This window comes from Amblyraja radiata, chromosome 20 (assembly GCF_010909765.2).
Source record: "Amblyraja radiata isolate CabotCenter1 chromosome 20, sAmbRad1.1.pri, whole genome shotgun sequence".
Taxonomy (NCBI): domain Eukaryota; kingdom Metazoa; phylum Chordata; class Chondrichthyes; order Rajiformes; family Rajidae; genus Amblyraja; species Amblyraja radiata.
Genome location: NC_045975.1, coordinates 36881014 through 36953102, shown reverse-complemented (window position 1 = coordinate 36953102; position 72089 = coordinate 36881014). Strand labels below are relative to the sequence as shown.

General features: G+C 49.1%; 2 protein-coding genes and 1 long non-coding RNA gene across 4 annotated transcripts in view; all 3 read right to left on the bottom strand.

Moving 5' to 3' along the window:
- tspan4 (tetraspanin 4) overlaps positions 1 to 13197 on the bottom strand; it is a 48815-nt gene extending 35618 nt beyond the window's left edge. The window contains exons 1-2 of one of the 2 annotated variants that reach the window (XM_033038390.1): positions 13013 to 13197; positions 5477 to 5556 (exon numbers count right to left, since the gene is read on the bottom strand). In XM_033038390.1, coding sequence (XP_032894281.1) covers positions 5477 to 5556; positions 13013 to 13079 — 147 coding nt within the window. In that variant the 5' untranslated portion in view covers positions 13080 to 13197. Of the gene's footprint in view, positions 1 to 5476; positions 6359 to 13012 lie in introns of those variants that run through there. The other variant, XM_033038389.1, reaches the window with a different exon arrangement.
- Positions 13198 to 21729: 8532 nt separating this feature from the next.
- Positions 21730 to 22086, bottom strand: LOC116984298. The gene is made up of 2 exons (XR_004414959.1): positions 21972 to 22086; positions 21730 to 21920 (listed from the first exon to the last, which is right to left on the bottom strand). It is a non-coding gene; the product is annotated as an uncharacterized LOC116984298 (long non-coding RNA).
- Positions 22087 to 33248: 11162 nt separating this feature from the next.
- cd151 (CD151 molecule (Raph blood group)) lies at positions 33249 to 59688 on the bottom strand. The gene is made up of 8 exons (XM_033038388.1): positions 59545 to 59688; positions 48724 to 48824; positions 47608 to 47799; positions 39216 to 39290; positions 38643 to 38747; positions 35950 to 36108; positions 34827 to 34913; positions 33249 to 34157 (listed from the first exon to the last, which is right to left on the bottom strand). Exons 2-8 carry the CDS (start codon positions 48805 to 48807, stop codon positions 34095 to 34097), a joined length of 765 nt encoding a protein of 254 aa, XP_032894279.1. The 5' UTR covers positions 48808 to 48824; positions 59545 to 59688; the 3' UTR covers positions 33249 to 34094.
- Between the last annotated feature and the right edge of the window lie 12401 nt (positions 59689 to 72089).

The window sequence follows — 72089 nt, the reverse complement described above, 5'->3', positions numbered from 1 at the left end:
TAATGATTCAGTGTAAGGGTGATGAGGGGAGAGTATCCAGCCTTGCCGCCGACCTCCACATCCTGTAAATGGATAAGTACAGATCCTCCGTAGGGATATACAGTGGCACAATGACAGTCCACAAACCGTGCCTTGACTGTGCAGAGATACAGAACGATCTGTATCCCCAGCACAGTATAATGCTCAATTAAACGATCAAACTCAGGGTAGAGGTATTCGGTGGCACAGTAATATGTTCTAGTAAAATTCAACATTATCACAAAATAACACAAAGGCACACACCAGTGTAGAGATAAAGAGGTAAAGATACCTCTCCACATAAAGATGTGTAGTCCCCTGAGAATGTTCCCACACAGATAATCAGTCTCGCTGAGACAACTTCACAATAGGTTACCAGGACTCAACTAGGCGGTGAGAATTAACTTGTGCCTCAAAGCAGCAGACAAAAGGCTGAAATAGTTCCAGCTTGCAGCCAGCATTAACTACACTGCTGCCTGCATTGGTGCATCAGCACTTTCCATGGGAGCTGCACCAACTCAAGTCAGCTCCCACTGATTAGTCTCCTAAAGAGGCAGTGCACCAAGACCACAGTTGGGGCTGACAGGGGAGGATTGTAAATCATGGAAGACATGCAGCCAAGAGAAGGAGTGAGTGGCCCAATATTGTTTACAGTGCTTTTGAAGTCTTGGTAACGGGAGCAGTGGCTACCACTGGCCAGGCAATCAATGATCATGAACCGTTCACCACATTGCTGGCGGGTGTAGTTGGGGTAATCCCCCACAGCGATGGGGCACAGAGTTGAGGTGCCAGTGGGTTTCTGACTCATTCATTGATCAAAAGACACAGCATGGAAACTGGCCCTTCGGCCCACCAAGTAAACGCTGACCATTTATCACCTCTTACATCTGTTCTATGTTATCCCACTTTCTCACCCACGGTGGTCAGTTAACACGTCTTTGCGAGGTGGGAGGAAACCGGAGCACCCGGAAGGAACCCACGCGGTCACAGGGAGAACGTACAAATTGCACAGACAGCACCTGAGGTCAGGGTGGAACCGGGGTGTCTGGCGCTGAGACAACAGCTCTACCTGCTGCATCACTGGCCGGGGATCCACACTTTGGCTGTACCTACACAACAGTGCCACCAATGGCCTGTCCCACACCCGGGCACTGGAGCCAGTGTACACTGGCAACCACTGGAGATGAAGCGTGTGACGGGGAGTGGGTGCTACAAGCCAGCCCTGACCCGGGGAGCCCATCACGCCGTCGCCCAGCGTCCTCTGACTACGGATGGCCATCCTGGAGACACGACCCCGGCCCCGCACACCCCCACCTTCCCCACCCCGCATCCTGCAGCGGTAAACGGTGCGGAAACGTCCCCATGTTTCACATTCAGCACTGACATTCATCGGTCAGGGTAGCGAGCTGTACAAGATGTTGCTGAGGCTACATCTGGATCATTGTGTACAGCGCCAGTCGCCTTGTTGTAAGAAGGATTCATTAAACTGGAAAGGGAGCCACAATGATTCACTCACGGGGACGTGACTCCGACTGAAGGGCTTGTGTTGTAGGGAGAGACTGGATAGGCTGGTCTTTTTCCCCTGCAGCGTGAGGATTAGGGGTGACTTTATAGAGATTATATAAATCTGAAGGCCATAGATGGAGAGAATAACCACAATCATTCCCCCGGAATATGGACGCCTAAAACTAGAAGGCGCAAGTTTAAGGCAATCGGGGATACATTTAGAAATAGGTATAATCACATCATTTAAAGACACTTGGATAAGTAGATGAATTGGAATGAATGTAGGGATATGGGCCAAGTCCAGGCATGGCACTAGCTCATTGGCAATTTGGTCAGCATGGATGAGTTGGGCCGAAGGGCCTATTTCCATTCTATATAACTATCACTGTTTTAGAGGCATTTAAGCAGACCCTTCAGTAGGCAAAGCAAAGAAGGATACAGACCTAATGTGGGCAAATAGATAAGCAGAAAGGTCAGCATGGACGTGGTGGGCCGAAGGGCCTGACCCTATAATTCTGTGAGGAGCTGACTCCATGGTGGTGCCTCTGCTGTGGCCCACAGGTGTGTGAGGGAACACGGGCGTGTGTGTCACATGTTGACCACTCAGTGCCCCACTGGAACATCTTGAATGAATGAATGTATGAATGAATGAATGAATGAATGAATGAATGAATGAATGCATGAATGAATGAATGAATGAATGAATGAATGAATGAATGAATGAATGAATGAATGAATGAATGAATGAATGGATGAATAAGTTTATTGACCAAGTATTCACGTACAAGCATTCACATAGATCAGGGGTAACGTGAGGCTGGAGACGGTGGTGGTCTCCATGAGAGGCACCTTCCCTCGCCATGCCGAGGACTGGCCCTCACGCCCAGATACAAGGCTGCCCGCCCGGGTACATCGGGCACGTCGCACGGGCACATAGGCTGGTGACGCTCCGAAGCCCAGATCAACGAGCAGGGATGAGCACGGACACCGCGGTGACAGCACGGTCAGATTCCCACACGGGCACACAGCGGGCCCGGCACAGTGGGGGTGATGTGAGTGTCAGGTTAACACCTTCATTGGGGACATAGCTGGTGAACTGACGTCCAACTGGACGCAGCAGGACGGGGTGGTGTTGGGTGGTGGTGGGGGGGGGGGGGGGGGGTGATTTGGGGGGGGGGGGGGGGGGGGGGGGGGGGGGGGGTCCACTTTCTCTCTGCATTTCCTCCACCATCCGTCAACTTAAAGTGAGCAGTGAGGTTGCGCAGTGAACAAGTCCTTTGTGAATCTTCTGCATGAGGGAAGGTGGGTTTGTCAGTGGGTATCCGCTCGTGTTAAATTAGTGCCCGTGTGTGTCGGTCCCCGTGTGTGTGGGTGTCCCCGTGTGTGTGGGCGTGCATGTGGTGTACTGGAGTTGAGGACCTGTCTCTCCGTGGGCCCCACTGGGACTGATGAAGGGCGCTGCCTCTCTGGTTGCTCGCCCCGGCCATGCACTGCTCGGCACTGCCGGCTGGACACAGGCAGCGGCACTCTGACCGGCAGCGCCGCGTCTGCATGGTCACCTGTCACACCATCAGGGAGTTTGCATTCTCTGCAGCCGTGTGTGCTCCCTCTGCCTCCTTCCCCTGTGGACAGAGTTGCTGTTGGCTATGTTGAACCCTTCTGCAACGGTGCAGGGAACACCCCACGGCAGTGGATGCCCTGTTCTGTATCCCTCTCTCCTCCACGTCAGTCAGAGCAGGACGCATGGCTGGAAGAGCTGGGTCCCCATGGGTATCGGCTCCCTCTGGCTGCACCTCACTCCCACCATTCTCATCTTTCCACACCCAGTGCGTAGAGGAGAGGGTAAGGATGAAGATGTCCTGGTCTGGTTGCTCCTGGGCCTGGCCAAGCTGGCCATCCGCGAGTCACAGCGCCAGGCGGTGGAGGGCTCTGCCTGAGCCGGCTGCTTGCCCCTTTCCCGAGGTTACATCTGTGCCCAGGTGTCCCTAGAAAGGAATTGCGCGCAGTCCACGGCCACCCTAGGGGATTTCCAGGACCAGTGGGCATTGTATTGTGATAAGTATTGTGAAATGGTTATTTGAGAGTTAGTGATACGATAATTCGGTGATTTTTGTATTATGTTGTAACTGTTTGGTTTGTAAATATTATTTTTGTAATAAATGAATACATTTAGTTTGATTTGTTTTACTGGGTACCGGCTCCCCATGCACCCGGTGCACACTTTAACGATGCCAGCCTTCACACGCACCCAGCAAGTCTGGCTGCACTAATGTTCCTCTGAGCTCAGTCTCCAACCCATCAACAGCATGCAGGAGCTGGGGTCTGTCTGTACATAGACGGGCTGCACAGTGGCTCTGTATGTGTGGGCGAATCCATGCATTGGTGTAACCCAGCACCGTCCGCCGCCCATTAATGCCGCGACTTGCCTCTGCTGCGACTTGACTCCACTGGAAAACTATCGCAAGAGCTCCCTGCTCCGCTGGCACAGAAGCACAGCTGGTAGAGCTGCTGCCCCACAGCTCCGGAGACCCGGTTCAATCCTGACCTCAGGTAACGTCTGTGTGGATTTTGCACCATCTCCGTGACTGCACGGGTCCAAGTGCTCCGGTTTCCTCCCATATCCCCAATACAAGCGGGTTGGGAGGGTAAGTGGCCTTCCCCGGTGTTAGTGTTGGGGGAGAGTTGACAGGGACATGGAAAGGCTAAACTGCCGTTAGTTATGTGCGGATATGATGGACTGAAAGGCCTATTGCCGAGCTACTACTCTCACTGTCCGTGTCCGTGTGAGGGGTTTGTACATTCTCCCTCCGGATTCCTGCTCCAGTTTCCTCCCACATCCCAAAGACGTGCATTAGCTACCAGCTGCATGGAGAGGATACACACAATACACGCTACACGTCAGTGTGTGACTGTACATAGACACGGGCTGCACACTGGGCGAGTGTGACAACGGCACACCACATGTCCTTGAAGGCACATCCACCAGTGGCGGCTCAGTTAAACACTTCAGGACACACAACCTGCACGTTAGCCGGCGCTGCTGCAGTCTGCCTTTCACAGATGTATACAGTGCCACATTTAACCATTGAGCTGCCAGTAGTTGAAACCTGGCTCCAATCACAAGGTCACTCCCCACCATCTGGTGACCTCGAGCGTGGAGACACTTGGAGGACCTGGTCAGGTGCTGGGACCAGGGGTGTCCTTCACCTCCTCTCCATTCCCCTGGGACCACATTCACCGCCATATTCACGGATACTGAGCTCGGAGACTGAGGCGCTTGTCACTATGTAAAGGGGCTCCCTGTAAAAAACGTTCAGGAGACAAACGCTCAGTCAAATGGGAAAAGGTGAAAGTAACTCGGGTCCTTGTGCAGATCTGATGACCCTGTGTTTCAGGTGGGCACCCTCAACTTGCCTAGTCCACAAGGAGCATCTCCTACTGGTTCCCTCCAAAGAATGGCCTCCCTGCTTTCCCAACCCCTCCTGGCCTGAGTGGGACGGTGATAATACCATTCTATGTATTTGCAGTTACTGGTTGTAACTGCCTGAGGGGATGGGGTACCGGGGACATATTGCCCTGGTTATAACTGCATGCCAGCCCCCCCCCCCCCCCCCGCAACACTCTTGGGGACCGGGGGGGGGGGGGGTGCAGAGATCGTAAGTCGGGTCCAGGAAGTCCTGACCTCCGACGCTGTCCGTGAGAGGGGTTTGTACGTTCTCCCTGCAGATTCCTGCTCCAGTTTCCTCCCTCATCCCAAAGACGTGCATTGACCTCTGTAACTTGCCCCGAGTGCGAGGGTGAATGGTAGAAGCAGGTGGCAGATTGTGAATGGGTGCCTGGCCGTGGCCGTGGGCTGAAGGGCCCGTTTCCGCGCGGCAATGTAGTTCAGATAGAGAGGACCAACACTGAGCACGAACTAAGCGGCTGTAGATGAAAGGCAAAGGAGACTTACCCAGAAGAGGAGGTTGAAGACGAACATGAGGTATTTGATGCAGTGCAGACAGTTCTGTGCCATGCTACATCTCTTCAGCTCTAGAAGGAATATAAATGAGAGATCCAGGTAAAAGACCACGTATTTACTGCCCTTGGGTGACTTGTACTCCGCCTTGCTTGCTTTAGGCCCGGGGTTGGAGTGTAGACCGAAGAAGGAGGTGTTCGCTCCGAACTGCCCGCCGTACATGCTGCTGTAGCGGCGGAAGCTACCGTGCGGCCCGGGGCAGTCTTTACTGTCCAGAGACGGGCTGCGGTGGTAGGTCGACTCGTCACTGTCCGATCTGTTCATCTTCAAACACTTCCCTGCGATCTCCTCAGGCGATGGGCATGGTCCAGCCCGGCCAAGCCCCTGAATCAAGGCTAAACTCCGACCGACAGACCTCACAAACGCACCAAACAGTCTGGAGAAGGGTCTCGACCTGAAGCGACACCCATTCCCTTTCTCCGGAGATGCTGCCTGTCCCGCTGAGTTACTCCAGCTTGTTTGTGTCTATCTTCGGTTTAAGTCAGCATCTGCAGTTCACTTCCTGCAGACCACAGTCCTCACCCCCCGGATACCCAGTGCCAGCGCGCCTGGTGTAGACTGGAGGTCTCTCTCATCGGCTGTGGGAGTGGGATAGTGCCCGGAGCTGCCGCCCCGCTGCCGGCCCGGCCCGACCCAGCACTCCCCTCTGATGCCCCGCCTCGCCTGCTCTGCGGAACACAGCAGCTCCTGGCATCCAACCTTCCCCGCCACTCCTCCGGGCTGTTCCCCGGGAGCCCCGGATCCCCCTGTACACCGGGACCGTTACCCGTCTGTGCAGCGGCAGCCGCGGCGCTGGTCAGCGCTCTCTCCCCGTCACTTCCAATCAAAGCCTCCCGCCCCTCCACAGCTCACAGCCAGCAACCCCCCGCCAGAGCAGCAACAGCGGCCCCTGCACACAGTCTGCAGCGGGACCTCCACCTCACCCCCTCATCTCACCCTCACCCCTCCCAATCCCACCGCCCCCAGGCTGGGGAGTCTCCCTCAGCGGCGGGGCTACTTCAACTCCATGTTTAAGAAGGAACTGCAGATGCTGGAAAATCGAAGGTACACAAAAATGCCGGAGAAACTCAGCGGGTGCAGCAGCATCTATGGGTACCTACTGCAACTCCGCCCGCCCGTCCGCCCGCTGCCTTCTTCGGGCCCCTTGCCTTGTCCCCCCTCCTCTCTGCAGCGGGACCACCTCCCTCCCCCCGGGCCTCTCTCCCCCCCGGTAGAAAACCACCAGTCCTCCATCACGAGATTAATTTTACGGTGTGTGGCAAGAGTCAAGAGTCTTTACCTTGGGGATTTTTTTAAGCCCAGCTGAAGACCCTTGTCTTTCACTCTGGGAGCCTTCTACCTAGCAGGCTGCTGTTGTGGGAGGTTGGGGAATAGTTATTGTCACAAAATAGGCCTCACACACCAACTGTAACATCAGCTTGTTCAAACCCCACTCAATGGTTTTCACAAGCCACACCGGGATCAATTGGGGCAGGCGGTTGGAGCTTGGATGAGGATTGTTCTAAAATAGACACAAAATGCTGGAGTAAGTGGCAGCATCTCTAGAGAAAAGGAATGGGTGATGTTTCAGGTCGAGATTCTTCTTCAGACTGAGAATCAGGGGAGAGGGAAGCTGGAGATATGAAAAGGTACAGATTAACTCATGAAAACTAGAGCCTACAATGGTTTATTGTTGTCTGTGGTAGAGGTGATAATGAAAGGATATGAACAGTGAAACTAGCAAGGCGACTAGGGTAGGGAAGGGACGGAAAGATAGAGAATGCAAGGGTTACTTGAAATTAGAGAAATCAATATTCGTAACGCTGGGGTGTAAGCTGCCCGAGAGAAATTGTGTACAGTTTTGGTCTCCTAATTTGAGGAAGGACATCCTTGTGATTGAGGCAGTGCAGTGCAGGTTCACGAGATTGATCCCTGGGATGGCGGGACTGTCATATGAGGAAAGATTGAAAAGACTAGGCTTGTATTCACTGGAGTTTAGAAGGATGAGGGGGAATCTTATAGAAACATATAAAATTATAAAAGGACTGAACAAGCTAGATGCAGTAAAAATGTTCCCAATGTTGGGCGAGTCCAGAACCAGAGGCCACAGTCTTAGAATAAAGGGGAGGTCATTTAAGACTGAGGTGAGAAAAAACTTTTTCACCCAGAGAGTTGTGAATTTATGGAATTCCCTGCTACAGAGGGCAGTGGAGGCCAAGTCACTGGATGGATTTAAGAGAGAGTTAGATAGAGTTCTTGGGGCTAGTGGAGTCAAGGGATAAGGAGAGAAGGCAGGCACGGGTTATTGATAGGGGACGATCAGCCATGATCACAATGAATGGCGGTGCTGGCTTGAAGGGCCGAATGGCCTCCTCCTGCATCTATTTTCTATGTTTCTATGTTTCTAAATATGAGGTGCTGTTTCTCCAATTTGTGCTGGGCCTCACTCTGACAGTGCAGGAGGCCCAGGACAGAAAGGTCAGTGTGGGAATGGGGAGGGGAGCTAAAGTGTTTAGCGACCGGGAGATCGCATGAGCCAAGGCGGACTGAGAGGAGGTGTTCAGCAAAACGATCGCCGAGCCTGCGCTTGGTCTCGACGATGTATAAGAGTCCACACCTGGAACAGTGCCGCGGATACAGTAGATGAGGTTGGAAGAGGTGCAAGTGAACCTCTGCCTCACCTGAAAGGACTGTAGGGGTCCTCGGACAGAGCTGAGGGAGGAGGTATAGGCACAGGTGTTGCATCTCTTGCTGTTGCAGGGGAACGTGCCTGGAGAGGGGGTGGTTTGGGTAGGAAGGGATGAATTAACCAGGAAGTTGCGGAGGGAATGGTCTCTGCGGAAGGCGGAGATGGGAAGATGTGAGGTTATCCACTTTGGTAGCAAAAACAGGAAGGCAGATTTACTATCTAAATGGCATCAAGTTGGGAAAAGGGGAAGTACTACGGGATCTGGGGGTCCTTGTCTGTGAAAGTAAGCATGCAGGTACAGCAGGCAGTAAAGAAAGCAAATGGTATGTTGGCCTTTTTTTTAATTGTATGGCTGTATGGGAATTTCATTTCACTGTGCCATCTGGCACATGTGACAATTAAATGTATCTTGAATCTTGAATCTTGAATCTTGATAACAAGAGGAATCGAATATAGGAGCAAAGAGGTCCTTCTGCAGTTGTACAGAGCCCTAGTGAGACCGCACCTGGAGTATTGTGTGCAGTTTTCGTCGCCTAATTTGAGGAAGGACATTCTTGCTATTGAGGGAGTGCAGCGTAGGTTTACAAGGTTAATTCCCGGGATGGCGGGACTGCATAATCTGAGAGAATGGAGCAGCTGGGCTTGTACACTCTGGAGTTTAGAAGGATGGGAGGGGATCTCATTGAAACATATAAGATTGTTAAGGGTTTGGACACGCTAGAGGCAGGAAACATGTTCCCGATGTTGGGGGAGTCCAGAACCAGGGGCCACAGTTTAAGAATAAGGAGTAAGCCATTTAGAACGGAGACGAGGAAACACATTTTCTCACAGAGAGTGGTGAGTCTGTGGAATTCAGAGGGCGGTGGTGGCAGGTTCTCTGGATGCTTTCAAGAGAGAGCCAGATAGGGCTCTTAAAAATAGTCGGGGAATATGGGGAGAAGGCAGGAATGGGATACTGATTGTGGATGATTAGCCATGATCACATTGAATGGCGGTGCTGGCTTGAAGGGCTGAATGGCCTACTCCTGCACCTATTGTTTCTTGTCTATTGTCTATTGTCATTCCATTCAAACAGAAAATGCCAGGAGCACTCAGCAGGTCAAGCAGCATGCCTGGAGGGTGAAGCAGAGTTAACTTTTCAAGATCAAGGCCCTCTGTTGTGAGGTTAACCCTGCTCACCTCTCTACATGAGCGGTTGAGTCTTCTGATTATATTTCAGATTCCCAGCATCTGCAGTTTTTCACTTTTCTCGAGGCGTGACCCTTACTCTCCACCCGACCCTTTTTTTCAAAATTAAAATAAACTTTATTCTGCGTAAAGAATATATACAATACAGGTAGACACAAAATGCTGGCGTAACTCTGCAACCCGCTGAGTGACTCCAGCATTTTGTGTCTACCTTCGATTTAAACCAGCATTTTCAGTTCCTTCCTATACAAAACAGGTACTGTGCAAAAAATTCTTCCGACATTCACCTAACTGTATCAGTACAGAACAAGTGTTATTCCTGATGATAACCCATGTGCTTAGTGAATATTATTTTGCAGTCACCTCCTATTTGACGGTATTGAGGAAGCTTTACTCTGCATCGACCCCTGGTGTGCAAGTGTGGAGGAAGCTGCATTCTGTTTCACCCCTGCTGTGTGGCCATTGCTGGCCAAGTTTGCCTCTAATGCCATTTCCCAGTACTGCAGGAGTTTTATCTCCGTGTCTACCATCTTGCAACCGTATTGAGGAAGATTTGTTCTGTATTTAGCCCCATTCTACTGCAGTAATTCGACAGGAGAATCACTGCCATTAACCTCTGCCATGCCAGCATTTAGACAACTCTGTACCAGTGTTCAGGAAGTTTCCTTCTGACTAATGCCCTATGTTGGGGGCCTTTATTCTGTATTTAACTTCATTAAAGGGTATTATTCTTTATCTAGCCCTACTGTACTGGTACTAAGGAAGCTTTACTCTACATCTAACCTGTGCTGCGGGAGTGTGTGATGGAACAGTGTGCAGGGAACTCTGTGTCTACCCTGTGGTGTCTCCGCAGTGTTGTGTTATAAAGCCCCTGCCTACATCTGCCTCATCTGTACTCTACCTGGTATGTGTACCAGCCGTATAAAATATACTGCACTTGACGTGTTTGTATTCTAACTCCACCATGTGTACCTCATGCCACACCTGACGTGGCAGTGTACACCAAGCAGCACTCCACACCACAGTCAGTCTGTATCTTAAACACGTACAAAACCAGCATAAAGTACACGGGATATAGAATGTAGAATCGTTCAGGAACAGGCCTTTTGATGCACCATGTCCGCGCTGACCCTCATACCAATAGAAATTAATTGCATCTGCCTGCATGAGGCCTGTATCTCTCCATTCCTTGCCTGTTCACGTACCTGTGTAAATGCCTCTTTAACATTGTTATCGTATCTGCCTCCACCACTCTGTTGGCCGTGCCTTCCAGGTACACACCTCTGTCTGGGTAAAAGTACCTGTCTCACGCAACTCCTTTAAAGTTTCCCTCTCTCACCTGAAAGCTTCTCCCTCCAGTCTCTGACATTCCACCTTGGGAATAAATTCTGTTTACCCTTGCTGTGCCTCTTATAAACTGAAATCCGGCATCCCTCGGCCTTCGATGTGCCAGAGAGAACAAGCCAAGTTTGTCCAACCTCTCCTTATAGCAGGTTAGAAGTAGGTTGAAGTAGAATTAATGTTTCAGGTCAACGATCCTTTGTGTTCCAAAAATTGATCTCCAACCTGAAGAGTTGACCTTGATCCTCTTCCCACAGATGCTGCCTGCCTGACCTGCTGAGCATTTCTGGTTTTGTTTCAGACTTCCAGCATCTGCAGGGTCTTTGTTTGATGGAGACGTCTGCTGCATGTGTGAATAAAGAGAAATCTGCAGCTGTTGAGCTGCACCTGTCCTGTAACTGCACGTGAGCTGGTGCACCATATCCTTCACTCGGTACACGTGTCCCAGAACGGGGGGGGAGCCCTACTCTGTATCTAGTGGGGTCTGCCTCTGCCTCTTGGCTGCTGGGGAAGGCTGCCTCTGGGTTAAACTGTGTGTCGGACCGAGGCAGTGCTCAGTACTCACATTGCAGAACAGAATGCGGGCGTCTTAGAAGCTGGTCACCAGAATAACCGGCCCAGTGCAGGGCTGGAGGTGACGAGTCAGAGAGTTCTCTTTGCCTTGTCACTGCATTTCATGGACAGCTGAACACAGACCCACGGAAACATGCCCCCCACAACCAGCTCTCACACATATTAATACACCAGTCTAACTGAAGTATGCCTTACCCGCCCCCCTCCTGCGCCATCTCCAACACACGTACTCTCTGAAGTGCTGACCTTCAGACTTGCACTGGTTTAAAAGGTTTACATTTCAGCCCAAGTGATTCACACAGAATATTCAGTACAAGGTATATGAGCGGTGAAGCTTAGCCTGTGGAGCAGCCCCTTGCTGGATGTGCGGCCTCCCACACTCATGCTATCAGCATCTGACTCACTCACACAGCTATCACGGGCTTTACCTTCTCCTACATCTACACATATACACGTGCACACACACTCACACACACACACACGCATGCGCTCATGCACACACACGTATGCACACATATACATATATGCACCACACAAATGCACACACATACATGTATGCACGCACATACATACAGAAACACACATAAACACATGCAGATGGACACAAAATGCTGGAGTAACAGTGGGAAAGACAACAACTCTGGAGAGAAGGAATGGGAGACGTTTCGGGTTGAGACCTTCACTTACATATATCCACATACATAGATGACATAGATGCACACTCACATATGCACAAACACACAGGCACATGCAAGCACACTCAACAAACTCACACACACATTTGCTGAAGCATACACAAACACACAGGCTTACACATACCGGCATGTATTCAATTACATACATACAGACATGTTCACATACAAACACATTTTCATGAATAAGGTCACACATACGCACAGGCACAAACTCACACTCACATTCAAAGACATAGACATGTACATTCAAATCCACATGTGCAGTATACATGCACAATCAAGCATACACACACTGGCACAACAGGCAGATGTGTCTTCATGCACATGGCTCACACACATACGCACTCACACACTCACTCACACACACATACGCACTCACGCACTCACACACACATACGCACTCACACACACATACGCACTCACACACACATACGCACTCACACACACATACGCACTCACTCATACACACACTCACTCACACACACATACGCACTCACTCACACACACATACACACTCTCACACTCACTCACACACACATACGCACTCACTCACACACACATAGGCACTCACTCACACACACAGACGCACTTTCACACTCACTCACACACACATACGCACTCACACACACACATACGCACTTTCACACTCACTCACACACACATACACACTCACTCACACACACATACACACTCACTCACACACACATACGCACTCACACTCACTCACACACACATACGCACTCACACTCACTCACACACACATACGCACTCACACACACATATGCACTTTCACACTCACTCACACCCACATACACACTCTCACACTCACTCACACACGGACACGCTGCCCATGATCTGTCCCACTTTGTGCTGCACCCTGATCACATCTCCTCTTCACCATGAATCCCGGCTCCAGCTGTGGGTGAGACTCATACTCCCTCTGCTGGTTTAACGGATGTGTACCTGACCCATGGAGCAGAGCCCTGTTTGTAACATGCAGAGTACCTTGCTTGGGCTGAAGGAGCAGAATGGGGCCATTGCAGACCAACAGGGCCGGGCCGTGGGCTTCCATCTCCACACGTCCACTCGCTGCTGCTGGACGCTGTGCATTGGGCCTGACTCATGGTTGAGCACTAGCTGACCCGCGGAATGCTCCTGTACATTCCCTGACTATTTCTGTTGCGAATGCCACTGCACCATATGTCATGCAAATTACCGGGCCTGCCCTACTCCCAGCACCCAGATTAGTTACGGTCCAGAGATGCGTGGAATAATTGGCATTGTACAAAGGATTGAAATTCAAACCATCCCTTCCTCTCACAATACGACCATCGTTTCTTTTATTAAACCATTATGCACATTCACTCTTCCCCTTCCTTCACAACCTCTGGAGTTATACGTAGGGGATAGGCTTGGACAATCTGAGCTTCTTTCTTCTTCTCATCTGCCTGCCCCATACTGGAATAGCCTCTGGTTTCACTGTCTGCCTCGTCAACCGCCTCAGAATCCCAGGAAGCTGGTTGCACTTGATACCCAGAGAGCAAACCATCCACCAGCTGGGGACTACTCTAGCATATTCCAGACACACACACGCAAACGCACACCCACATGCACAGGTACACTCATGGATACATATTCCCACACACTAGTTCTCTCACACACACATCCACACTTGTATGTGTGTGTAAAAGTGTGAAAGCGTTGGGTTGTCAGAAGGTGTGTCACGTTGACATTGCCATTGAGGGATTGATTCGATTTCATTGGCGGTGGTTGTGGGCTCGTCCTTGTGATACAGACATTCTCTCAGTTGCCGGCTCGTTGTCTGGATGTTGACGAGTGGATGAGGATGCTCCATCATCTGAAGACTTGTGAATGGGCCAGAAGTTGTCCACCCATTGACTAAGGTGATGGATGAGGCCAGGACACTGCCTTGAGGAATCGCACAGAGATACCTGGAGTCGGGATAATTTATGGCCGGCAACTTCATCCTTGCTGTGGAGTTACTCTCCTGCCCCCCTGCACCAGTTTTGATGTTCAGTCCAGTGGCCTCATCTCACTTCTGGAAGTCAACTCTTTGCTCCATGTTTGGGAGGAGGTGTGATCCCGGGGGCTCTGGTGAAGTCTAACCACGGGTGAAGGGTTATCAGAGTTATAAATGCCTTCCCTGCTCAGAGAACATGGGCAACCATTATCCGCTGAGAGCTGAGAGTTGAAGGAACAAGGGGCAGGCAGCTCATAGAAATAGCAGCCAGCCTGGGGCTCACCATTACAACGCTCCCAGGGCCTGGGTTTGATTCCCGCCTCTTCCACAAGGGTATTTACATTCAGTTAATTTCACGTCAATATTTCAATGAATTTATTGGATTGACATTGGTTCACTGACGTGTGGTGGGGGATGGATCCGTACTTGTCTGTGACACCAGGCAGAGCACAGGGGGCTTTTATCTGACTATCAATGTCACTTAGCCCAGGAGCACTGAGAGCTGGTGGATGTGCTGGTTTCATCAGAACTCCCACATCAAGGACATAAACCTCAAACCTCAAAGCGGTTAGCTCACATCATAGAATATAGAACATAGTACAGGACAGCACAGGACTGGTTTGGAGACAGACACTTATGCAGGCACATAGCCCAGTCGGCACCTTGTCAGCGTGAATGTGGTTGTATGATGGTTGACTGGCAGCAGAAATGCCTGGTTCTGCTACCGACAGACAGGTATAGTTGGACAGTTCAATACTGGGTCCAGGCTTGTATTGATGGTTCCGTGTTGTTAAACTCCAGCTGGGTGTGTGACAGGGCTATTCCCAGTTCCGTGTCGCATTACTCCCGAGTGGCCTTGTTGCATCAGGATTGGAAGCCCCTTCCTCATCTATCAGACCCCCTTCGACTGGGAGGACCACGTGGTGGAGATCGACCTGCAGCCAGGAGACCAAGGCAATGATGGTCCTGCTGACCCTCTGGGAAGAGGGGACTCTGCAGCGGCTATAGTTCCCCCCAGCTAATGAAGCACTCTGTGGGTAACTGGGATGGCACAGCCTCAGAACTCCAGAAATCCTGGTTCAATCCTGACCTCAGTTCAGTCTATGTGGAGTTTGCAGGTTCTCCATGTGACCGTGTGGATTTCTTTTGAATATCTCAGTTCCTCCCTCAGCCTAAAAATGTGCGGGCCAATGGGTTAATTGTCAGCTATAAATTGTAATTTGTGAGTGGTCGAATCTGGGGGGAGGTGATGTGAGGGACTAAATGAGTTGCCACAGTGACATAAGCGGAGAGGTAATGGGACTGATGGGATACATCCATTGTGGTCTGGCATGTACCCCGTGGGCCGAATGGCATGCTAGCCTGCTGGCTTGTGAAGCTGCTGCCGTGGCAGTGGGATCTTCAGCTGCTGGTGTTCCTCTCCTGCCCCACTGTGTTGCCATTCACGACTTAGATCAAACAAACCACAGCCTGACAGAGCCCGAGACAGGAGCCTATTCCTTGGAACTAAATCCCTTTGCGCAGTGACTGGAGAGCAGATGTCTTGTGTACAGAAGCACAACAACCACTTGCCAGTCCTGGCTACCCATTCCATTCAAAGCCACCAGCTAATCTGTGCAGGGTCAGACTTCCTCATCCATTCTCTCATGTCTGGGGTTATGTCCTGACCCCTCACCCCTCCCATGCATGCCTCTCCTCCCCTGTCCGACGGTGAGTTTGTGACCCTGCCCGCTGCTGCGACTGGCTGTGGGCCCTACACACCATCACCCTCTCCCCCTCTGCACCATACTTCAGCTGCCTGGAAGGCTCGGCATATTTCCCACATGCTGTAGCTGTCTCATGGTGTCAGTAGTCAGCAGTGAGCTGGACTTTAAAGGAGTACAACAGTGTCGCTCTGATATAGCCTTTATATAAAGGAGTCAGCCTTGCTCTTTCCACAGGCCCAGCCCAGTTTCTCACCTGACAGCCAGGAAACAACCACTAATAACTAACCGCACAGCTCTGCTTTATTCCATGTGTGCAGCCAGCATTTATTACCTATCCCTTAGTGCCCTTGACAAAGTGGTGTCATCAACTCATGCAGCACAGAAACAGACCCTTCGGCCCATCAGGCCTGAACAGACCATCAACCACTCATTTACACTAATCCCATTTTATTCTCCGGGCTCTCCGGACTCCAGCACTGCCCCACACACTAGGGGCAATTTGCAACTCCAAACCGTAGATCTGCCGGATGTGGGAGAAAACTGGAGCACCTGTCAATGGTTGGTAGGGACAGGGCAGGCCGAAGAGCCTGCTCTATCATTCTATGACTGTGTGACATTCGCTGGGCACAGCAATGAGCAAGTCAGCCGATGAGAGGACAGGAGACTTGCTGCAATGAAGGGCCTGAGTGAACGATGGGCTTTTATCTGCCAGGTTGCGTCATCATCAATACAGGTCTTTCCAATTCTTTATTTAATTACTTAAAGCTTGATCTCGGCCAGCAGGATAATTTCAGCGGAGAGGCACTGTGGAGCTGAGGAAGGCAGCAGACATCCTGAACTCTCTAGGGAGTCTGACGCCATGGTTTATCAAATCTCCACTGTCCTACGCAAGAGGTTCAGGAAGTGACAGTGTGACGAGTGTGGGCTCAGCACTCTGGCTCCTGAAGCTGCCACATCCTGGTCATCTTACTGTAAAGTGACCCTTGCTGTAGCTAAACCAGGACCTTGGCAACTGCCAGCAAACTCCATTTGTGTGACATCAGCCAGACTTGGCTCATCTCATCTCATCTGATCCTGAAGTCATGGCAAATTTATTAACAGCATGACTGATGTTGATTGGAACGCGCTGAACCAAGTCGCTTCCTTAATGAGGGGATTTTTTTTCACAATAGCTCTCCAGAACTTGTCTTTGTGCAATCAAGGATTTCCCAGAGACCAGGCAGTGGGTCCCTCCTGATGTGTCCATTGGTGGCCCAGTGTTTATGTGGGGAGGCTGCAATAGCACAATCACACAATTCTCTTGTGAAATAAAAAAACACAGCCAACATAATATCAGGAACTGTCACACCCCAGACATTCCCTCTTCTCTCCTCATCCATCAGGCAGAAGATACAAAAGCTTAAAAACATGTACCGCCATTTTCAAGAACAGCTTCTTCCCCATTGTTATTGGATTCATGAACAAACCTCTCATTTGCTAGGGATGTATTCCAGATCTTCCACTCTACCTCTTTGTTGCCCTAGCACTTTTTTAACCTGCATTTTCTCTGTAGGTGTAGAACTACTTTCTGCACTCTATTTCCTTTCTCTTTTTGCACTACTTGATATATTAATGTCCGCTTTTATTTGCTTGGATAGCACACAAAACTAAGGAGAGTGAGGTGGCTTCTTAACCTGCAAAGAACTGACTCCCTCCACCGTCCAGACACTAAGTGGCGGTCGGTGTTGCCTATTGGTCATGAGAGGGACCCACAGTAGGGGTCCCCCTATGCAGGGATTCTCTCCCTCTACACTGGGGACCAGGGGTGGAGGGTACTGCACCGAGGAGCCCTTTGCAACCTGTTTCTCTCGCGGTTCACAGACTCGTCAGCCACCTGCCACTTTTGCAGGCTGGAAGAGTCGGTGTTCCACATGTATATGGAGTGTGTGAGGTTGCAGCCCCTATTCCAATATCGAAAGAGATAGGGCAGGGGAGAGAATCGGGCCAAAGATGTCCTGGTTGGGTTGCTCCTAGGCCTGGCCAAGCTGGCCATCCGTGCGTGAGTCATGGCGCCAGGTGGAAGAGGGCTCTGCCCGAGCCGGCTGCTTGCCCCTTTATGTCCGCGCCCGGGCGGTTTTGGAAAGGAACTACGCGCTGTCTACGGGCACCATGGGGGTTTCCAGGACCATTGGGCACCGCGTAGGGTGGAGGGTATCCTCAATAAGGATGCGGAAACAGTTATATAATATTTAAGAATATTTGTTTATTTTGTATTATGGTGGTGGGTTTGTGTGTATTTTTGTGTGTATTCTTTGTAAATAGTTAATTTATGAAAATGAATATTTATTACTTGTCATTTGAACCTCAGTGAGGTTCAAACGAAGCTTAGTTTCCACAGCCATACAAACAGAGACAATTCCTACAAGACATACAAACAATGCAATTTACACAAACATCCATCACAGTGAATCTCCTCCTCATTGTGATGGGAGGCAAAGTCTTTTCTCTCCCCTGCACCATTTTTAAATTATTTTTTTGCTAATAATAATAAAAAGAACTGCCTCCCACCATGGAAACTGTTCTATGTTCCACTGTAGAGGGTGGGGTGGAGTGGGGGGACAATTAAACAATGCACTGGAGGAACTTACATCACCGCTGTAATACACCATAATACTGCAACTCCCAGCCTGTTGTATCCGCTTCGGTATTTCAAATTCATTCTAACTTTTGAAGTAGAACGTCATGTGACCTCTTGACAATGTACTGACTTTGTCGATGATGCGCCTCAGTGTGACATTGGCCTTGTGCACATACTTGTGAGCTTAGACTTTGAGTCTCAAAATCTAGTCTGGCCAAGATAACGGGTCAGCTGCAGGTCCACTGAAACGGGATCTCTGGGCTGTCGGGGGCCTGTGGCTGTGTTTTTGATGGGGTCTCCACCAGGTGAAGAAGCAGCAGCTGTGATCGCACTCACTTGCCCGGTATCCTGGCCTGGGGGGTATTCCAGCAACAGGACTTCCCATCAACAATTAGCCTTTTGTCAATTCATTGGAAATGTCGATACAGGCCGCCCCACACTCTACGAAAGCCCAACCTATGGACACCTCCACAGAGAACCCGATCTAACTGCAAAACCATGGCATGGACAAACACTCATTCATATGACCAACAAAACCAGATCACAATTTTTTTAGATAATTCTCTCAGGAAATAAATGATGCAACCATATTTCTGACTCATTCTGTGGAATCCATAAAATTGAGAATCCTTTACATACCCATTGCAAATCTAATTGAAATAAAATCTAGTATAATGATGGTTGTCTGCAATATCACATTTATGTTAAAGGTCTCTCTCAACTTTTAGTAATAGTCCTTTCTTATCAGCCTTTTGTGTTTTTCATGTGCTTCATTACAATACAATGTTGGTTTGGTTACCATATTGAGGTATTTTTGTCTATTTTCTGACATGGACAAAATCGACTGGCGGGTGTTTGTAAAAACGGAACCCTGGAGGCAGCCTATAAACGTGAACCTACAGGACTCACCCAACAGGGTGAGAAATTACTGGGAATGGTAGCGTGGTTGGCAGAAGGGCAAGGTCAGCAGCATCCAGTGATGTCAGTACTGAGGTCCACTGCTGGAGGGGGAAAGCAGCAGGACCTAGAAGAGCCAGGCTAGAAATAGTTGGAAGAGCAGCTGGCAGAGTGGAAACCCGACCTGGAACTGGGCCTGGAACTGGGCCTGGAACTGGGCCTGGAACTGGGCCTGGAACTGGGCCTGGGCCTGAGCCTGGAACTGGACTGGTTTTATCATTAATGTTTTATTATTATTAATGTTTAGTGTTTTCTGAGTCATTCGTAACTGTCACTGTATGTCATGTTGTCACTTGTGGGCAGAGCACCAAGGCAAATTCCTTGTATGTGAATACTTGGCTAATAAACTTACTTACTTACTTACTTACTTACTTAACTGGGCCTGGAACTGGGCCTGGAACCCAGTTAGTGGACAACCCCAGGCTGGCGTTGGGGGGTGGGGGGGGGGGGGGGTGGGGGTGGGGGGGGGGGGGGGGGGTGAGGATCTACAAAGTCAGTGGATGAGGGAGTTGGGAGTGGTGGAGGAAACACCTCAGCCGTTAAACAGGCTTGGCCGACCGACACCACTGCCGACCCTCACAGCCTCACCGATGCCTCCCAGGCACGGCGCACCAACTCTGATGCCACCTCTGACTTTCACACCTTCCTCAGCCACTGCCAGGCTGGCCCTGGCACCCAAGCCACCTGTGCGCTGGGTCACTGATTCCATCATTCCTCACCCTCCCTCTCCAACACATCCATCACCATTAACATGATCCCACCACCAGTCATAGCCACCAGTCCCCACCCCTTACTCCCTCTGTAAATCTTTGGTTCACTCATCCCTTTCCACCCAAACAATCCCCTCCCCAGCAGATGTAACCCCTGTCCCTGTATCTCCCTCTCCTCCATCCATGGACCCCGGTAGTTCTTCCAGGTAAGGTTCATGTGCATCTTCACTAACCTCAACTACTCCATTAGGCATTCCCAATGTGACCTCCTTTACATCGGCAAGACCAAGCACAGACTAGATGACTGTTTCTCCAAAGCCTTGTGTTTGGTACACCATGGTTTGCTGAATCTCCAGGTCACTATCCATATTAACTCCCCCTCCCATTCCCATACTGATCTTCCTGTCCTGGACCTCCTCCATTGCCATTTATAACTGAGATGAGGAAAAACCTTTTCACCCAGAGAGTTGTGAATTTGTGGAATTCTCAGTCTCAGAAGGCAGTGGAGGCCGATTCACTGGATGCATTCAAAGGAGAGTTAGATAGAGCTCTTTGGGCTAGTGGAATCAAGGGATATGGGGAGAAGGCAGGAATTGGATACTGATTGTGGATGATCAGCCATGATCACATTGAATGGCATTGCTGACTCGAAGGGCCGAATGGCCTACTCCTGCACCTATTATCTATGTCTATGGCTATGTCTATGCGGAGCATCACCTACTCATGTTCGCTAGAGATGCTGCCTGACCCACAGAGTTACTCCAGCAGTTGGTGTGTGTTTTTGCAAAAAAAACATTCCTTGTGTCTCTCTTATGTTTTTGTGTTGTTTGCATCTATATGCCTGTGATGCTGTTGTGAGCAGGATTTACACTGCACCCATGCCTCACTGTACTTGTGCATTTGACAATAAACTCGCCTTTGCTTGACGTACTTTACTGGATTTGTACACATGTGCTCTCAGTCTCTGCTCCCATCATTTATTCTTTCCAGTGCTGCTCATAACTATCAATAGGACTACATTTTGGCTGGCCCTGAATTCCACAAATTCCATGTGTAATTCCAGTTAACATTAAACTCATGCGTGAGTTCCTAATTCTGGATATGAGATTTCTGTGAATTTTGAATTGTCATTTTGACAACTTTAGTATAGTACTGTCTTAATTAACAAAAGATGCTTACTTTCTTTTACTTAATAAATGGATATTAATAATAAAGATCGATTTGATTTTAGATCCTTACGCTGGAAACTCAAGAATCAGCATGAATTAATCTATTAGAATCACCATCACACCATCTCGCCTGTGTGGATAAACCTGCAGTGAAGTTAACCCTTTTCAGTCTGAAAAAGGGTCCCGACCTACAACGTCACCTCTCCATTCCCTCCACAGATGCTGCCTGACCCACTGATTTACTCCAGCACTTTGTGTTTTACTCAAGACTACAACGCCTGCAGATCCTGGTGGCTTCAACCCTTTTCACGGCTTGTTTGATTTTAAATGGATATTTTTCTGACAGTAACAAGTTAAATCTCTGATGCAGAAGCTGAACGGATTAAAAAAAAAACTTTTAACCTGAGGATGATGGCTTTGAACCAGACGAGATCAGTGGATTCAAGAATTTAAGAACCTATCGACCAAAATCAGGGAGAGCGTAGTGAGAACCTGGATTTAAGACTTGGCTTGGCCCGGCTTGGACAATATATTCAGGGTCGATAGTTATTTTCAAGAACAAAATACGCTGGGATAAATTTAAAGGTTCAATCATACTTTATTGTTATTTATACCTAGATACAGTGAAATTCTTTGTCTTGCATACAATTCAGTAAAATATTTTTATACAAAAGCACAATCATAGCTAAGTGTAAGAGTGCCACGCTTGTAATGTAAGAATACTAGATTACACTGAAACAGCACATAAAGAGTCAGCACGTTTCTGGCACCATCTTGTACTCTCCAAGTTTCGAAGTTCTTAAACATATCGAGCGTTATCACACAGCCTCAAGGCCCACTGTCCTGGCAGCAGCACTGTTGCAGACATGGGCTTAGCTGAGATCTCGGGACATGCTAAATTCTCAGTTACAGTTGAGAAAAGGTGTGTTCTTGGAGTGTTCTTTACTGCACATCAAATAATGAAGTTACAGTGAGGCAGGTTAGAGCCGTTAGACGACATAATTAATAAAACCTTTTAGCATTTAGAAGCAGAAAAAAATAGATAAAGGAGTAATGTATTGGGATATTTCAGGGATTTAAATAATGAAAGAAGACTATGTTTGTAATTTAATATTATAACAATGTTTTGGAAGTGTGTTGGTTAACAAAACTTTACCAGAACTCTTGAATAGGATGAAACATTAAGTTTAAACATGCATTTTTAGTGGTCTGAGAAACGACTACTGGAGTTTTCAACAGATCTTTATTGGAAAGTTCAAGTTGCAGCATACAGGCTTATCAGACACGTCTGCCCACAACGGTGGTCAGCGCTGAACTAACCGCCCGAAAACAACAGCTCCTCCCGAGTCACGTGACCGTGGCTTCCGAACGCCGGGTTCGATATCTGCGTGCGCTAGCAGGCACCGCTGCACATTTAAAATTATAAATGGGTTCCTTATTCCACTATTCCACCACTCTTTCTGACTGGGATTTAATTATTTAGGCACTCATCAACATATTAGTTTGATTTTGAAGTGTACATCAGGGAAGGTGCAGCCAGGAATAGTTAATGAATGACTTATGGGAGAGGTATGTGTCCTCGCTTGTAAATGTGTTAGAGGAATGACCTGCCTGAGATACAGATACAGAGTCATGCTGCATGGAAACAAGTCCTTCAGCCCAACTCATCCATGCTGACCAAGATGTCCTTCTATGCAAATACTATGTGCCTACATTTCACCCAGTCCTTCTAAACCTTGGTTATCTGTCCAAATGTATTTTAAAATTTGAGATTATACCTGCCTTTCCCACTCTCTGGCTGCTTGTTCCATATACTCACCACCCCGTGGGTGAAAAACTTGCTTCTCAGGTCCCCTTTAAATCTTTCCCCGCTTCCCTTAAAGCTATCTTTTTAGTTTTAGATTCGCCGACCATTGGAAAAAGACTGTGATCGTTCATCTTATCTATGCCTGTCATAATTTTATATACTTCTACAGGGTCACCTCTCATGCTTTGCTCCAGGAAAACAGTCCTAACCTAACCAGTCCCTCCTTATAACCCAAGCGCTCGAATCATAATAAATGATTTGTGAAGCTTTTCTGCATCCTCTCTAGCTTAATCATATTCTTCCTGTAGCACAGTGACCAGAACTGCACACAATGCTCCAAGTGCAGTCTCATCGGCATATTGTTCAGGTTTAGCACAACGTCCCAACCTCTCTGCTCGGTGTCCCCACCAACAGAGATAAGCCTGGATTCCATGGAAGATCATTGAATTGTCAATGGTTCAATGGTGCTATATTGTCACGTGTGCATTGCCCAGTGACATTCATTTTGCATAGATCATACATTCATACTTGGGCGACATTTACACAGAGTCCAAAGTCCGGTTCATGCGCTCGATGTACGGGGGCGGCTCCTGACTGAGGGCGGCTCCATCTCTTCACCTCTGCCTATCCTTAGCCCCACGTCCCCGTCCCTTTTCATCTGTGCATTAATTGCCTCATACTGTGTTTTGTATTGAATTCTGTCTTTACTTTGTGTACTAGTCATGTCTCTACTATTTATTTCATTCCCCTTACATGTTTTTCCTCTACCTGCTCAATTTTTGTAAGGTGTCCTTGAGACTCTTGAAAGGCGCCCATAAATAAAATTTATTATTATTATTATTATTAGGTCGGTCTCACGGGGCTTGGACGCCCCCACCGATCACAGCTCTCATCTAAAGGCAGGCTCGCAATGTCACATTGAGTATGCAAATACAATTGGTTCTGGGAGAAGCAAATGAATTGATGAATTAATGCCTGATGAATTCACACTGATAAATAAGTCATACAGAGACATATATATTGACAACAGTATATTGTGCAACAGTTAATGAGGCTGAGGAGAGAGGGGGAACTTTAAACCATCAACAAACACACTCACAGACACACACACACAGATTTTCAACTAATTGAGATGGATGTTAAAATGCATGGGTTTATCTTGCCGGTAGTACATGCATCTGCAGGATGACTTGTTTTCACCCGTTTCCACCGGCTCCAAGGAGGCAGATGCATTGCCGGGTGGGTGGTGTGTGAGGTGCTGCTCCTTCTGCCAATCACACAGGACTTCTGTGCGCAGCCAGTGAAAGCACACAAGGTTCTCAATCCCCAAATGTTCCTTCGCCTCTCTGAGCAATCAGGGGTCGGAGATCACTCGGAGTCAGTGAGCTTCCTGCACCTCTTCAAGGAGGCCTTGAAACATCCTTGAAACCTGTTTCCTGTATCCGCGTGGTCATCTCCTCCTGTGACAGAGCTGGGAGAGTGTGTGTGTGTATCTGTGTGTATATGTGTATGTGTGTGGGTGTATCTGTGTGTGCATGTGTATGTGTATATGTGTGTATATGCGTGTGTGTGTATCTGTGTGTATGTGTATGTGTGTATATGCGTGCATATGTGTGTACATGTGTGTATATGCGTGTGTGTGTGTGGGTGTATGTGTGTATATGTGTGTATATGTGTGTGTGGGTGTATCTGTGTATGTGTGTATATGTGTGTATATGCGTATGTGTGTGGGTGTATGTGTGTATGAGTGTGTGCATATGTGCAGAGGAGTCTAACATTAAGCATTTGAATGATGAATAATGTTAATCATAGTTATAGAATCATATACCATGGAAACAGGCCCTTCAGCCCTACTCGTCCATGCCAACCAAGGTGCCCATCTAAACTAGTCCCATTTGTCCTACCCATGCACCTTTTAAAATAGTTATTGCACCTGCCTCAACCACATCCTCCAGCAATAAATGAGTCATGGTGAACTTTGTGGAGAGCAGCTCGTGTCGGACACATTGGTATCCGAGCCTGGGCCACACTTTGGGAAAGGCGTGAAGCTTTGGAAAGGTGCTGTAGAGATTCCACAGAATGATTCCAGAGATGTGGAATGTTGATTCTGTAGATGGACTAAAGAACTGGATAGTTCTCCCTGGGACAGATGAAGCCGTGAGGTAACGTGGTGGAAGGATTTAACATCATGAAGGATACAGAACATAGAACAGTGCAGCATAGGAACTAGTCCTGTGAAGCCCAATATGTGGTACCTAGAGACAGGGACAGTTAAAGGTAATGATCAGCCTCCAGGGTACATGCATTTAAAATGGAGCATTGACGAGTCCTTTATGTCCATACATGCAGGAATTGCAATCGCCTTGTGCTGCCTGCTGCACTTCATTGCGAAATTAAGGAAGTGAGTAGAACACGAGTCAGAAATGACTAATCCTCCTGTATTTATTACTACCAGGAATGAATGGTTTGATAAATTCTAATGGAGGCCAAAAAACCCCACCCTGACACTGGCTATCCCATTATTGACCCAGCAAAGGGGGCGGGAGGGATGTTTAACATTTCTACTGTCTTATTCCAAACACTGTGGGATATCATTGGCATGGCCAGGGAAGCTGGGAGAGAAACCACGGGTTACTGAAGGAGGTCAACAGAGACCATTTGCCCTCAGGGGTGGCAAGAATCTATTGGCAACAGACTTCTCTGTTAGTGGATGGTTTGCTGACTAACTGCATCCACCTGGGTCGAGGTATCAAGGGGACTTAACGATGGAAGCAGAGGGATTGACCCAGTTAGTTCTCTGTGAGAGAGTGACTGGAGTGTTGGTGGACTAGCTTTTTGGGACCAGCAATCACAGTCTAACAGCTTTAAGATAGTTATGGATAAAGACAGGCAGGCCCACAAGTTAAAATTCTGAATTGGCGCAAGACCAACTTTGATTAGATTAGATAGGAATTTGCAAAGTCGATTGCAGTAGGTTGTTTGCCGGCATAGCGAATGTGAGATGCCTTCAAAATGATGATGATGAGAGTTCAAGGCACGTTTGTTCCTGTAAGAATGAACGGCAAGGCAGGTGGGCGCAAGGAAGCCTGGATGACAAGATAAAGCTGGTCACCATGGAGGAATCTGGTAGGAAAACTGGAGGCATGGGACTTGGGCAGCTGGAGGAGATTTGTGGACTGAGGAGCAGACGAGAACAAAATCAGGATGACTAAAAGGGGGTAGGGGAGTTCTAGATGATAATTTTAAGAAGAATCCAAAGAGATTTAAAAAATACATTAAGGGGAAAAGGGTAACGGGAGGGGGAAAGGGCCTCTCAAAATCCAAAGCTGTGTGGAGCCGCAGGAGATGGGCAATGTCCTCAGTGAGTATTTCTCCTCTGTTTTACCATGGAGAAAGACATGAAGACTGTGGAACTAGAGACAGTTATGGGAGATGTCTTGAGGACAATCTGTGTTACGGTCTAGGAGGTGCTGGATGTCCTGAGGTGCATGAAGATAGATAAATATCCCGGGCCTGATCAGATATATCTAGACACTGTGGGAAGCTAGAGAAGGAACTGCAGAAGCCTTGGCTGAGATACAAGTATCATCATTAGACTCGGGTGAGGTGCTCAGTAGACTGGAAGATAGCTAATGTGTCTCTATTGAAGAAGGGCTGCAAGGAAAAGCCTGGGAACAATAGCCAGTGACCCTAACATCTGTGGCGGGCAAGTTACTGGAGAGGATTTTGAGGAATAATATATGTGCATTTGGATAGTCAGTGACTGATTAGGAATAGCCAGTTTGTGGTTTGGTTTGTGAGAGATTGGGTCTTACGAAGCTGAATTCGTTTTTTTGAAGAAACCAAAAAGGATGATGAAGAAAGCCATAGATGTTGTCTATTTGGACCAGCAAGGCCTTTGATAAAGTTACTATGTTATCAGAGGAAATAGATTTATGTGGAGAAACATTTAATAAGATTAATAGGAACCTGAGTGGAAACATTTTCAGAGGGTGGTGACTATATACAACTATATACTATAACAATATTTAAAGGACATTTTGACAACCACATGGATAGGATAGGTTTAAAGGGATATAGGCCAAATGTGGGCGGGTGGGACTAGTGTAGAGGAACATTTAGGATGACATGGACAAGTTTGGCTGAAGGGCATGTTTCCGTGCCGTATGACTCTATATGACAATCAGTCTTGAAGAAGGTTCCCGACCCAAACGTTGACTGATGACTTCCCTCCACAGATGCTGCCTGACCTGCTGAGATCCCCCAGTAGATTGCTACAGACTCCAATATCTGCAGTCTCTTGTCCCTATTTTTTTTATCCCCAACTTTTCCTAATTCTGATTAAATGGTATCGACCTGAACCATCATTGGCTGTTTCTTTCTCCATAGATGCTGCCTGACCTGCTGAATGTTGCCAGCAATTTCTCGATTTGATTTGGGATTTGCAGCGTTTGTATATTTTGCACCAGACCACTGTATGTGGCATCAGCAGCGACTCTTCCCTCGTGGTAACGATGCTGAGATGCATCGACTACAGTTGGGGGTGGAGGGTCACGCACAGCTAATGAGGTGCTAATTACCCCGTAAAAGGGTCCTAAAATTAGTTGGCGAATCATTAAATGTTAACAGGATCAGTTAATTAACTGTGAAAATTGGCTAATCTTCTCTGGAAAGCTCAGTTAATTAGCTGAAACAAGGCTGCTGAATTATCAGTCTGTGGATCGGTTAATGCTGTGGAAGCCAGTTCACCGGCAGGAGCATCGGACTAAACCTGTGCTGTGCGTGGCTGCAAAGTCTCAGGCAGCCTGCCGCTGCTCCGGGATAGCATCGTATAGGTGCAGGACAGAGGGGTGGACAGCTCCTTGGTCAACGTGGGCCAGGAGAAGGCCTTCGACAGGATATTGCACGTGTACATGATGGACGTGCTCTCCAAAATGGCTTTTGGGAATTAGGAATTGGATCCAACTTCTCTACTCAGGTATCTGTAGAGCCGTCCAGATCAATGGGTGGGGGTGGGGGGGGTGGGGATGGATAGCTTCCCCATTTAGGTCTGGAGTCAGGTCGGGTTGCCCACTCTCGCCTAACTTCTTTATATGTTGTATCGGACCCTTCGCTAAATCCATGAGGAAGGATGAGAGGTGAGATTGCCAGGCATTGGGGGCACTCATATCAGTACCCTCCCTGTTCGTGGATGATGTTGCTGTCTTTTGCTCAGATCCACAGTGACTCCGCATATTGATCAGCATCTACAACCAGTTTGAGTTGACATTGGAAGCCAGGGTCAACTGCAGGAATAGCGAGGCCATGCTCTGCGCAGCTGGCCCGCACGATCTTCTGTTCCCTTCACCATCGGGTCTGCTGACTACGTGAAGGTGCTGCTGATCTGGTTCCAAAGTCATTGGAAAATAATTAGGCCATTTGGCCCATCAACTCTACTCCACCATTCAATCATGGCTGATCTATCATATCCTCTCAACCCCATTCTCCTGCCGTCTCCCTGTAACCTTTGATACCCTTACTAATGAAGAACCTGTCAATCTCTGCTTTAAAAATACCCAATGACTTGGCCTCCACAGCTGTCTGTGGCAATGAATTCCACAGAAGGTGGCATAATGGCGCAACGGTAGATTTTCTGCCTTACAGCGTCAGAGACCTGGGTTCGAATCTGACATTGGGTGCCGTCTGTTCAGTTTCTACGTTCTCCCTGTGACCACATGGGCTTGTAGATTAATTGGCTCTCTGTACATTAGGCAGGAAATGGTGTTGGATAGACTGATGGGACTGAATGCTGATAACTCCACAGGGCCAGATGGTCTGCATCCCAGGGTACTTAAGGAAGTGTCTCTAGAAATCGTGGATGCATTGGTGATAATTTTCCAATGTTCTACAGATTCAGGATCAGTTCCTGTGGATTGGAGGGTAGCTAATGTTATCCCACTTTTTAAGAAAGACGGGAGAGAGAAAACAGGGAATTATAGACCAGTTAGCCTGACATCGGTGGTGGAGAAGGTGCTGGAGTCAATTATAAAAGATGAAATAGTGGCACATTTGGATAGCAGTAACAGGATCGGTCCGAGTCAGCATGGATTTATGAAGGGGAAATCATGCTTGACTAATCTTCTGGAATTTTTTGAGAATGTAACTAGGAAAATGGACAAGGGAGAACCAGTGAATGATAAGGTCCCACATAGGAGATTAGTGGGCAAAATTAGGGCACATGGTATTGGGGATAGAGTGCTGACATGGATAGAAAATTGGTTGGCAGACAGGAAACAAAGAGTAGGGATTAACGGGGTCGCCTTTCAGAATGGCAGGCAGTGACTAGTGGGAACCACAGCTATTTACAATATACATCAATGATTTAGATGAAGGGATTCAAAGTAACATCAGCAAATTTACAGATGACACAAAGCTGGATGGCAATGTGAACTGTGAGGAGGATGCTATGAGAATGGAGGGTGGCTTGGACAGGATAGCTGAGTGGGCAGATGCAGTTTAATGTGGATAAATGTGAGGTTATCCACTTTGGTAGCAAAAACAGGAAGGCAGATTACTATCTAAATGGCGTCAAGTTGGGAAAAGGGGAAGTACAACGGGATATGGGGGTCCTTGTTCATCAGTCTATGAAAGTAAGTATGCAGATGCAGCAGGCAGTGAAGAAAGCGAATGGCATGTTGGCCTTTATAACAAGATGAGTTGAGTATAGGAGCAAAGAGGTCCTTCTGCAGTTGTACAGGGCCCTAGTGAGACCACACCTGGAGTATTATGTGCAGTTTTGGTCCAAGGACATTCTTGAGGTAGTGCAGCGTAGGTTTACAAGGTTAATTCCCGGGATGGCATATAGTGAGAGAATGGAGCAGCTGGGCTTGTACACTCTTGAGGTTGGATGAGAGGGGATCTTTTTGAAACAAATAAGATTATTAAGGGTTTGGACACGATAGAGGCAGGAAACATGTTCCCGATGTTAGGGGAGTCCAGAACCAGGGGCCACAGTTTAAGAATAAGGGGTAAGCCATTCGGAACGGAGACGAGGAAACACTTTTTATCACTGAGAGTTGTGAGTCTGTGGAATTCTCTGCCTCAGAGGGTGGTGGAGGCAGGTTCTCTGGATGCTTTCAAGAGAGAGCTAGATAGGGCTCTTAAAGATAACGGAGTCAGAGGATATAGGGAGAAGGTAGGAATGGGGTACTGATTGAGGATGATCAGCCATGATCATATTGAATGGCGGTGTTGGCTCGAAGGGCCGAATGGCCTACTCCTGCATCCATTGTCTATTGCCCCCAGAGGCAACCACAGGAGTGAGGCTATGCTCTTCAGCAGCTGACCTTTGGTGGTCTGGCTATCTTCAGGTGCTGCCAATCTGATTCGGAAGGGCTGAGGAGTGCAACAGAATTGGCTGGAGTGGATAGCCAAGGTCAAGCATAAATTGGGTCTGTGGAAGCAGCGCCCCCTCGCGATAATATTACCCACCGAGGTTCCACCTGTCCCTGGTGATGTAAAGGATAGGCCTGGCACCGATGCCACGCAGTGTGCCAGTCAGCTGGACATTGCCACACCACCTATCCTTTGAGGAGGAGTTCGACCAAACCAACACCTTTGACCACAAGTTCATCAAGCAGTGATCATCCTGCAGGCACGTCTCCACGTGGCATGGTTCCCAGAGAAGGCTGCCCAGCTTGTTTGCTGAAATGCCTCGTTGCCAGAACTCACCAACAAGCACCAAGACTTTGCTTAGCTGGCTGTGAGAAGGCCTCTCCCAGTCAGATGCTTCTTGCACTGTCGGAATCTTACTACCAATACCCGCTACCCTTGGGATGGCTGCTACGGTGAGGACACCGTTGCCCACCTTTTCACAGAGTGGATTTACAAAAGGAATGGTGCAGTGGTCCTTGTCCCAGTTCGTCATGAACAGCTCCATAACAGAGGACTCTGATTTATGGGCTGTTGTCGGGGACACATTTGGAGACAGGCATCAAATGCTACTGGTAGATCATCAACTCGGCAAAAGATGCTCTTTGGTCTGCTCAAAATTGATTGACCTGTGCATAGTGAGATGTCCATCAGGGAATGTTGTCCATTGGCCCACTCCAGACTGCAGGAGAACGTGCTGAGGGACACACTGTAGCTCGGTGCAGACAACGCCAAGACTGTGGTGGTGGGGGGGGAGGGGACCACAGTCTAGGGTCCTTCCGCTGCTGGGCATTGAGGGACAGAGTCTGGTAGGGATACCCCTCAAGCAAGGGATAGAATATCACCTCAGCGGGCCACATGGGTGTTTTATTTAAAGATATGTGTGAACATTACTGAGTATGTCACTGATGAATGTATAGATAATGTCTGAAGAGTTTTGGACAGTTTTTGTTTTTATGGCAACTAAAGTTTATTTTGGGGAATCAAGAAATATTCAGCTATAAGATGGGCTTGCCGGTCACACAAAGGTCTCCAAAAATATAGTGTAAAGGAAATTGGTGCAAGTATCAGGTTTACACTAGAAATTGATACAAGAAAATGTTCAAGTTTCCTCAGTGAGATTCGAAGCGTTGCCTGGTTACGGGGGCTTGGACACAACTGAGAAACACTGGGTCAAACTATTGCACTGATTAGCAACAGGGATGAAATCAGTCTTCCCCAACATCCCACCAAGTCTAGGCCTTCCCTCTACTCCCGGGGGCTCAGTCACTGCAGGCATATATAATGCAGGTACATTTTTGAAAGATGGAGAGGTATAGGGAACTGGCACCAACGAGGGGACCTGGCGCAGATCAGCCACAATTACATTGAACGACGGGGCAGGCTTGAGGGAACAAGAGGCCTACTCCTCCCATTTTCTTGTCAGGCATTTGAGATGCTGATCCACAAGAGACGAACTTTAATAAAAACAAATGAATTATCGACTCATGGATAAACATTATTCAGATGTGTGTGCATGCTACCTGTGATTTAGCGAATGAGGGTGAAAAATACTGGAATATTTCACAAATAGCATTTTGAGAGCCGAGTTCAGGACAGTGGCCATGCTCAGACCTGCTGGTTTTATGGGGCGTTTACAACTACGGTGAATCACCCATGACACATGTTACACAGGAAGTGTGTCCAGACTTTCCATAGATTATATTAATGACGTTGCCATTGGTAACTACTATTACATCTGAGCAAGAGAGACAGATACAGAGACAAAAGTGCTGGAACTGAGAACAAAACACGACAGTCTGAAATAAAAGCAAATGCTGGATATCAGGAGGTGGAGAGAGTGAAACAGCCAACATTACGTTGATGATCTTTCATCAGTATTTCTGATACAAACAGGCAAGGCCGACTAACTGTTGAATTCTATGTTGAATCCAGAGGTGAGAGGTGAGCCCTTCTCTCCCAGGACCATTCCCTAGCTTCCTCCCCAGTCTGAAACTCACCACCAACTCTACCTTGTCTCAATGGCAACCTGTGGAGGGATCCCTGTGTGAAGGGCGCTGTGTTGAGAGGATATTGCTGTTTGTGGAGAAGGGTCGTGATGGCCTCTGGCAGCCAGCTTCTCCCCTCTGGCAGCCAGCTTCTCCCCTCTGGCACGCAGGGTGGTTCTTCCCGGCCTCTGAATGGAGCGCAGGAGGCCTCATTGCTGCCTGTATCATGGCCACATCCCCCACCCTCTCACTGCGAACCCCCACAGCCCTTCCATCGCCAGGGCTGAGAGGTCCACATGCTCTGTTGCGATGTCTCAACCAGCCTCCGGCAGAGTTCACACGATCAAAGTGAACAGGTGAGATTACCAACAGACCTGGTGTGGGAGAGACCGCTCCGCGGGCTGCCAGCGGCAGAGAGACACACAGAGCCGATGTCCCGAACACAATGCGGTGGCAGATGATCGGGCAAATGGTGGGCAACCCCTTCACAGGGACAGATACTCACTGTGTCCCGTGCACAGGTGCACTGAATGCTGACATGACCTACAGCACAGAAACAAGCCCAATGGACAGCATGTGAGAGGGTCTTACTATCCACCCCACCCATTAGTACCTCCATCAGCTGAAACAAACCTGTCCTATACATGGTGTCTAAGACAACAGGGCTTAGGTAGAAGGTGAGAGCTAGGAGATTTGGAGGGGCTCTCAGGGGGATTTTTTCCCAACCTTGTAATGGAGAGAGATCCTGGTGAGTGTCCCTTGTGCTCTTTCCAGAGGAATCATATACTTCCGGTGACAACTGGAACTGCACACCGTGCCCCAGCCAAAGCTGTACCATGTTGTGTTTAAGCTGTGTGCAGTGACGTGCATTTCAACTGAAGGTGTGAGACGCAGGGTAGTGTTAGATCCTGTTTTATTTTCTACAGTAAATATAAAAATACAAGGCCAGAGACGCCGAGATCCCTGCGGACAGCAGTGCTATTACAGAAGGGTTAGAGGGTCAGGAGCAGGGCTCTCACACTGCCCGTCCCCTTCCCTGTCCCCCCCAGCACCTTCCCACACCCCCGGCAGGAACGGCAGAGACCGCACTCCACAGCCCGATTCAGTGTTAACGTCATCTCTGCCGGCACCCCACCCCCCCATCCACAGGCCCGCGGTCGTCACCGAGGCTGGCATCCCTCTACCCGCCGGTGTCCGGGTGGCTTCTCCAGGCTGCCGCTGTCGGCAGGTCCTCACCGGAAACGGGCGCCGCGGGGCGTGGAGTCCCCGAGTCATGGCCCCCTCTCCCCCAGGCCCCTGCTCTGGGAGTGCCGTGGATCTGGGGAGAGGCTCTGGGGGATCAGTGGGCGGGAGGGAGGTGGGAGGCTGTGGCGGGGAAGGGCAGACCAAGGGGATCCGTAGCTTTGTTCCCAGGATGTGCTCCGGGGAAAACGCCCATGGAGCTGGGATTATCCCGGATTATCCTGATCCCACTCGGGGCAGCAGCTGGTGGGACGAGGCCCAGGCCCAATCACAGCCATGACTGTTCACCGCAGGCCGGTGGGGGGAGGGGAGGGGGAGGTTGAGTGAGGGGGCAGTGGGACTGGAGGGGTGGGGAGGTGGGGCAGGGTGTGAGGGGAGGAGGCAGGTGGGTAGGTGCTGAATGAGGCGCCTCCACGACAGAGCCTGGTGAGGGGGGGGGGGGGGGGGGGGGGGGGGGGGGAGGGTGGGGGGGAGGGCTGGGAGCAGGCTTCAGGCACGGGTTAATAGGGAGCGTCCTCCTTCAGGTTGCGGTACAGACAACAGGTGAAGATCATGCCGAAGATCTGTGGGGGAGAGCAGGAATGAGTTGGCTGGCAGAGACTGGCACCCCTCCTTTCAAATTTCACCCCCCCCCGCCAACTCAAACACGTCTCAAACCTCACCCTCCACCCCCCCCCCCCCAAACCCCAGTTCCTCAACCCACCCCCTGAAAGCACAGCCCCCCTCAAACTGCAGCGCCCCTCACCCCACCTGCACCTCAAATTGCCTCCTCCCCCCCTCATCCCAACACCTTACACCGCACCCTGTTAGACTGCATTATCCACGCCTCCCACAGTCCGCACCCTGTCTGTCCCCCCTTAAACCATGAACCTCCTCTCTCCTCAACGCACACCCTCCACACCTCAAAACTCACCATCCATGAGACCAGGCTCTGCAGACTGCCGCCCTCCAGCCCAGCCCCCCCCCCCCCCCCAGCTCCACCCCCATCCTGCTCCAGCTGGGTTTGGCACGGGCCCTTCTGGCTGAACTGTCATGGAGTGCCCGATTCCCCTCCCGGATGAGAAGCCAGGCTAATGTCCAGCTCCGGGGCTACAGGTCAGTGCAGTGGGGACGACCAGAACCCGAGACTAAGCCTCTGGCCAGCGATGAATACCGTGGGTTCCCATGTAGGGAATGATCCCGCATTCACTCAGCCCCGGCCCACAGCCACCTCCAGTCAACAACGTTCCTACCTGGACACAGGCGATGCCAATCCCCACTGCCCCGATTATCTTCAGGTGGGTCATGATGAATCCTTCCAGCTTGGTGATACAGCCGCCCTGTAAAATGCAACAGCTCGATGACACTGGGCTCCAGTGCATGCAGCATGCACGCATGCCGTGCTGGGCTCCGGTGCATGCAGCGTTGTGCTCCCGGTGCATTCAGCGATGGGCTCCCGGTGCATGCAGCGCTGGGCTCCCGGTGCATGCAGCGCTGGGCTCCGGTGCATGCAGCGCTGGGCTCCCAGTGCATGCAGCGCCGGGCTCCGGTGCATGCAGCCCTGGGCTCCGGTGCATGCAGCGCTGGGCTCCCGGTGCATGCAGCGCTGGGCTCCGGTGCATGCAGTGCTGGGCTCCCCGGTGCATGCAGCCCTGGGCTCCGGTGCATGCAGTGCTGGGCTCCGGTGCATGCAGCAGGGGCCAGGGCCTCCCCACCACAATGGGAGTAGGGCTTTCATTGGAATGAGATAAAGCAGAGCCCGTGCTGCCGACAGCTCGCTGAGATGCCCAAATCATTGAAGGGGGTTTCTAGAAGCAGCTACTTGCAGTGGCAGTGGGTTGATGAATAGAGGACACAGTTTAAAGTGACGTAAATAACCCAAAGGAGGCAAATTTATGGCACACTGCAGGTTGCGAGCCTTGACACATCGCCTGAAAGGGTGGAGGAGAGGATCTGAGAACTTCCGCAAGGCAATGGTAGATAATTCTGGTCGGGGAGGAAGCAGGAGCTCGGGGATGGGAACTTACACAGAGCTTGAACAGGCAGCAAGCAACTCCCCCATTACTGGAGTAAAAGGGCAAAATAATGTGGGAGAGGAGAGGGCAGGATGGAGAGTGTCGAACCCAAGCAAGAAAGCTGTCCCGTCAAGTTAGACACCAGGCCACAGCCGGACACACCAGGCCACAGCCGGACACACCAGGCCACAGCCGGACACACCAGGCCACAGCCGGACACACCAGGCCACAGCTGATGCCAGTCATTCAGCAGCTGGGCACTGATCATCGCCCAACAACACAAGGAGCGAGGGTTACAAGGATGGGGAAGCGAGTCCCACACTGTTCCAGAACAACACACCAGCAGCCCTCTGACACTGACCTCCACCTTATAGATGTTGGAGGGGTGGTCCCTCTTGCCACAGCCGGTGACCTTGGTCTTGCAGCAGCTGTCTGGAACCACACGCCCCCCTGACATGGAACTCTTCACCCACTTGCTGTCGGTCCAGTCCAGCGAGTTGTTGCTCCCACAGCAGTGAAACTGAGGGCAGAGAGTGGAGGCTTCAGGCACAAGGTGACAGCCCTGGACACGGAGTAGTCCCCTGTCCCCACAGCACCTCCCCCTGGAGCTGAGCTGCCACAACAGGCAGAGCGACCGGCAGACGAGGGATGAGGGGGTGGATGTTGTCAGGTCGACCCACAGTAGCAACCAGACCCGACACCAGCACCCACTCACCCCCTCCAGCCACCCTCCTCTTTGCTCCCAACATACCTCCCAAACTACAGCCCCCTCCACCCTCTCTCCCCCATCGCCTTCCCCCTCCCCATCCCATTCAATCACCAGCTTCCCTCCCCAAATCCCTCCAGCTCCCTCTCCAGCCTCCAGGTCACCCCCAAACCCCTCCACCCTCTCTCCTCACCCAGCCCATGTCAGCCTCAAGCTCATCTACCCCAACCTCTTTACCCCTTCCTCAACCCCCCCCCCCCCCTCCCCCCTCAGCCCCTCTCCTCCACCTTCCAGCTCCAGAAATCATTTCTGAGACCAACTTGGGAACAGGCTATTTTCAATGTAGCCATGAGGAAGGAAATAAAGGTTTTGTAGTAAAGAATTTATGGGAAGAGAGATGAATCTTGCATTCCAATTTGAGTGCAAGAAACTCGGGTCTGAAATTAGTGGTGTTTAGATAAGGGCAATTATAGAGGTGCGGAGGCAGCTTTTGCTGGAGAGGGCTTGGAAGATAGATTAACAAGAGAGTAGATTAATGACAGATATTTGTGAAAATATTTTGTGATCTCCAACAGAGATATCGTCTGTTGAGAAATAAACACTTGGCAAGTAATTAAGTGATGAAAGTAAAGATTGTATCTGGGTGAAGGAATAGGTGTATAGCTTTGTAAAGATTAGCGACAGATTGGGAGAATTTTAGAAACCAAAGGGTAACTAAATAAATAGAGGGAGAAAATAGATAGAATAAACTAGAAAAGCAACAGTAAGAGTAAAGAGAGTAACAAAGGCAAACGTTCCTTCCTTCGAGGATGACTGTGGGGAATTTATAATGGGTAATAAGGAAATTGGAAAGACTTTCAGCAAGTATTTTGTACTTCTCCTCGTAATACAAGATTCCAAAAGCAACCTAATAACGTACAGAAAATTATGAGCCAATAGGGGAGAAACTTAATACAATTAAAATCACCAGAGGCAAGACATTGATGGGACTGAAAGCTGGCCATTCTCCTACAGTGGCACCAGAGGCAGAGGCGACCCACTGGATCGCAACGCTGCAAATGTCATGTTCTCATTCGAGAAACGAGAGAGACAGAGAGCAGGAAACTAAAAGCTCGTTAGCCTGACAAGAGCCAGCGGGAACACACTGGCATTCACAGTCAGGGGAGTCAGAGCAGGAATTTAGAAAACTGTAAGTCAACCAGGCAGAGTCAGTATGGTTTTGTCCGTGGAGCTAGAGTCAATGAATGTGTTCATGCTGAGATATCCAGAGGTCATATTTAAAGATTTCAGGGAGCAGGCAGGAAAGTGGACCTCAGTCCAAGATCTAATGAAATGGCAGAACAAGATCGAAGGATGCAATGGCAGACTCCATCTACTACCACGGGCAAGGTCATGTCTTACAATCTCGATTAAGTTTTTTGAGGAGATGACAGAGGTGATTGATGAGCATAGGGCTGTGGATGTTGTCTACATGGCGTTTAGTAAGGCATTTGACAAGGTCCTTCATAGTAGGCTGATCCAGGAGATTAGGATACATGAGATCCACGGTGACCTGGGAGCTTGAGTTCAGGACTGGCCTACCCATATACGACAGAGGGTTGTGATGGAAGGGTGCTAGTCTGGTTGGTGGGCTGCCACCAGCGGTATAATACAGGGGTCAGAACTGGGGCCGCTGTTGGTTAGGATATATATAAATGACTTGGACAAAAATGTATACAGTGGTCGGCAGGTTTGCAGACAACACAAACATTAATGGAACTGGTGACAGTCAAGGGACACAGAGGCATGTAGATCAGTTACAGGTTTAAGAAAAGATATGGCAGATAGAGTTTGATTCAAGCGAATGCGAGGTGTTGCACTTTGGGAGTTAAATGTAAGGGGAAAATATATGCAAGATTGATGTACAGAGGTATGCTTACCTTCTTCATCGAGGGTATTGAGTACAAGAGCCAGAAGACATGTTGCAACTTTGTTTAGGCTGTATTTACAGTATTGTGTTCAGTTCTGGTTACTTCATTACAGAAAGGATTTGGTGGCTTTGGAGAGGGTGCAGAAGAGGTTTACAGAATACTGCCTAGATTTGAGAATATTAACTATAAGGTGTCCTTGGACATGCTTAGATTGTTTCCCCTGGAGGCTGGAGGAGATCTGATCGACATAAGTAAAATGATGAGAGGGAGAGACAGAGCAGACGGTCAGAACTGTGCTCTAGTGTTCCATCTATTTCCTTTAACCCCCGCTCTCCACCCCACCCACGGGTGCCTGTGCTACTCCCAAGCCCCTCACGTTCCCCTCCCTTTGTCACAGCCCACTCAGCCCATGTTGAGCTTCAGACCGCGAGCCCTCACCTCCTGCTGCAGTTTGTCGACGGCCTTGGTGATCTTTTCCTGTCCAGGCTCCCGGTACTTCTCGATCATCGTCACTCTCAGGTTGGTCTTCAGATCTTTGCTCAGCTGGGACAGAGAGCAGAGAGGGAGTGAGCGTGGAGGTGGTGGGGTGAGCCGAGGTGGTGTGAGGGCAGAGAGGTCAACAGTGGGATATTGTTAGAACAGTGTATATTTCCCACCAGTCGGCAAGGCATGCAATATACTGTGATACCCGTATCTGGCCCCGGGCTCCAAACCCAGTTACATTCACAAGGTGGCAGGCAACTAAAGTCGTTTTACCTGCCACAGGCACTGAGTGGCAGGTTAGCCTGCTGGAGGGAGCAGGGCAAGGGGGATAATGTCGTCAATGTGTAAATAATGTTATTTTTTAAATGGAAGAGTTAAAAAAAACCGACAGGGTGGAAGGACAACAGGGGAACAGATCTCATGGATTGGTTTGTTGTGTCTGATATGGTGGGTGCCTGGAGGTGAGAGGAACAATATCTCAGCAGCACAGGGCTCCGTGGTCAGGGGAGAGGCGTCAGGGTTCTGTACCTGCTGGTAATAGATGTACGCCAAGATGCCAGCCAGGATCTCCAGCAGGAAGATGAACAGCAGCAATGCAAAGTACTGGGAACGAAGGGGGAGAAACCAGGTTAGATGTGGAGTCACCACAAACATCATACCAACAGAGAGCACCCCTAAATATCACATTGACCGACAGCACCCCTAAACATCACACTAAGAGACAGCACCCCAAACATCAGACAGACAGCACCCCCGAACATCACCCTGACTGAATGCCACACGGGGGGGGGGGGGGAGTGGGGGCTGTTTGGGGTTGTGTGGTACATTATTCCCCCACTCCATGTTGAGACGAGGATCGTGTATGACGGTGCTGCTGGTGTGGTGAAATGATTCAGCTGGTTGTTATCACTGGTCTCTGCAGATCCGCCTTACTACTACAGTTCACTGTGCACTATCAGTGAGAGACTCGGCCTGCTTCTGCCAGCTCCACACAAAGTCCTTTGGTCTCTCCTGTGCTCCCATGGCAGCAGCCGCTCCCTCTCCCTTCCCATCCAACTGGCCTGGCACTCTGCCACTGTCAGCACTCACTTAACCGTTCACTCAATTCATTTGTGCATCGGAAGCTAGCCCTCAGGCACTGAACACAAACCCAGGCCCCAGGCACCATGAAAAAAACACAGGCCCTAGGCATCAATGGAACACCTCAGCCCGGATTCTTGGACTAAGTCCAGGTCCTGAACACAAACCTGATTTCTGAGAACAACCTCAGGCCCTAAACATAAACTCAAGCCCTAGGGTGTGGGTACAGACCCAGGCCCTTAACAGAATCCTGGATTCCTGGCCCCAAGAATCCAAGCCGCAACCATAAAGCTGGGACACAAATTCAAACGAGTGGGATGATGGCGCAGCGGTAGAGTTGCTGCCATACAGAGCTTAGAGAGCCAGAGACCCAGGTTCGATCCCGACTACGGTCCCCTTGTGACCGCGTGGGTCTTCTCTGAGATCTTCAGTTTCCTCCCACATTCCAAAGACGTACAGATTTGTGGGTTAAATGGCCTGCTATGAATGTAAATTGTCCCTTGTGTGTAGAATAGTGTAAGTATGCAGGGATCGCTGGTCGGCGTGGACTCAGTGGGCCGAACAGCCTGTATCCGCGCTGTACCTCTAAACCAAACTAAAACTAAACCCAGGAATTGAACACAAAGCCAGGCCCAGCCTTGTTAACATATCTAAAGGACTCTTATTATTAAAGGCATATTGTGTTCGGTGTAAACGCCCACAGCCCTGAAACCAGCTCACACCCACACTACCAGACTACAATGACCGGGCCCACCTGGGAATTACCACAGTGCTGAGCGTGGGCACACTGCCAGCTCCTGCTCCCATCACAGGAGTGTCACCGTTTCCAAGATCAACAACGGAGCTGTACGAACAATGCTACCATCTCATCGGCTCAAAATGCAGCAGAGTTCCTGAGCATTCTGAGTAACACTGCAGTGTCACAACCCTGATGCAGGCAAGAATCAGAATGAAGCAGCACCTGAGTAGAGAGGTGGCAATGCAGCGGCTGGTGGTGGGGGATACCAGGGGCTTGCCGGGAGCAAGAACGGAACTCACTATCAAAACATGGAGGGGACGGGGGACACAATTTTTTGGCGGCCGCGCGCGCATGCGTACACTCACACACGCGCGCGCGAGGCTTCGAGACTCAATCCAGCGCTAAATGCAGCTCAACTGCCTGTCTCACCGGGTTAACTAATAGCCCTGTCTGGACTGACGGGATACCAGCGCTGCTTCTCCGCGCTGGCCATATTTCCCGCAAGCCCAGGCAGGTTAACCTGGCGGGGATGTCGCCCACCTCTCAAAACATGGGGGGGCGTGTCCCCTCTGGTCCCCCTGGGTTTTCCGCCCCTGGCCGGGAGTGTGGGGCCCACGTTGTCAGGGGTGTTGGGACGACAGTTGCTGGATCACACAGTTGCCGGGGGGATCAGGGCCTGGGATTGAGAGTCCCAGTGGTTGCTGAGGCCTGGGCGAGTGAGAATCAGAGACCATGGTTGCCAGGGGTGTTGTGACTCCTTATTGCCCGGGGTGTCTGGGCCACAGTTGCCGGGGTGACTGGGCCTGTGGTTGGGCAGGGGTGTCTGGGCCTGTGGTTGCCGGGGTGTCTGGGCCACAGTTGCCGGGGTGACTGGGCCTGTGGTTCCCGGGGTGTCTGGGCCGGTGGTTGGGCCGGGGTGACTGGGCCTGTGGTTGCCGGGGTGTCTGGGCCGGTGGTTGGGCCAGGGTGTCTGGGCCTGTGGTTGGGCCGGGGTGACTGGGCCTGTGGTTGCCGGGGTGTCTGGGCCTGTGGTCACTGGAGCAGAATGTATCTTTCATTCAGTCCGGCAGCAGCAGTCAGCCCTCATTGAGGAAACAGGCCCCAGCCCGCCCCACATTCCAACCCCTGTCTGCTCACTTCTGCTGCTCTCACTGAATAAGCACAGGTACAATGCAGAGACAGCCAGGCACTGCGGGGGCAGGGACTGGCGTGCAGTCTGTCTGGCAATATGCCCGCTATCTGGATGGAGGGTGACGTAGAGCTTACATTCCTAGCGTTACCTCTGCTGCTCCAAGCACCCTGTCCTCAATCCCCGATACAATCACTGGTAGTTACCTCAGGGGCAGGCCATGCTAGAGTGGAATTGAAGATGGCTATGGCCACCAGGGTTTGAAGCATAGGCACAGCTGACAGGTAGCCCGAGTTATCCTCCTTTGCTACCTTCTCATCAAAACCTGTCAGCATGTCCTTCCAGTTCTCCTGCCCTGTCTTTACTCCGGTTCCTTTTAAATGTCCCAGCACTTGCTTTGAGCTCTCCCAGCGAATTTGCATTCAGTGCCCTTTACTGACAGTTGTAGAGATATACAGAATGTAAACTGGCCCTTCAGCCCACCCAGTGCATGCAGACAATTAGCCACCCGTTTACACAGATACCATGTTATTCTCCTTGCATTCCCATCAACTCCCTTCAGATTCTACCATACACTAGGGGCAATTTACAGCTGTTTATGTAAACTAGGGGCTGCTTCCCGACCTGCAGAATGTTTCCTGTTATTTTGCTTATTGTCAAGATCATTATCAACACCTGTCCCTTTATCTCCTCCCTCACATCCATCCAGGGATGCCAGCAAGTGAGGTTCACATGCACCTCCTCTAACCTCATCTACTACATCCGGTGTTCCCAATGAGGCCTCCTTTACATCAGCAAGGCCAAACATAAACTTGACGACCACTTTGCTGAACACTTGCCTGGATTTCTTGGTTGCTAACCATTTTAATTCCCATTCCCATACTGACTTTTCTCTCCTGAGCCTTCTCCATTGTCAAAGTGAGGTCGGGTGCAGACTGGAGGAACAGCGACTCATATTCCTCTTGGGCAGCTTAAGCCTAATGGTATGAATATTGAATTCTCCAATTTCAGGTATTTCTCAAATTTCAGGTAACTAACCTACAAATATCCCTTCCTTCCTCTTCCCCTCACCAGTCTTCCCTGTGCCCCAACTGGGCTTGTACCCATTTATTCTCTTCCCCTTCCATCTATGTTACTTCCATTGGCTACACAATTCTTCTATTCTTATCTCACACAATTGGTCTTTTCATCTCTGGCCTTTGTCTATTTGCCTACCATTTGCCTATCTCCAATGCTGCCGAGTGCCATGAGCTGAGACCCATGGTGACCCTGGTCTCCATAGACACAGCAATCAAGGCACACGTGAGGGGTGTGTGCAGGTCTGCATGCGTGGCTGCGTCTGTGTGCGTATGTGTTGTATTGTTTTGTTTGCTTTAGTTTTTTTTGTTTTTTTGTTTTAGAGATACAGCGCGGATACAGGCCCTTCGGCCCACAGAGCCCGCACCAACCAGCGAGCCCCACACATTAACACTACCCTACACACACTAGGGACAATTTACACATACACCAAGCCAATTAACCTACATACCTGTACGTCCTTGGAGTGTGGGAGGAAACCGAAGATCTTGGAGAAAACCCACGCAGGTCACGGGGAGAATGTACAAACTCCATACAGACGGCACCCGTATTCGGGATCGAACCCGGGTCTCCGGCGCTGCAAGCACTGTAAGGCAGCAACTCTACCGCTGTGCCACTGTGTCCGCCCATGTTATTGTCACATGTACCAAGATACAGTGAAAAGCTTTGTTTGTGCACTATCCAGTCATATCAAATCATACTATACGCGAGTACAATCAAGCCATATACGGTACAACAGGGAGTGCAAAGAGAAAAATACCAGAGCGCAAAATATAGTGTTACAGCATTGGAGCGTTACTATTGCAGAGAAATTGCAAATACACAAACAAAGTTTAAGGCCCACAATGACGTAGGCTGGTAGATTGGGACTGCATCCAAGCTAATGGAGAAACTATTCTGTAACCCAATACCAGGGGGGAAGAAGCTGTTCCCGAGTCTGGTGGTGCATGCTTTCAATCCTTTGTATCTTCTGCCCAACAGTATATAGGGGAGCTTGTAGATATACGGTTTGTGTAATGGACTGGGCTGCATCCATTACTCTCTACATTTTCTTGTAGGTGAATGTGTGTGGGGTCCGTGACATTTTGGTGATATTTGTCCTGCGGGAACACTGCCCCTCAGAGACCTCCAGCTCCGTGCGTGGCTCCCTGCAACCCCGGCCAAGACACATCCCCACTGGAAGCCCTGGGAGCTCGGGGCAAGCTCAGCGTATGCAAGAACATACATACAAAGGACAAGCAATAGGAGCACGTCCCTTGAACCTGGGCTTCCTGTAAAGTAGATCATAGCTGATCTTGTATATCGGTGGCATTTGGTCACATCAAGATATCGATCTCACTGTCGACCAAACTCAGCCCTCAGCCAAATGGATCCATTTGTTGCACGTCCTAGCCTGCTGCTGTGTTCACTGAGTGACTGATAGGACACTCCTGGGGTAAGCTGCCAAACTAGAACTTGGCCGTCATAAAGAAACAGGTCCTTCTCCTGCTGGAGGGATGCAACTAGAGCAGTACACCAGTGATCGGTTCTTGGCCCACAGATGTTTACTATGCGCATTAACAATGCAGAAAGGAATGATATGTAAAGTTCCCAAATCTGCAAAGCAAATTGTATTTTTGTCTGAAGAATGGTCTTGAACTGAAACATCACCTGTATGAGCTGGCATGAACTCAACGGCCTCTTGTATTGTAAGAAGATATGAGCAGGTGAAAGCTCATAAGAGCACAAGAAAACAGGAGTAAACTTCCGCCACTCGGCCCTCAGGTGTTCCAGCCGTGGCTGATCTCCTCTGTCAATTCTAAACCTTCAATTCTTCAATCTTTCAAATATTTATTTATCTACACCATAAAAATATCCAATGCTCAAACCTCCGCAACCCTGGGGGCAGAGAGTTCCAGGGAATCATCAACTTCTGAGAGAACATGCCTACAATACAGTACCTCAGTTTCAAATGAAAGGCCCCCTGTAGTTTTGGTCCCCTTGTTCAAGACTCTCTTACATAGAAACATAGAAAATAGGTGCAGGAGTAGGCCATTCGGCCCTTCGAGCCTGAACCGCCATTCAATATGATCATGGCTGATCATCCAACTCAGTATCCTGTACCTGCCTTCTCTCCATACCCCCTGATCTCTTTAGCCACAAGGGCCACATCTAACTCCCTCTTAAATATAGCCAATGAACTGGCCTCAACTACCTTCTGTGGCAGAGAATTCCAGAGATTCACCACTCTCTGTGTGAAAAATGTTTTCCTCATCTCGGTCCTAAAAGATTTCCCCCTTATCCTTAAACTGTGACCCCTTGTTCTGGACTTCCCCAACATCGGGAACAATCTTCCTGCATCTAGCCTGTCCAACCCCTTAAGAACAAAACTCATGGTGGCAAGCAGTAAAGTTGCTGCCTTACAGCACCAGAGACCCGAGTTCAATCCCAACTACGGGTGCTGTCTGTATGGAGTTTGTACATTCTCCCCGTGACCTGCGTGGGTTTTCTCCGGGATCTCCGACTTCCTCACACTCCAAAGACATGCAGGTTTGTAAGCTGATTGGCTTGGTATAATTGTAAATTGTCCCTAGTGTGTGTAGAATAGTGTTAGTGTGTGGAGATTGCATGTCGGTGCAGAATCGGTAGCCCGAAAGTCGTTTAATCTCTAAACCAGACTAAACTAAAAATCCCAACATGGACCCTGTCAAACCCACTTAGGACTTTGTATGTTTGTATAAAGGTCACCCCTCATTCTTCTGAACTCCACTGTTCACAGACCCAAACAGTCCAGCTTCTCATGATAGGACATGCCTCTCATCTCAGTAATTAGCCTGGTGAGTCTTCTTTGTACGGTCTCCAAAGTTATCTCATCCTTTTTTATGTTAGGGGACCAAAACTGCACAGCATTCCAGGTGTGGCCTCACTGACACCCTGGAGATTTACAACACAACCACCCTATTCTTAAACCTCAACCTCTATGCAATAAGTAAGTAAGTAAGTTTATTGGCCAAGTATTCACATACAAGGAATTTGCCTCGGTGCTCCGCCCACAACAACATGACATAAAGTGAGTTACGAATGACCCAGAAAACACTAAACATTAATAATAATAAAACATTAATGATAAAACACCATTGATCAAGCATGTGAACTAACAAAATACCAGATCAAAGGGTAGCTACAGATTTATGGCTGTTGAGTAGAGCAACTACTCGTGGATAAAAACTGTTTTTATGTCTGGCTGTGGCAGCTTTGACAGTCCGGAGTCGCCTTCCAGAGGGAAGTGATTCAAAGAGTTTGTGGCCAGGGTGAGAGGGGTCAGAGATGATCTTGCCCGCTCGCTTCCTGGCCCTTGCAGTGTACAGTTCATCAATGGAGGGAAGGTTGCAGCCAATAACCTTCTCTGCTGATCGAATGATTCGCTGCAGCCTCCAGGTGTCGTGCTTGGTGGCTGAGCCAGTAAAGACTAAGATGCAGTTAGACTCAAAGTGCTGGAGTAACACAGCGGGTCAGACAGCATTTCTGGAGAAATTGCAGTTTTGGAGCTTCACCCGTGTGAATTCAGTGGGGGAAGGGCAGATGAGGACCAAGGCCACGTCATCAATGGGCCAGAGAATGAATGGCCCAGGAAGGCAGTCAGTGACAGGGCAGACATTGGGCTTCTTCACTCCCTAACAAGGAGATGGCATGTAGGCTGCAGCCTGACATCAGGCTATCTATAGAAGCGCACTTCTGATTTTTAGACATTAGGACCGTGGCAGTCTGACCTCACCAGGGTAACTGAGGCTGCCATCCCATTGTCCAGGGAGAGACACCCCTGCATCCGAGCATTCCCAGACCATGTACCCACTCCCGGGCACTCGGGAAAATGGGTCCCTTCAACCACTGCTTCAGCAGGTGTAAGTGAGGCATGGGAACAGTTGATGACCATCGCTGCACCAGACTACACTGCTAGCGGTGGGTGGGGAGGGAGGAGGTGACCATCGCTGCACCAGACTACACTGCTAGCGGTGGGTGGGGAGGGAGGAGGTGAGGAACCAGCACCCCAGGGTCTTGCACACTTCGGGGCTGCAGAGGGACGGAGAGACCCAGGGGGCTGACAGGAAATCCATGATCGTTTACTACTGGGAAACACGGAACAGTAGGCTCCCCGAGAAGCAAGTGTACAGTGATTGTGTCCAGTAATAGCAGATGACTGCAGTAGCCCATTGTAATGATGTACAGCAGAGTACAGATTGGGCATGACCTCCCAGCTTGAGGTGTAATCAGCAGCTCAACAGACTGAAATATTTATCAGCTGTTTCACCCAGGCATGCACGCATGCTTGCACACACACCAAGGCTACAAACTCCAGCTTCCACTAGTTTAACTCAGCGGGCCAGACAGCATCTCTGGAGACAAGGAATAGGTGACGATTTGGGTCGAGGCGGTTCGGATCTTCAGAAGAAGGGTCTCGATCCGAAACGGCACCGTTTCTCCATAGATGCTCTCTGACCTAATGAGTTACTCCAGCTTTTTGTCTATCTTCAGTTTAAACCAGCATTTGCTGTTCCTTCCTGCACATTTCCACCAGTTTAACCCTGATAACGGTCGAGTCCCTGACATGTGTACGCTTCCTGGTATTGTGAGCTATAAGCTTCTCAGTGCAATGCTTTTGTGCTCTTCCAGGAGAGTAGCAGTACAAGATACAGCGTTAGCTTCAAGGCAAACACTACAGACCCTCTGTGTGCGGTTTTACATAAAGGACACACACTGTAATACATGCGACAGGTGTAGGGATAACACTGGGACTGGCCCTACTCTGCTGGGTGCCCACTCCCGTTGGATCGCTCTGTTGACAACCACCTGGGAGTAACATCTGGGCACGCTGGGACAATCTAGGACCAAAGACCAGGAAACAGTGAGCTCCTTACCCATTGGAGCAGGTTCTTCCTCTCCTTGAAGGTGGCACAGCAGCCGAGGATCCCGGTCAGCATGACGACAGCCCCTGCCACCACCAGGATGCAGGCCGTGGCTGCGTAGATGCTGGAGGACAGCAGGCTGATGTAGTCACTCTTTTCCGCCAGGGTCCAGATGCCAACAGCCATCACCACCACCCCCGCCAGCTGCAAGAGATGGCAGAGCATTCATTCCTGGAACAGTCCAGGGTGGACGCCCCAGTGGCCCATCCCCCACCGTGAGTGGTTCCACCCCCACCGTGAGTGTCCCATCCCCTACCACGAGTGGCCCATCCCCCACCGTGAGTGGCCCATCCCCTTCCACGAGTGGCCCATCCCCCACCACACGTGGCCCACCCCCCACCACGAGTGGTCCACCCCCTACCACGAGTGGCCCACCCCCCACCCCAGTGGCCCATCCCCCACCGCGAGTGGTCCACCCCCCACCCCAGTGGCCCATCCCCCACCACGAGTGGCCCACCCCCCACCGCGAGTAGTCCACCCCCCACCGTGAGTGGTTCAACCCCCACCGCGAGTGGCCCACCCCCCACCACGAGTGGCCCATCCCCCACCACGAGTGGCCCACCCCCCACCCCAGTGGCCCACCCCCCACCGCGAGTGGCCCACACCCCACCGCGAGTGGTCCACCCCCCACCGTGAGTGGTTCAACCCCCACCGCGAGTGGCCCATCCCCCACCACGAGTGGCCCATCCCCCACCGCGAGTGGCCCACCCCCCACCGCGAGTGGCCCATCCCCCACCGCGAGTGGCCCACCCCCCACCGCGAGTGGTCCACCCCCCACCGTGAGTGGTTCAACCCCCACCGCGAGTGGCCCACCCCCCACCACGAGTGGCCCATCCCCCACCACGAGTGGCCCACCCCCCACCCCAGTGGCCCATCCCCCACCCCAGTGGCCCATCCCCCACCCCAGTGGCCCATCCCCCACCGCGAGTGGCCCATCCCCCACCACGCGTGGCCCACTCAAAGCCCCCAGCTCAAGGAGTGAGACCCCAGACCTCACCCTGAGGGACAATGTGGGGCCCCAGGTTCCAAGCTCCAGAGCCCCCCCGGGCAAACAGACTGCAGCCTTACCCAGAAGAAGAAGTTGAAGATGAAGAGCAGGTACTTCAGACAGATAGTCCCGCAGGTGTCCCTCTTCTCAACGTACTCACCCATCCTGTCTAACTGTCGGTCTGTGGAAGGGACAGAGACACAGCAAGTTTACTGTCAATGACAGGCTAGCCCCAACAATTCTTCACCCTCCCTGACTAGAATATGGTTTAGCGATAACACCAGCCCGCTAAAACATACACTCCTCACCCTGGACTAAACACACACAGGAGGGTCCCCCACACCTCAGCCTGTATCATATAGACACAGGAGGGTCCCCCACAGACATTTAGCCTGTACCGTACCGAACAGTTGGACCAGACACACCTCACACCGTACCATACAGACACAGGAGAGTCTCTCACAGACAGACACACACACACACATCTCACCCTGTACCATAGATCAGGATACGATGTATAGTGAAGCAGGTGTGATTTTCCTATTGTTTCTGGTACAGGGTAATGATTATATGACCTTCCAGTGTCTAAGATACATGGTGAAACATGTGTGAATGTTCTATTGTGTACAGTGCAGAGTGAAGTGCATATGATTCTTCTATTGTTTGCAGTACAGGGCGAGGTTTGTGCGATCACCCCGTTCTGTACGGACAGGGTGAGGTGTGTCTGACCCCCCCGTGTCTGTACAGTAGGGTTAGGGGTAAATGGATGAGTAGGGGTCCTTGCTTTCTCTGCACACTACAGTGGGAGAGCAGCCTGTACATTGTGGTCATTCTGCATGGCTCCTTTAGTAACTGCACGGCTCCCGTTACTAACTGCATGCCTGCCTGTTGCCCAGACCCACCCACATTCCACAGCACCACCTGTATCCACAGAGCTAACACAATCCACAACTCCCCTGCCTTAAAAGGGCTGTGTTCCCACCACTGAGCACGAAGGCTGTGTATTGTTCAACCTCTCCCCATGGTGGCCACCTCAGATTCCACCCCCAATGGCCGGCTCCAATCCGACCTCCTTTGGCAGGAATGAGGGTGAATCACTTCACTCCAGCTCTGCGGACTCAGGTTGCTGACGAGCCCAACTTGGCACCCGACGAGCCGGCCACAGACGGGGGCAGGAGGTGCGTGAGGGTCTGCGCGGGCAGGTGTATTCCTTGTTCTGGGCATCTATCTGTGCCCATGCAGGGCCTCAAGTTCTCATTCCCATCCCAAATGCCCCTTCTCCAGGTCCACAGGTCATGGGTCAGAGATTTCTGGGAGTCAGAGGAAATGTCGCATTTCTTGAAGGAGACTTTGAATCTTTTGATCTCTTCCCACGTTGGAGCAGGGGATAGGAGCAAACACAGCGAGTGGATAAAGAGCTAGCGAATGGAGTACAATGTGGGAAAAATGAAATTGGCTATTTTGGCAGGAGAGGTAAAAAGGTTCATTATCTAAACGATGAGGAATAGTTTGAGGTCCACCTCTTGTATAATTTGCACTAGTGCGCACATACAGCAAGTAATTAGCAAAGCTAGCAGGATCTTACTACTTATTGCAGCGAGAAATAAAACCAAAAGTGGAGGATATGCTCCATTTATTCGAACATCGGTGAAACTGCGTTTGGAATGCAGTGCACAGTAACAATCTCCTTATTTAAGGAAGGATGCAACTCTTTGGCAGCTGATCAAAGCAGTTTTTACTGGCCTGGAGGAGGCAGAGTCCTTGAATATTTTTAGATGCTTGACAAGCAAAGGGGTGAAAGGTTGCTGCCGCGGTGTGGGAATGTGGAGTTGAGATTCCCATCAGTCCATGGTCTTACTGAATGGGAAAGCATGCATGAGAGGGGCTGAGTGGCATGCTGCGGATTCATACATCAGACACGCCCCATGTCAGAGCCCACCAACTGAGCAATCGGGACAGAAGCTGGGGTCTGAACAGATGGATAGTGTGGGGTAGGGGCTCTCTGTGGGAAGGCAGGCTCAATGCACCCACTAGCCTTTATCCTTCACACTTCCCATTGTGCCACCAGGAGATGATAGAAACGGCTGACTGCTTCCCAGGATATTCATTTAGCAGCACTGGAGAGCACAGAGGCAATGTCCCATCGCTCACTTGTACAGCTCACATAAAACATAGAACACAGTGCAGCTTTGAAACAGGCCCTTCGGCCCACACTAGCTGATCTATATCCCTTATTCCCTGCATATCCACGTAAATGCCTATTAAACCCCACTGTTGTACTACTTCCATCACCACTCCTGGCAATCCAGTCATCCACCTCTCCCTACATCAAAACCTTGCCCTGCATATCTCCATTAAACTTAGCCCCTCTCATTTTAAAATGATGTCCTCATTTCCATCCTGGGAATAACATTCAGACTGTCTATCCTTTCTGTGCCTTTTATAATTTTATATACTTCTATCATGTCTCCCCTCAGCCTCTGATGTCCAGAGAGAAGAGTCCAAGTTTGTCCAACCTCTTCTTACAGCTAATTCCAGACATCATTCTGCTAAATATCTTCTGCACCCTCTCCAAAGCCTCCACGTTCTTCCTGGGGCGACCAGCACTTCATACAATACTTCAAATATGGCCCAACCAAAGTTCAATAAAGCTGCACCATGACTTCCTGACTCCTATACTCAAGGACCCAGCTGAAGTAGACCCAGCGTGAAACTCAGTCTCGATGTCCCTTCCTCTACTCGTGTGGGCACCCACACTCGAACACAGGCGGCCACTATCACTATCCAATCCCCCGCGGTCCGTCCACTCACCAGATGAGGCGAGGCCACTCCCCCCGTAGCTCAGGGAGGGCAGAATCCTGAGCGGCTGCGCTGGTGACGCCTGGCACGGACGTACAACCAGCTAACAGCCACTGTGCTGAGCTCCACAAAGGGCGCTTGGCTTGTGTGCAGCTGGGGGCAGCACGTGCACACCAGTGTCGGTCACCAAGGAGCACAAGGGAGCCTTCACAGCCTGAAGGAGACAATAGCCAGCTTCAGCAGAGACCACAGCCTCAGCACAGATGACTACAACTGCCGACATCACCGCACAGAAAGAGACCACCATTGCTCTCTGCACGGCGCAAATCCCGTGGCATTCCCAATTCCCTGGGCCCTCATTCCCCTCTGTATTTTTCCAATGCGCACAACAAAAAGAGAAAACACTCAACAAGTCAGGCAGCATCTGTGGGAAGAGAAGCAGAGATAAGGTTTGTCGAACACTTCTACCCATGGTTACATGTGTGTGACCCTGGCAGGGACATGCCCCTTCCTGCAGCCTAACAAGCTTCCTTGCTCTCCTTCCCACTTCTGACAAAAGGGTCCTTGACCTGAAACATTAACTCTGTTTCTCTTCCCACAGATGCAGCCTGACCTGATGCGTGTTTCCAATGCATACTGCTTTTGGTTTAGTTTTCCAGCACCTGTAGTTTTGATTTTCCCTTGCCCCAGCTCGGAAGGGCAGTGCTTGTCAAACTGCCAAAACATTGAACGATTACTGGTAGTTTCTTCCTCTGTTGTTCATTTCAGATGTCTTTTCTCTCTGCTATTTACAGGTCCCAGTCAACCCTCGTCATTCACTCCAGCCTTCCCCACAGCTCTCCAACCCAAGACATCAACTGTTCCCTCCACAGATGCCACCTACATTTCGAGTTGCATTTCAGATTTTCAGTAAATTGCTTTAGGCTATTTGTGGCTTTTTGCGAAGCATTTGAATGGAAACAGACAGAGGTGTTGAGGCTTTGACTGTGATGAGTAACTGTGCACACTTCACTACTTCCTCTGGATTAGTTTTCCAGCACCCACTTTGAGAAAGAGTAAGGGTGTGTGTAAGCAAGAGGGGGGCATGGCTTGCATCACCACTTACCTGTAGCCAAACCACTACACCAATCTGTCTACCACACACACGAGCATATACCCTCTTGCGCACACACAGATACACACCCTTGCACAGTCACACACCCCCTTGTACACTCAGATACACACCCCCTTGCACAGTCACCTCTCGCTCACTTACAGTCCCACACAGCACACCACTGCGGAGCCACACTGTGACTGGAGACTGCTGGTCACTGGAGAAGGCCAGGCATTATTGTTCCACTGCTTCCATCAAGGAGCCCAGCATCCCCTCTGTTGAAGACGTCACTGATCCCACCTCCACTGGCCATTCCTTTCCTCCTCCCGATCGGACAGGAAGAGGAGGAGACCATTCTGCTCCTCGAGCCTGCTCCCCTATTCAGTAAGATCATGTCTGATCAGCATGTGACTACATCCACACTAACCCCACCACCCCAGTACCCATTCACTCCCTGTTATCATAAACATACACAGACATTTAAAGGCTCTACTTCCAGTATACTTTGTGGAAGAGAGTTCAAAACTCACAATCCAGAAAGTCATCGGAGACACAAGAAACTGCAGATGCTGGAATCTTGAGCAAAAATCATAAAACAAAGTGCTGGTGAAACTCACCAGAGTTCCTGTTTCTCAACAGAGTTCCTCCAGCACGTTGTTTTTTTGTTTTTCCAGAAAAGATATCGCCATATCTTTGTCGTAAATGGGTGACTTTTATTTAAACAGTGACCACTAGTTCTCGATTCTCCCACTAGGGGAAACTTCCTCTCCACATCTACACTGCCAGGAGTCTTTGGTTCTTTTGTTTCACTCAGTTCACTGACTCTTTACTGATGCGAGGCCAGTCCGTCCACCCTGCCCCCTGTAGATAACCTGCCCCTTACAGGTATAATTCCAGTTCACTGTCTCATACACGTTAACACATCCAAATACAATACATTACACACATCCTCCCACTCAGAAACCACAGCTCTGTCATCTAATACCTTATGCTCACTAGCATTCACTGGGAGGCCATTTGGCCTATCAAATCCATGCCAGCTCCAAGGAGGGACAGTCCCTTTAAATAGGATGGAACTGCAGATGCTGGTTCAAACCAAAGATAGACACAAAATGCTGGAGAAACTCAGAGGGACAGGTAGTATCTCTGGAGATAAAGAATGGTTGATGTTTTGGGTCTGAAGAAAGGCCTCTACCCGAAACATTAGCCATTCCTTCTCTCCAGAGATGTTGCCTGTTCCGCTGAGATATCCAGCATTTAGTGTCCCATCAGTCTCATTATCCCTCCTTATTTCCATGGGCCTTTGCAACTTCCGCCCTCTCATGTCTGCCCATCAACTCCCCTTTGATGCTTATAGCCATTGAATTACCTTTAGTGCAGGTGACCTACCAGCACACCTTTAGGATGTGGGAGGAAACCAGAGCATCCCAGATCGACATGTATGGGCCGAATGGTCTAATTCTGCTACTATCACATGACGTTAAGTGTATACCGAACATACAAACTCCACACAGACAGTGCTCGAGGTCAGGATGCAACCTGGGTCATTGGAACTGTGAGTCAGCAGGCACTATCTCCCGCCACCCCACCTCACTAGGTCACATTAATGGATAACAGCACTCGGCTGAGATTAATTGCAAGTAAAAGAGTCCTGGGCATTGTCTGAGCATTACATCACCTACATTACCACACGTCATTCCACATACTGTGGGTACACAACAATGCTGGAGAAACTCAGCGGGTGCAGCAGCATCTATGGAGCGAAGGAAATAGGTGACAGGTTAGGACCAATGCTGCTGTTTCTTGCCAGACTGCACCACAACATGAAATGCAACCAATGGGGTTGATTGGTAGGTGGATGGAGTAAGTGACAAAGGCTTGAGGTGAAATGGGTGTCAGACATGGAGAGAAGAGGAGTGAAATGTAAAGTCGGAGAGAATGATATGCTTGGAAGGAGACGGGAGGGGAAAAAGAGGGGGGGGGGGGTGGGGGGATAAAAGAGAAATGGAGATGAGTGTCCAAAGGAGTAGGGTGTCTGGGGTGGTGGGAGATTGTGGGTGAAATGGGTGTGCCCTGGAGTGGAGACCACAAGAAAGAGAGTGTATATTTATTTCCAGTCTTCAACACCCCCTACCCTCTCCTCATAATCAAGCTACTACATCCCAGGCAGCATCCCAGTGATTCTCCTCTCCAGAGCTATTACATCCTTCCTATACCTTGGTGACGTGGAATATCCCGTGGGGGAGTCAGCTGTCATTATTACAGTCAGGGACGGGGTCTTGTAATGGGTTCACTAACAAGCCCGTGAAGTCGCAAGAGCGAGGGCGCATGTCCACACCCGTCCTTGCTACAACTCAGGGTTCTGGTTTGTCCATTCCCCATGGACTCGAGGAATACTTGGAATGGGTGTAATTTCCCACGCTGTGCTTTCTGTGATTCAACAGTGAAGGGTGAGAGTGGCTTGCATTTAAAGAGACAGTGCCTGGAGAACCTGTGTGCCAACATTGCACTTAGATGTAGATGTAGATGGATCCTCACCAGTGTCTCCGACAGTTCTGTTCTCCCCCCTCCCCCCCAGATGGAACAAAGATAGAGTTCCTCGTCCTCAGCTTCAACCCACCGGCCTCCGCATCTAACACATCATTCTCGGAAAGTTCCACAACTTCAAAGTGATCGCACCACGAGTCACATCTTCCCATCTCACTCCTTTCTGCTTTCCATTGGGAACACTCGGTTCGCTCCTTCCCAGCTAACCCATTTCCTAGTCAGCTACTTAGCCCTGCACCACAAGAGATGTAACACCCTACATCTCTTTCTCCCAGATTCATCCAAGGACCCCAGCAGTCCTTCCAGGTGAGACAGAGGCTCACATGCTCCTCCTCTAATCGCATCTACTGCATCTACTGCTCCCAATGTGACGACGTATACTTTGGCGACACCAAGAGTAGATTAGGCGACCATTTTGCGAAACAGTTACTCTCTGACAGCCAAGACCTGCTGGATCTCCTGGTTGCTAACCATTTTAGCACCTCTTCTCACTTCCATACTGACGTTTCTGTTCTGGGCCTCCTCCATTACCAGAGTGAGGCCGCATGCAAACTGAAGGAACAGCACCTCATAATCCACTTGCATAGTTTAAATCCCACAGTATGAATATTGAATTCTCCAATTTCAAGTACTTACTCCTCTCTTAACCCCCGCCCCCCCCCCCCCCTTAGTACGCACAGGTTTCTCCCACCATCCCCCAGCTCCCTAGTTACCCTGCTCCTTTCCCCTCTTTTATACACTCATCTTCTGTCCCCGAGTACCTCATTTCTCTTTTAGACCCCCTCCTTCTCCTCCCCCATGTCCCTCCCTCAGGCTTTACATTTCACTCCTCTCCTAATCTGACACCCCTTTGTCTCCTTTTCACCTCTAGCCTTTGTTACTTACGCCATCCATCTGCCAATCAAGCTCCCTCATCTGTATGCACCTATCTACCCAAGGGCGGCACGGTGGCGCAGCGGTGGAGTTGTTGCCTTACAGCGCCGGAGAGCCGGCTGTCTGTACGCAGTTTGTACGTTCTCCCCGTGACCTGCGTGGGTTTTCTCCAAGTTCTTCAGTTTTCTCCCACACTCCAAAGACGTACAGGTTTGTAGGTAAATTGGCTTGGTATAAGTGTAAAATAGTCCCTGGTGTGTGTAGGATAGTGTTATGTGCGGGGATCGCTGACCGACCGGTATGGACTATGTGGTCCAAAGGGCCTGTTTCCGCACTGTATCTCTAAACTAAACTAAATCACTTGCCAGGCTTAGTCCTGCCTCCACCTCCCTTTGTCAGCTTCCTCTCCCCCCCCCACTCCCCCCAATACAATCAGTCTGAAGAAAGGTCTTGTCCTGAGATGTCATCTGCCCATTCCCTCCACAGATACCACCTGACCTGCTGACTCAACATCTTGAGTTCCTTGTGTCTCCATTTAGAAGCTTTTTGTCCACAGTCTGGTGTGAGGGAGAGCAGTGGAGGGATGGGAAAATGTGCCAGCAGAGAGTCACAGCACAGATTTACTACCATATACTAAACTAGCCTTGCTTTCACATATTTTTATCCAATTAAATTGATGTTCAACAGGACTTGGCTGCAAGAGGACTTGGCAACAAAAATGTGACTGAAATAGATGCCGGCTGATTCCCCACACTCCTGAATGAGTATGTGAACTGTCAGTTTCACCTCTAGCCACAGGTGATCACTTGCTCAGCAGTTGTCTCAGACACCCAGACTCCATGTTTTGGTTAAAGGCACTGAGGCAGACAAGGCATCAGCAGGCTAAGTATCCACATCAATCCACAGGTAATTAGTAAACCGTGTCTTTATCAAACCACAAGTCTGGGATGGGCGCATTGTCTGTCAGGAGAAGGTTGGTCAGGCTGGGTTTGCATCTGCTGGAGTTTAAAAGAGAGAGAGGGGACTTGATTGAAACGTGAAAGATCTTGAAGAGTCTTGATGGGGTTCTGTGCAGACAGCTAAAATCAGAGGGCAGAGGTTCAAGGTGAGGAGTAGGAGCTTCAAGGCAGATCTGAGGAAAGATTATTCTCAAACAGAGAGGGTGGTTGGAACCTGGAACGCACTGTGTGAGTGAGTGGTGGAGGATGATACTCTCACATCATGGAACAAGTATTCATCTGAGCACTGAAATCAATAAGTTATTGGTAGCCATAGATCAAGCCAGTAAATTGGATTAGTATAGCTAGGCGCTGTTTTGGATATAACTGGCCAAACGGCCTGTTTCTCTGCTGTATACTTTATGACTAACCAAAAACTAGGAATCACTGTGTAAAAATAAGACAGAGGTGAGGTTCTGCATTTCTCTAATGACCCATACCATTTTCTACTGATGCACCATAGAAAGAATCCTATCAAGATGCATCACAGCTGGGTTTGGCAACTGCTCTGTCCAAGACCTTTTGTATATATTCTTTATTCTGAATAATAGTTATAGAGTCATACAGCACGGAAACAGTCCCTTTGGTCTAAATCATCCATGCACCCCCCCTTCCACTCCCCCCCCCCCCCCCCCCCCCCCCCATCAACTTCATGTGATTCACCCTAGTTTGGGAAAACAGCCAACATAATCAAGGACCCATCACACCTCTCATTCTCTCTTTTTACCTCTTCCATCAGACAAATGATACAAAAGCCCGTAAGTACATGCCACCAGCTTCTTCCCCATGCTTATCACTCTTGACTGGACCTTTCATAAGATAAAGATGTACTTCCGACCCACTAATCTACCATGATGCAACCCTTGCAGTTTTTTTTTTAAATTACCTGCACTTTCTCTGTAGTTATAACATCATATTCTACACGGTTTCCTTTCTCTTTTTGCATGGTGGCATGCACTAATTTATGGTATGGTTTGCCTGGATAGCAAGCAAGACACTGTATCTTAATAAGTAATATTAACTTATTGGCAGCTGGAGAATGCTTGAGGAACCAAGTGGACTCTACCTGTTCCTAAATGCAAGCTTGTGTATTAGTCCCAGCTCAGCAAGCAAATGTGCATCATGTTTGCGAATGCCCTGTTGTACAGTCAATGTAGCGTTCTCAATTATTTTATGATAAATCATGAGGTAGAATCATGAGATCAAAGATTAATCAAACTCAACAATTCATAACACCCCAAATCACTCACTGGATTTCTTTACTAAAAACTGAATCCCAGGACAGTATAGAGGCCTGCTCCTTGGAAACGATGATGCCCCAGAAACACACCAGCAGATACACACCACCACCTCCACCCCACACCTGCAACACCCTAGTCTTCATGTGCAACGTAAGCAGAGTGATAGGGGAAGTGAATGAGCGGGTATGGAAGGGAACACAAATTATTTCTGGGAAAATACTTTATATATTTAACAGTACTAAACCCCCAGACAAGCCTGCCCATTAGCATCAATATTTGTCCACCTGAGATGGTTGCTCTGTGCCAGATAACACCATCTGATGAGGGGCATCTAAACAAAGACAGAGACAACAGATACAAATGACACTACTACTACTACTACTACTACTACTTTCAACAGTTACACAGAGGATAAAACACCATCAATCAGTCCCAGTTAGCACCACAGTGATGGACATTGCACAACCTCTCCTCTGGGCAGCATCTCTAGACTGCATCCTCCAAAACACACCACCTCTCATCCCAAATGTAATCCTCTGGTTCTATGGGCCGAAACACACTGCAAACAAGGATTCATGACCAAACAGGTCAAGGCGAATCTCCCATCAGAGGCTTAACAAAGCAAGGAGCTGGACAAGTACCAAAGAGACAGCATGTCTCTGGGAAGCGGGGGGAGCCAGTTTGGTCTTAGTCCATGGCCTTCCCCAGTACCGTGGTTGTGTGAGAAAGAGCCTGTGATCCCAACAGCATGGTTAGGTTGTGGGATTAGTGGCCACCGACTGACCATCATTTGCACCCTGTCACCAGGTGTGCAGACATTTAATCCTGCTGGCGAAGACCAACACACTACTTGGACTCAGCACCACCTCACAGAGCCTACGGCTTGGAGTTAGGGGGCTCCAAGACTCCAATAAACTTCCAGAATGTCGGGGTCACACAACACAACGCAACACAACACAACACAACACAACACAACACAGCACCAGCACAACACAACACTACTGCTGGTCAGGGAGTACAAATGGCAGTTTCTCCTGAGCAAAGCTCCACACACTGATACACTGACTCGCTCCATCAATGCACTCAGGATCCCACAGCCAGGTTTAAATACTGCCAGTACACAGCAAGTTCCGACAACACTCCCGCCAGTACAGAGCAGGATCACACACACAGCGCCCGCAGAAACACAACAGTCTCTGCCAGCACACACCAGGATCCCCACCACCCAGCAACAAATGGAAGCTCGGACTTTCTCGTCGGCCGATTAAAGTTGGGATCCTCGGCTGCGGACTTGGTGGAACTTCCCTCCCCGGCCCGGCCCGGCCCCAGCGCCTGCCCCGCGGCTCTCACCCGCACTGCTGTCCGCTCACACGCTGCTCTTGCCCCGGGGCCGCTGCGAAACTGACTGGGCGGAATGCGAGGCGAGTGACAAAGGAGAGGAAGCCCTGCCCCCTGAGGGCGGATCCCAGCGCCGGAGCAGCCCCGGCCCCAGCCCCAGCCCCGACCGACGCCGCACCTCCGCGGGGTGGGGAGAGCGGGCAGAGAGGGAAGGGCGCGGGGTGGGGGGTTCGCCCCGCTGCTCTGGTCCTGGAACCCCGGGTCCATCCTGCCCCTTATATGTCAAAAATAAACTTTATTTATCAAAAAAACGCCCAAACCACAAAAGCACAAAACACTAAATGGGTTTCTACTAAAAACACTAAACGGGTCTGAAGAAGGGCCTCGACCCGAAACGTCACCCATTCCCTCTCTCCGGAGATGCTGCCTGTCCCGCAGAGTTACTCCAGCATTTTGTGTCTATCTTCGGTTTAAACCAGCATCTGCAATTTCTTCCCACACGTTCTTTATATTCATAGCGTAGTTCAATCCATGCACTCATGGTGTAGGAAGGAACTGCAGATGCTGGTTTAAACCGAAGATAGACACAAAAGCTGGAGTAACTCAGCGGCACAGGCAGCATTTCTGGAGAGAAGGAATGGGTGGCGTTTCGGGTCGAGACCGTACATTCATTATTGTTCACTCTGTACATCCATAATGTCATCCAGTCTGTACATTCGCAGTGTTCCCCAGTCTATAATGTCATCGTCTTCAAGTCTATACATTCAATGTTGACCGGACCATTCATATTTCATAGTGCCGCCCAGTCAAAACGTTCAATATTGTGCATTCTATGCATTGATAGAATCGAGTCCATACATTCATAATATTGTCTACTCTACATTCATCATGTTACCCAGCCTATACATTCATAACGCCGTCAATATATTGGTAACGTCTACCAGCCTATACATTGACAACACTAAGTCTATACATTCATGGTGTCACCTAATCTATGCATTTATAGTCATCAGCCTCTGTATTCCAAACATCCAGTCTGTACATTTACAGTTGTTTAAGAAGGAACTCCAGATGCTGGAAATCAAAGGTAGACAAAAATGCTGGAGAAACTCAGCGGGTGCAGCAGCATCTATGGAGCGAAGGAAATAGGCAACGTTTCGGGCCGAAACCCTTCTTCAGACTGTTTCGGCCCGAAATGTTGCCTATTTCCATCGCTCCACTGATGATGCTGCACCCGCTGAGTTTCTCCAGCATTTTTGTCTACCTTTGTACATTTACAGTGTTCTCCATACCATATATTAATGGCATTGCTCAGCCTGTATATTCACTGTGTTGTCCAGTCTGTGCATTCATTGTATTGTCTACATATTAATAGTCATAGAGTGATACAGTGTGGAAACAGGCCCTTCGGCCCAACTTGCCCACACCGGCCAAGCTGTCCCAGCTGCATCAATCCCACCTGCTCGCATTTGGTCCATATCCCTCCAAACCTGTCCTATCCATGTACCTGTCAAATTGTTTCTTAAATGTTGGGATTGTTAGTACCTGCCTCAACTACCTCCTCTGGCAGCTTGTTCCATACACCCACCACCCTTTGTGTGAAAAATTTATCCTTCAGATTCCTATTAAATCTTTTCCCTGTCACCTTAAACCTATATGCTCTGGTCCTCGATTCACCTACTCTGGGCAAGAGACTTTATGCATCCACCTGATCTATTCCTCTCATGATGTTATACACATTCGTGGCATTATCAAGTTGGTATATTCTACGTACAAAGCACCAAAGCCATTCATGTGATGTCTTTGAACAATATACGTTCAAGTATTTGGAGAGCTGTGTAATAGCTCCCAGACCCCTCACAGTTCAGTGGTGGCAGGCCTTCAGATCACTGTTCGTTCCCACAAAGCCTTGTAGAGGCTGTGCCATACTGCAGTGCTTCCCCTTCACACATGCTCATGCAGCCTGTGATGCTGAAAGAGTTTGTGGAGAGGGGCTTGGGGCTAGGGGGGGGGGGTGCCTCCCTACCCTGGGCATAGTGGGCAGAAGCCAGGAAATGTCATCAAAGTTCAATTGCTTCGAGATCTTCCCAATCACCACCAGAACTTTCTAAGCAGGGCTTGGACATTTGGTCATCACCAATAAAGTCCGCAAGAGATACTCGCAATAAAACGGCTACCTAAAATATTACTTTCACTAAATTTCAATGCTAAAAATCCATGCCAACGATAAAGGCAAGCCCTGTGGAATTTGCTCTGAGAATGGTGCCAAGGGTTCCTATTTGTGATAGGCCCTGGCAGTGATGCTGCAGGGGTGAGGAGGTTATAAAATAGGCAAAAGATGTTGGTGATGATATGACAGGAAGAGACAATTTTGCCAATGAAATTATTTTGGCACAATAGCCTATCTGGATATTGAAACTGAGGTTCGAATCATCTCTCATGCGAAGTGTTGTCTTTAATAAGCAACACATCACTACTTATTGTTGTCACAGCCAAAAATAAGTGGTGTGAAAGAAAAATTTAAAATTCAAATATTCAAACCCTTCTTTCAACAAAAAACCGGCAAAGCGTAGACAGATGTGCAGGTTTAATTTTGTTCTTACTTTGATGTAATGAGTGCATACTGTATGTCAGGCTTCTACTCCATGCTACATATTGTGAACTGATTGCATAACCTTATTAATCACCAGGAACATTGGACTTAGTCCCCCACTGTGTCCAATCACTTGGAGATTTCCAAATGGAAATCCCTGTTCAGAGATCAGAGGAGGATGGAATTGCATGGCAAGATACAAAATGGCATGTAGCAAAGGGGGTAAGTGCCTTCAAGAATTGTGGCTGGGCGTGACTGATGCTGAAGAAAGGAGCGTCTCATCCAAAAAGTAAGCAAAAGAATGGGATTAATGAGAAGAATGTTTGGATAAAGAATGTGTGGCCAGAGAATGCGTGGTATATGATGGAGTCAGGCTGGAATGCTGAGCTTGTGGGAGGGGATAGGGCGCAGAATAGTTGACAGCTCAGCAGAAATGTAAACCAATCAGTAAGAACACAACTATTTTATATTTCCTTACAATGTAGAAGGAGGCCTTTCGACCAATTGAGCCAATATCGGCTCTCATTTCGCTGCCAATTTTCCTGTAACCTATTCCCCCCACATTTTCATCAACCGCCCAAGATTCTGCACACTAGGAGCAATGTATAGTGGCCAATTATTCTACCAACTCACATGTCTTGGGGATGTGGGAGGATGCACCCAGAGGAAACATGGCCGCATGGAGAATGTTCAAACTCCACACAGACTCCTGCCTTTGTGGAGTTTGCATGTTCTCAAGGTCAGGATTGAATGTGGGTCCTTGGTGCTTTGAAGCAGCAGTGCTACCTGTTGCACCATTGTGTTCACCTGTATGGGGATGCTTCACTGTGTAATGGCCAGACCGCATCTGCTGCTTTGGAGTGGGGATCAGCAAGGTCATCCAAGAAGGTATTGGGGCTTAGATGCTTAAAGCAGAACAAGTTGCAGGGAATTATCTTGTGTTCTCCAGAGCAAGGGAGCTTGAGGTGGCGATCTGACCAAGGTGTTTAAAATGAAAGATGTGAAGCAGGGAAGCAGCTTTCTCTGGTCGGGAGCCATGAGCAATGGAGGGAGTAATCTTGGTAGCAGAGCCAAGAGTGACACCACTTAAGGGATCTGGCCGTGACATGACAAAATAAAGTGTCCTGTATCGATGAGCAGTGGCACAGCAGTTAGCACTGCCACTCACAGATTGAGGGACCCAAATTCAATCCTAATTTGTGGGCTTAGTCGGTGTGGAGTTTGCATGTTCATTCTGTGGTTTCCTCAAACATCCCAAAGAGGTGGGGTGATAGGTTAATTGACTACCATAAATTTGCTCTGGGATCAGTATTCCACACAGTAGATAGGTCCAATTTGAAATTTTCTCTCTAAAAAAGTATTCGCTCTACTTTCTGCATAAAACATGAGCTTCATGTGACTAAGCACCGCTCCAATGCCATCTATACATTTGCATCCGACACCACTGCTGTTGGCAATCCCCTGGTGGCATGTCAGTCTACAGGAGAGGGAAGGAACATCTGGTTGAGTGGTGCCACAACAAGAACCTCTCGCCCACCCTCAACAAAACCAGGCAACTAATTAGTGACTTCAAAAAATGGACCACACACTGGTGGGTTAGCAGTGGGGAGATGCGCAGCCTCAAATTCCTGTGCGTGAACACTTGAATGAATGATACTTTATTATCACATTGCATACACAAGGTATGCAAAGAGTCGCCACATGTCGGGCGTCGACAAATCCATGACCTGTCCTGGGCCCAGAATATTGATGCACCAACACCTCTGCCCCACTGTACGAGCTAATTCAAGAGTTCTCCCGAGTTTCCTCTGATTCGAACTCGGAGAATTACGGTAATAGCTGCTCGTAGGTACTCGGGGCTCTCGTGGACATTTTTCAACATGTTGAAAAATCTTCACGAGTCTTCCCGAGCTTCCCGCGTTTCCCGAGTACCTGCCGTTAGCGTTACGAGCCGCTAAGAGACGTCCCGAACTCCGACATACCCTCTACGTACATTCTACGTGCTTCCACGAGTTTGATTTTTTTAAAACTCGGGAGAGCTCTTGAATTAGCTCGTGCAGTGGGACAGCCCCATTAGAAGTTTGAAGAGATTTGGCAATTCAACAAATAGTCAAACTTCTACAGATGCAGTGTAGAAAGTATCCTGACTGGTTAAATCATGGCTTGATGTAGCAATTCCAATGCACAGGAAAATAAGAGGCTGCAGATTTTCTTTGTACCTGTACCTCATCGCATTTGTGTATATGCTAATAAACTCAACTTGACTTGCAGACATAAGAGATTGCAGATGTTAACATCTTAAGTAAAAACAAAGTGATGGAGCATCTTGGAGGGTCAGGCAGCACCTGTGGAGGAAAATGGATAGACAACATTTCAGGTTGGAACCCTTCTTCTGCCCAGGTGACGTGACGATGACTTGTCAAATCAGTCATAGTCATACAGTTTCCAAAACCGGCCCTCAGGCTGTACCAACCGTCAAATACTCATTGATACATCATATTTACCAGCCCTTAGTTTGCACTGGTGTTTCAACTGCTCATCCAAATACGTTTAGTTTAGTTTAGAGATACAGCACGGAAACAGGCCCTTCGCCCCAGCGAGTCCACACCAACCAGCGATCCCCGCACACTAACACTATCCTACACACAAGGGTCAATTTTTTACAATTTTACCAAGCCAATTAGCCAACAAACCTATACATCTGTAAATATATTAGCTCCTACAGCTAACAACAGAACTAGTTTTCTCTCTCCCTCTCTATGTCTCTCTGTCTGTCTTTTTGTTCTTTCTTATCAGTGTTGTGTGTTTTTTGCCAGTCATTATAATGCTGTGGAGATATGGCTACCCTAATTGAGTGATTTTTGTGGATTTTCTGACTTATGGACAAAATTGACTGACGGACATCCCTAAAACCAGACCTGTTCGCGATCCTGCTGATCGAAGAGTTGCGAAACTGGCAATGGCTCACAATGAAAGAACAGGGTAAAGCCTGTGGAGAAACACTTATTTGTTGGCAGCAACCAAGCCACCATTGAACACTTGTCCTCAGCTCTCCAGTACCTCCTTGTTTTGGTCTGTTTCTCTCAAGTATCAGAAAGTAGAACAAACATTCTCCTTACAGGAGCCATCCCTGCTACTCACCACAGAACAAAACTATTACTGTATGTCAGCTTTGCATATAAAATAGCTTCTTCAAGAAATGACAATGATGGGCTTTGTTTTAGCATCTTAATTGGTCTTCTATTGTAAAAGCTACATTGGAATCAGAGGGACATAAAGAGACCAACTGAGATGGGGACATGGAGATACAAGAGACTGCAGATGCTGGCATCTGGAACAACAAACAAACAGCTGCAGGAACTCAGTGGGTCAGGCAGCACCTTGGGAGGCAAAGAGATGGTTAGACCAACAGGTCGAGACCCTGCATCAGGGTCTTCATGCAAGGCAGTTAATGCAAAACATGGCAGTTTCTTAACTCCACATATGCTGCTCGACCCACTGAGTAACTCCAGCAGTCTGAGATAGTATTAACAGAAATAAATAAACTGAAGGAGGAATAGAGGCAAAGAGAAAGAGGCACTGGGGTGGGGGTGGGGTGGGGGATTGGGTTGGTGGGGAGGGGGGAGGACAGGAGAGGGAAATACTGAGAGATAAACAAAGAGAAAATATGTTAAAAAGCAGATAGAGGGAAAAACTAAGAAAAGCGGCAAAGAAGTGCAGATCGATAGAAAGTAGAGACTGACAGGCACAAACTATGTTGTCTCCCAAAATAGGCAACTGTTTATTCAGGGTGCCATTCCTTCTATACAGGGAAACTGCCTGGGTTACTCCAGCATTTTGTGTTTAACTGTTTACTCAGCTTCTCTCTTCCACAATAACAAAGTCAGCTGATATACACGGACCTTTGAATGCAGTAAAAATGCCTCAAGGTATGTCGCAGGAGTGTTATTAAACAGGAACATTTGACCCCCGACTAGATAAGGAGAGATTCAGAAGGCGTAACTATAGAAGCAAGAGGATGGCCCAGGCCCTCAATCTCTGCCACTCAACAGATTACAGCTGATTTTTTTGCCTCAGCACCATCCCCAATCTCTTGATTCCTTTATTGCCCTGAGTGAACTTGACAGCTGAGCCCACACAAAGGTGGGTGGGTGGAGAAATCCAAAGGTTCACCCGCCCTCTGACTGAAGAAATGTCTTATCACCTTCACCCCTTGTCCCGAGACCGTTCCACCCAGACTCCTTCAGCGGAAACACCGTCCTTGACATGAGTCTTGCAAACGCTTTAAGAATTTTATTTTCCACAAGATTTCTCCTTTTTTTAAACTCTGAAAAATATGGCCCCAATATTTACTCGCACCCCACATCCATTCCTGGAACCCCTCGAGAAAATCTTCACTCAACTCTACTTATAACAAATGTTTTCTTTCTCAGGTAAGGAGACCAAACGTGCACAGGCACATTGCAGACACAGCCTCGCCATTTCAAGTGCACCATGATTTCTTTACTCCTGGATTCAAATCCTCTGCTAATAAAGGCAACTCGTTGTTTGCCTGCATTGTTGATGGTCAGCGATGGTCAGCGATTCGTGTGCAAGCTCACCCCTTTGTCTTTGAACATCAACACTACCCAATCTCGCACCATTTAACATAGGAGCATTTTCCTGCCTTTGTACACCAACCTGGTGACCTTACATTATGCCATTTCTCACCCAGCCCCTCCACTTGTCCGATCCACTGGAAGCTCCTCCACGCTCACAATCTCACTTAGTGTAGTATCCTCAGCAAATCTATATAACATTTGGTTTCCCTCAGCCAAAACATTGATATAGATTAGGAATAGTTGGTACCCATGTGCCCATTACCATTTAGTGCCTGCTAACCTGAGAATAATGTGTTTCATTTCCAATAACTATTTCTCATTTGAGGCCTGGTATTACACCTGATTCTGATTTCTTGCTGATCTTGCTAACTGAGCACCTGCTTTTTTCCTGACGAGAAAACACTTTTTCTCACAGAGAGTGGTGAGTCTGTGGAATTCTCTGCCTCAGAGGGCAGTGGAGGCAGGTTCTCTGTATGCTTTCAAGAGAGAGCTAGATAGGGCTCTTAAAAATAGCGGAGTCAGGGGATATGGGGAGAAGGCAGGAACGGGGTACTGATTGGGGATGATCAGCCATGATCACATTGAATGGCGGTGCTGGCTCGAAGGGCCAAATGGCCTGCTCCTGCGCCTATTGTCTATTATACCAAGCGATAGATTAGGGGAGCAGATTAAATGCAGGTGTAACTCCTAATAGCTCAGGGGATGTGTGTGGAAAGACTCTCAAGTGTCTGGAGGCGTGGCAAGTGTGACACTGGGTCACTTATGGGTCTGTCCCACTTAGGCGATATTTAGGGCGACTAGAGGCTACTGCCACAAAATTTTCAACATGTTGAAAATGTTTCGGTGACAGTGGCGACAAATGTTGCTGTCGTAGGTTGACGTAGGTTGATGTAGGTGTTGTCGTAGGTTGTCGTATGTACTGTCATAGGTTGTCGCCAGGTGTCGTAGGTGAATTCCATTAAAACTAGTCCATGGCAGTCGCCTAAAGAGTCGCCTAAGTGGGACAGGCCCATTAGTGCAAAATTGTGCCCTGTTTTCATCCACCTAAATACCATCATGACGCGAAGCGGGATTTAAGAGAGTTAGATAGAGCTCTAGGGGCTAGTGGAGTCAGGGGATATGGGGAGAAGGCAGACACGGGTTATTGATAGGGGACGATGATGGGGATTGATAGGGGACGATTCATGATCACAATGAATGGCGGTGCTGGCTCGAAGGGCCGAATGGCCTCCTCCTGCACCTATTTTCTATGTTTCTATTATTGAAGATGTGTTTTGGTAGTAGGGGTGTTGGGCTGGGGGAGAGCTCTGTCCCCTCCCTCAAGCATGCCCAGCATGACACTGGAGCAGGGGAAGATCACACAGAGAAAGTCACTCTTTTATGGGTGACCAGATCATGAATGAAGTTGTGCAGTCATCGTTAAACCAGCCACTGATTGTGGGCCTATATATCAGCGAGACCAAGTGCATGCTCGGCGATCGTTTCGCTGAACACCTCCACTCTGTCCACCTAAACCTACCTAATCTCCCAGTTGCTAAACACTTCAACTCCCCTTCCCATTCCCACATTGACCTTTCTGTCCTGGGCCTCCTCCATTGTCAGAGTGAGACCAAGCGCAAATGGGAGGAACAGCACCTTATATTTCGCTTGGGCAGCTTACACCCCAGCGGTATGAATATTGACTTCTCTAACTTCAAGTAACCTTTGCTTTCCCTCTCTCTCCATCCCTCCCTCTTCCCAGTTCTCCAACTAGTCTGACTGTCCCCCTGATTACATTTTATCTCTGTTTGCTCTGTTGTCACCTTCGCTTAGCTAACAATTATCTATTCTATATTTTTGTTAATCCTCATCTCTATTAATGTCTCGTTTTCACACCTTACCCTTCCTTATCTGTGTCTCCCTCTACCCTGACTCTCAGTCTGAAGAAGGGTCTAGACCAAAAACGTCACCCATTCCTTCTATCCAGAGATGCTGCCTGTCCTGCTGAGTTACTCCAGCATTTTGTGTCTATCTTTGGTGTAAACCAGCATCTACAGTTTCTTCCGACACAATGATTGTACGTGGCTGACTGGGTACCCTAAACATAGGTGAAGTGAAAGCCCACAGTTTCTTCCCAGCTTCTCCCCTTCCTCCTATCCCATTCATTCAATTCAAGGGGTCAGTTGTGGTGACAGTACCACTAAGTGGCTGATGGTGACCAGGCAGACCCAGTGTAGCTGCATCTATTCCACATCTGAGTTCAAGTTCAAGTGAATTTATTGTCATGTGTCCCTGATAGGTCAATTAAATTCTTGCTTTGCTTCAGCACACAGAACATAGTAGGCATTTACTACAAAACAGATCAATGTGTCCATATACTATAATATAAATATAATAATAATAATAATATAATAACTTTATTTATAGAGCACTTTAAAAACAACTACTGTTGCAACAAAGTGCTGTACATGACTAATCATGGACAAAAAATTATTACACGACAATAAAAACATTAAAAAAGAGAGTAAAAACAATAAAAATAAAAACATTAAAAACACTAAAACAGGAGCAAAGTCTCATGCAGGGTCAAAAGCCAAGGAATATAAATGTGTTTTAATACTGGTTTTGAAGATGGACAGTGAGGGGGCCTGTCTGACGTGCAACGGCAGAGTGTTCCAAAGTGCCGGAGCAGCAACAGAGAAGGCTCTATCCCCTCCGAGCTTCCGCTTAGACCTCGGTACCTCCAGGAGCAGCTGATCAGCTGACCTGAGGCACCGGGCAGGAGCGTATGGATGAAGCAGCTCAGAGAGGTAAGGCGGGGCGAGCCCATTTAAAGATTTAAAAACAAATAACAGAATCTTAAAATGAACTCGAAAGTGCACCGGGAGCCAGTGGAGGGAGGCCAGAATTGGCGTTATGTGCTCCCTCTTTCGAGTTCCAGTCAAAAGGCGAGCAGCAGCATTTTGAACCAACTGGAGACGAGCCAGGGAAGATCGAGCAACTCCAAAATAGAGTGCGTTACAGTAATGCAGCCTAGACGTGATAAAGGCATGGATTACTGTTTCAAAATGCTGCCGCTCAAGAATGGGCTTCACCTTTGCCAGCTGCCTTAAATGAAAGAAGCTGGACTTAACCACCGCGCCTATTTGATGATCTAATTTAAAATCACTGTCCATCCTAAAACCCAGGTTTAAAACTGTTGGCTTTACATACCGTGCCAGGGGACCCAAGTCAACAGGGGGAGGTTCACGGCAGCCATTGGGATCAAACAATATCACCTCTGTCTTCTTTTCATTAAATCCTAGAAAGTTTAGGGCCATCCAGGACTTAATGTCCTCAAGACATGACAGAAGTGATTTGACAGAAAAAGCATCTTCCTTCCTCAGCGGCATATATAGTTGGCTATCATCAGCATAACAATGAAAAGAGATGCCATGCTTTCTAAGAATGGAACCCAGAGGAAGTAAGTACAGTGAGAAAAGCAGGGGCCCTAAAATTGAGCCCTGTGGAACCCCATATGACAGAGGATTCAAAACCAGCAAGGCTTACACACATAGTGTCCAAAAGGGAACTGCAGATGCTGGAATATCGAAGGTACACAAAATTGCTGGGGAAACTCAGCGGGTGCAGCAGCATCTATGGAGCGAAGGAAATAGGCGACGTTTCGGGCCGAAACCCTTCTTCAGACTTACACACATAGTTCTGTCTGCCAGATAAGACCTGAACCATCCCAGGGCACTGCCACAAATGCCCACTAGGTGCTGTAACCGAGACATTAAGATACCATGGTCCACTGTATCAAAGGCGGCAGATAGGTCCAGCAGGACAAGAACCACATAATCACCAGAATCATTAGCTAGGAGGATGTCATTAAAAATCCTTAGCAATGCTGACTCTGTGCTATGCATATTTTTAAACCCAGACTGGAAAACCTCCCGAATATTATGCTCGTCCAAGAAGAGTTTTAGCTGAGCATAAACAACTTTCTCCAGAATTTTAGAAATAAAAGGCAACTTGGAGATCGGTCTAAAATTGGCCAGAACAGTTTGATCCAGGCCAGGTTTCTTAAGTAGTGGTTGCACTACTGCATGTTTAAAACTTACGGGGACAACCCCAGAACACAAACTGCTGTTGATAATGGCAAGAACCGACTGCCCTATACTGGGGAAAACCTCTTTAAAAAGATGAGGAGGGACAGCTGTGGCCGACAATTTCAAAAGGGGAACCCGATGGCTTAATATGGCTAACCACATCCTCTAAACACGACAATGTCACAGGCACAAACTTATCCAATACCACACACACATGAATAAATAAAATGATAAGTGCAAATAACAGATGATTGGTTATTAATAATCAAAGTTTTGTCCGAGCCAGGTTTAATAGCCTGATGGCTGTGGGGAAGTAGCTATTCCTGAACCTGGTTGTTGCAGTCTTCAGGCTCCTGTACCTTCTACCTGAAGGTAGCAGGGAGATGAGTGTGTGGCCAGGATGGTGTGGGTCTTTGATGATACTTCCAGCCTTTTTGAGGCAGCGACTGCGATAAATCCCCTCGATGGAAGGGAGGTCAGAGCCGATGATGGACTGGGCAGTGTTTACTACTTTTTGTAGTCTTTTCCTCTCCAGGGCGCTCTAGTTGCCGTACCAAGCCACGATGCAACCGGTCAGCATGCTCTCTACTGTGCACCTGTAGAAGTTAGAGAGAGTCCTCCTTGACAAACTGACTCTCCGTAGTCTTCTCAGGAAGTAGAGGCGCTGATGAGCTTTCTTGATGATTGCATTAGTGTTCTCGGACCAGGAAAGATCTTCAGAGATGTGCACGCCCAGGAATTTGAAGCTCTTGACCCTTTCAACCATCCACCCGTTGATATAAACTGGGCTGTGGGCCTCCATCCTACTCCTTCCAAAGTCCACAATCAGTTTCTTGGTTTTGCTGGTGTTGAGGGCCAGGTTATTGTGCTGGCACCATATGGACAGATGCTCGATCTCACTTCTATACTCTGACTCATCCCCATCAGTGATACGTCCCACAACAGTGGTGTCGTCAGCGAACTTGATGATGGAGTTCGCACTGTGACCGGCTACGCAGTCATGAGTATAGAGGGAGTACAGCAGGGGGATGAGCACACAGCCTTGAGGTGCTCCCGTGCTGATTGTTATCGAGGCTGACACATTTCCACCAATACGAACAGACTGTGGTCTGTGAATGAGGAAGTCGAGGATCCAATTGCAGAGGGATGCGCAGAGACCCAGTTCTGCGAGTTTGGTAACCAGCTTGGAGGGGATGATAGTGTTAAATGCCGAGCTGTAATCAATAAATAATAGCCTGACATATGAGTTTTTGTTGTCCAAGTGGTCCAGAGCAGAGTGGAGGGCCAGCAGGA

Excerpts from the sequence above, each read along its gene's own strand:
- cd151 (XM_033038388.1), bottom strand. The coding sequence starts at position 48,807 with ATGGGTGAGTACGTTGAGAAGAGGGACACCTGCGGGACTATCTGTCTG. Across the intron at positions 47,800-48,723 it reads TCTTCAACTTCTTCTTCTGG|CTGGCGGGGGTGGTGGTGAT; the intron begins GTAAGGCTGCAG and ends CATCTCTTGCAG. Across the intron at positions 36,109-38,642 it reads TCGACAAACTGCAGCAGGAG|TTTCACTGCTGTGGGAGCAA; the intron begins GTGAGGGCTCGC and ends CTCTGCCCTCAG.